The sequence below is a fragment of the Saccostrea echinata genome, unplaced genomic scaffold, assembly GCF_033153115.1.
Source record: "Saccostrea echinata isolate AGI-Se365-2 ecotype Australia unplaced genomic scaffold, CSIRO_AGI_Sech_v1 ptg000054l, whole genome shotgun sequence".
Taxonomy (NCBI): Eukaryota; Metazoa; Mollusca; class Bivalvia; order Ostreida; family Ostreidae; genus Saccostrea; species Saccostrea echinata.
This window is the reverse complement of record NW_026889803.1, coordinates 36,404,116-36,476,204: the sequence shown is the minus strand read 5'-3', so window position 1 is coordinate 36,476,204 and position 72,089 is coordinate 36,404,116. Positions and strand designations below refer to the sequence as shown.

The following is a 72,089-nucleotide window of genomic DNA, read 5'->3' as shown; positions in this document are numbered from 1 at the left end:
TTTCTACCTCAAAGAAATACTTCAGTCTCCACATAAAAATCATGATGAAATGTGGTGGTGGTAGTGGTGAAATTTTTTTTTTTTTTTCACAAAAAAGCTCAGCTTTAAAAATACCTCTGGATCTGACTATTTACAGTCGCTTTGTGAAATTTTTTTTTAAAAAAGCTCAGCTTTAAATACCTTTGGATCTGACTATTTATAGTCGCTTTGAAAAAACCCACACGTGCTTCACACGTTCTTACTCTATTTAAGTCTATTGGTTTTTCCAAAGTCAAAAAATAAATTTTTTTTTAAGTCTATTGGTTTTTCCAAAGTCAAAAAATAAATTTTTTTTAAGTCTATTGGTTTTTCCAAAGTCAAAAAATAAATTTTTTTAAGTCTATTGGTTTTTCCAAAGTCTAAAAATAAATTTAAAAAAAAAACCTCAGGTTTTTTACCTAGGGCATAAACTTGGCACCGATTCAAGTCATCAAGCTGCCTATTGTGACGTCATCACATGTATTCAGCTGAGAAAAATAAGACCTGGTTTGGTTTTATAGTTTGTTTTTTATTATTATTGTTCAAATCGACACAAGGGACAATTTCTGTAAGAAAGCCGTATAATGGACTTGTAACACTTTTCACAGCAGGGATATTTCATACACTGTTGACATTTCCATTTTCCTTGGGTGTTTTCTTCCCAGCAGGAGGGGCATCTCTCGATCTTGGTATTTCTTCTCATGCGCTTAGCCCAACGTGGCATCATAAAATCAACCCCATATTTCCACAGGTAATATTTCAGGCACCAATCACAGCGACAATACCGCAAACTAGGGGGATCGTCTACTTCCCAGTGAGGTATACGTTCTCCACATTCATTACATCCCCAATACCAACCAATAACGTCGTCGTCGTCACTGTCATACTCAGGTAATCTGCTGATCTCTCTCAACTGCCTATGGCAATGAGGACAGGCACTATTTTCTTGGTGAAGAAAATACGACATTCTCCACACAGAAGGCATGATTGAAAAAAAATGAGCACAGTGAACTCAAAGCTAAGATTTATATATACCTTGGGATATCTATTTTTAGTCGAAGCGGAAAAACCAACAACACCAGAATTTTTTTTTTTTCTTAGGTTTTTAATTCACAACAATAACAACAACAACATTAAATTAACAGACATGGAATACTTTTGCATAGTTCTTTTTGAATAGGAAAAGTTCTCCTCATGTACAAATATTCTGTTTCACAAGCACAGTCCATGATGTCGTATCCTTCTCTGAGCACTTTGTTTACATAATCTTTGATACAATCTCGGACTTCTTCCATCCATTTTCCTTGAATCCAGGTCCTTACTGGTGCCTCTGTTTTGTGAGCCAAAACGTATTTGACTTTCCATTTGAATTCCTGATACTGGGGTCGCCATGACCCTAATAATAATACTATGAGTGGTGCACATTCATGGTCCGGTAATTTGAATCTCTTATACAGGTACACATCATTGAGTCCTGTTTCTCCCGGATTCGTATCCATGAAATCTTGGATGCATTCCTCTTTGTTTTTCATCCATTCTCCTTTTTTAGTGGAACCTGTATGCTCTTGCATTTTCCAACGATACTCGGAGCTTAAAAATTCCATGTTGTGCTCTGTCCTCAGTCAGATCAGAAATGAAAAAAATCTTTGTTGTTTCCCCATTTTATATACACTCTGTGGTGTATCTATTTTTTTTAAAAGACATTAACTCTGTGCATTCGTGGTCTTCTTAGGGCTAGGTGTATGATGCATCATCGTAGGACTAGGCATGATATAACCCACTGAAGAACTCACACATACCATCCAATATTCTCGATTAGGATCGTGTAAAGCTAACATGACCACACTGGTGACGATGAGAGATACACAGATCAATAATTGTGCGAAATACACGATTTCTTCTCGAGGAACATTCTCTCCACAAAATTTCCAATGAGGAGTTATTGGATGAGATCCGTTTGGGGAATCCATGAATCGAAACTAGGGGGATATCCTTTCCACCGAACTTTGACTTCTTGAATGATTTTTTTCCCTACGCGTCGCTTTTTATACCCCAAGATTTCCTCCACTTCGTACAGGTCGTCTTTTTTAATGATCTTTTGTAATTCTTTCTCGTAAAAAGTCCCTTCTAATTCCTCTCCGTTATAATCTTGCACTCTATACACGTAAGGATACCTTCCAGGAACTCTTTTAGAAATGGTAAACAGTTCTGTGGTCCAGTTAGGTAAATATCCTTTTTCAAATGTGCGCTTGGCTTTACTGATGCGTACCCGATCTCCTTCTTTAAACTGAGGTTTAGGAAACTGTTTCCGACTGGATTTCCCATATAAAGTTTTCCAGACTTTTAACACATTAGAAGCATTCACTTGAGCTGGTGTTCTTTGGATACTGCGATGATAAGTGTGATTGTAAGCATACACTAAATCCGGTAAGATCTCTAAATACCGTCTGGTTTTATGACGGGTGAAATAGCGCCACATGCGTGCTTTGAGAGTTCTCTGAAATCGTTCCACGATACTGGCTTTGGTGTCCGTATTACGAGTGGTAAAAAAAATGAATGGATTTAAAAGCCTGTAAGAATTCTCGATTGGTAAATTCTTTTCCTTGATCGGATTGAATGCGGACGGGACGTCGACCGTCTTGTTGAAAAATCTCTCGTAATCCTCGAATCATTTCCTTTCCAGTTTTCTGTTTTAAAGGCACCACCCAGGCATATTTAGATAAGACGTCAATGGCACACAATAAAAAAGTATAACCGTCATTGTGTTTCTTTAAACTGGACACATCTGCTAAATCTAATTGCCATTGTTCGTCTATATCCGTCACTCTAGTCTGTTGTCTCCGGAATTTTCTGTGAATGGGTTTATGTAAGGTATACGCATCTTGCTCTTTTAACCATTCTCGTATCTTTTTCAAGGAAATCTTATGTCCCAGACTTCTGACCTGACGATACAAAGCTTGTATTCCTCCGTACCCTCTTTTAGGATCATAATAAATCTCTTTTAAAATGTCTTCCACTGGTTTCTTTTTCATATCTTAGGTAATGAAAGCCAATTTTCGTCGATCTGTTCTAATCTCTTTTTCGGTAAACTTGGACTGAATTTAGATTTTTTGATGGCCTTCGCTAAATTTAACAGAGGTCTAGGAGTGGATTTTTTTATTCCTCTATCTCCTACAGGTCTACTAACAGGGGTCAAAAATGAAGAAGAAGCATCTTTAAATCCACTATCGCCCTCGTCCTCACTATCACTGAGGATACTTTTAGGAGTACTGATTTTTCCAGGTCTCTGCATGGCTTTTATAAGGTTTCCATTGCTCAGGTATTCCAGAGGAGTTCGCGTCTCTTTTAAAGCTTGAGCAAATTCATCTAATCCTTTAGGAAGGGGATGGTTTTTACGAGAACGAGATCTCATACTATCAGCCATTAAATCCACAATGTTAGAATCGGGAACTTTTTGACCTCGATAACTAATTTCACCTTCCTTATTCCAACTCAACACCTTGGTTTTCTTTAAATGATTTAATAATAATCCAGCTTTTCTTTTCATGTTTTTATTCACTGTTTCAAGGATTTCATCTTCAATTTCACCTGGGGCTGCTGGTGCTGGTGCTGCTGCTGCTGCTGGGGCTGGAGCTGCTCCTGCTGCTGGAGCTGCTGCTGCTGGGGGTTTAGAAATAGGTTCCTGCCTAGCTTGTTGTAAATAATTCCTATATCGATGAAGTTCCTGGCCATATAAAGCGACTTTTTCTTCTGGGGTTAAATCTTCACGTCTTGTAATCTCGTCCAATTCCTGACCTAAACTGATGGTAGATTGAAATTCCGGAGGTTTGGGTAATTTTGCCTTGAGATCGTTCAATAAGACTTCGGGAACTAACACCATTTTACGACTCATTTCTTCTTCTTCTTCTTGATGACTTTATAGACGGACTGACCGGCACCCAACAGTAAAGGTGCTGCTGAGATTAAAAGGGGTAAAATGTTTCCTCCTTTTTGTTGAAGTAATAAAGCTCGTCGTTTATGGACAGATTGAGGTTTGACCAGTCTCCTGAAGATGTGTTTCTTAGGAGCTAGTTTTCGTTTATGAGCCGAACTGAGAGGTAACACTCCTTTTAATAGGTTGTACACGATCTCGCAGATTTTGAGAATACAATCTCCAGAACAATGTTTTAAAATACTCGTCTTTAATGGAGAGGAATAGTGAGGGTCAGATAACACTCTTAAAAGAGGCCAGTGAGGTTTTAATCGTGTAGAACAGCAAGTCCTTCTTTTCTTCTTCTTAGCCATCCTGGGGTTAAAATGAGGACATGTCCCAGGTTTCTCTCCTTTTTATACTCTCAAGGAGGAGGAGCATACATGTCGTGTTTGTCCTTCTCGTGTTTGTCTCTATTTTTCTGGGTGACGTAGATTTTGGAACAATATCGACATTTATATCTCATTTCTTTAGGAAGTGTAGGTGTAGAGGCGGTCAGAGGTTGAAAGCGTGCTATTTTAGGAGTGTGAATGGGTACTTTAATTCTAGGAGAGGGAATTCCCACATTGACTCGAGGAAACACTTCTAAATCGGTAGCTCTTTGACTGCCTATGGGCCCCATAGGACGATCCATTCTCATTTCAGCTTGTTTCTTTAATAACTCCCCAATAGTTTTTTGTCTTTGTTCCTTATAATACTGATTGATTTCGTTTTTTAGACTTTCGGGCATGGCTTTTCGTTGAGCTGGAGTCTTGGGAGTCGTTTTTTTTTCTTTTCTTTCTACCACCAGGGGCTTTTCTTTGAGTAGGTTTTCTCTTTTGAGGTTTTCTCTTAGGAGGTTTTCTCTTCTTTCTGGTCTTTTGAGCTGCTCCTCCTACTCGCACCATCCAATCGGGAAACACTCTTTGTTTCTTATTATCGACTCTGACTACCACACTTTTCAAACGACGGACACGTCGTTTCTTAGGTGCATTCCATTTAAATAAATGACGAATGATGACTCCGCCTAGAAATCCGGCTCCTCCGCGTTTTAAAATGGCATTTTTTCTGTCTTGATCACTCGCCGACTTATCGGCTATGATGCTTAAATCTTGACGATGATTATTAATAAACTTTTGAGTCTGTTTATTGATGGGTAAGACCCCACGTATCAAATTTCGAGCTCCCATAGCAAACCAATTCAATAAGGCTTTACGCCCTAATTCGATTAAATGGGCTCGCTTGGCAGGATCTCGTTCCCGCTGTAAACGTCGTAAAGTTTTCACTAATTTACTCTTGGCCGAGAGAGGTCGACCCATGACGACTGTATAATGATGAATGACAAGTGTAATGTTGGTACATTTTTATTTATACTCTTGTGGCATGTGTACAGTCAACCATTCAAACAATCGACTTCTCAATCTGTATTCGTCTGGGGTCTGTGGATTCAAGTCCACCAGGAGATACCCGTGAGGAACACTGGTGGCTTCTTGATAGGCCGACATCAAATGTGGTAAGGCTAACTGTCGACTCAAGACACTGATTTGAGATTTGTCTCTGGGATTTTTAAACAACACTAAATAATGAGCATTCAAACTAATGGTGCGATGCTGTGGTGCCCGATCAAATAAGTTCTGAGTGATGTAAATCACACTGGTATTCCGATGATGCGCTTTACGGGTAAACCAATCCACGATCGATTCGATGGCTTTTCCTCCCATCATGTCGTCAAAAATGAGTAAGTGAGGAATAGTTAAATTGGCCACTAATTTCTCATCGTCTTCTGGAATATTTCGAATGAAGGAGACCCGATCTGTTAAAGAAGTATAAGCAGGTTGCCATTCCCGATAACACCAGACAATTTTTTGTGGCATGGGGGTAATCCAATGTAAATTTTTCACCAATTTCTTGACAAATTCCGTTTTTCCCGATTTAGAAGGTCCTGCTACCACCATGGTAAATTCGTGTTTCAATTGAAAAGACGGGAGTGTCTCCTCAGGTTGCATGATGACAAATGAAGAAAAAAATAGGGTTTCAATCCTTTTTATTCAACACAGAAATATACGCTGGGTTCTCTTCACATCGGCTCGACAGATGGGGCAATACCGGAAGGTGGGAGCACATAAATAACAGCAACATACGTGTCCGCAAGGGAGTAAAGCCATTTGTAATTCTCTCTCTAAACAAATGTGACATTTTCCTGTGGCCTGGATCTCTGTAGAGGTTTGGTCTAGTAGAGGTTTGATTTCAGGTGAAGGTTTGTATCCCACCCGGAGTAAATGGTTAATGAATACGATCATCACCCACTCACGTCCTTTATAGGTATTGATGTAGGGACAATTAGGGTTCCAATAAGCATGTTCTACATAAGGATCGTCTGTAGGTTCCCAGAGGTTTAAAGTCATACCACAATGAAAACAGATGGTCTTATCACTCACTCCTCTGTAATAAAATCCGGCTTTGGCTAGGTCGGGTATTAATCCTTTTAAAGAATCGGGCCATCGATCATCAAAGGTAGCTTCTCTCTTTAAGAGCAGAGCATATTTAGGGTAAACAGGAAGGTAGTCTGGCTCCTTATCAACACCAGCCATGACTGAAGTGTTATATTATTTCCCCCCCCCTTTTTATAACCCCTCATTTTTTGGGGGTTTTCCCCATAAAATAACAACAACACTTAAAATACAGTTTTGTTTTTTTTTATTTAATAACCATAAGGTAAAGTGTTATAATCTTCCATCAATTGTCTCTTATCATAGACAATTCTATATTGTTTTTCTAAAGGTATTGTCTTGACTTCATGTTGACGAGTCCTCTGTATTTTGTAGGGATACGAGACTTGGATTTCGTCAATTTCTTTCTGGAGCATTTTTTCTAAAGTCTCTGGTGACACGATCTGAGAGGCCCGATAATTGAGAGTCAATCCTTTGACTTTACACATGGATTTTCCCTTGGCGGTGAGGTAAGCATAATTTTTGGGGCCTCCTGACATGAATTTGATAATGTGGTCCCCGTCTAATTCGTCTGTCCATTCTCCTAAACTGTTGCCAAGGGTAGGATTAAATTGTCCCTCCTCATGTTGGTATATGATACTGTCCGTGTCGAAATAAAGGACCCGATCTCCCAAAGGTTGTAAAGTCTCGTAGAGGTGTAATCGGGCATGGGCGGTAGTGAAACAGGCCAGTACCACGTTTCCGAAGGGACACTCTTCCACGAATTCTGTTTCTCTTGATAATTGACCAGCATCATGTCCGATTCGGCCTGCTCTTTATTTTCTAAGAGTTCTATCCCTTTGATGTCAATGGCCGAATCTTGTAAGAGTTGTTGTAATTCCTCTTCTTCGGTCAAGTATCGAGTTTTAGGTAATAACAGGCGTTGAGCGAATTTTCCCCACAAGCAATTTAAAAAGAGTTTGGCTATCGTTCTTAGCACCGGATTTTTTTCTATACTTAACAGGTCCATCCTGATCCCTTCTCTGTCTAAGACTTTACGAATGTAATCTAGTTTCTGTTCCTCCGTCTGACAATCAGGTGGGAATCCAGAAGCTTCCTGTTTGATCTTTAAGAAGGTATCGATGTAAGATCTGAATAAATCTCGACTGCTTTGTGAAAAATGCCAAACTTCGTAAATCCGCTCTAAGGTATATCCCATGTCCAGGGCTTTATGTAATTCTGTAGTCACCCAGGTACCCGTAAGACTGCGTTCCTGGTCTGCGTGTTGACATCGATGTTTAGAGGTAGAGTCCTGTCGTTCCGCACAGGTTCGACATAAGGGAAACAATAACTTGCCTCCCGTGCGATAAGGTAAAACGGGGTGATAGAGGCCTCGGGGTGGTAGGACCCGACAGTGAATGAGGCCGAAATAAGTTCTCACGTCCTGGAATTGGTCTGTTATGATCTGAGGATGGCCTAGGGGGAAAGGTCTGTGTTTTAATACGTAAGGGTATAAGGAACAGACGTCCACGTATCTCATGTCCCCCTCCTCACAATATAATTTAGTGGCATTCGTCCGACCTCCGTAAAGGGCGTCTCGGGGGTTCAAAGGATCTGGAATGTCCAGGTCTCGTACATAATTCTGTAGAGTTACCTCTCTTTGTACCTGTTGATCGAATTGGTGCTCCCAGATGCTACGGAGGGAGTACCCCATTTCCTCTAAAACAGAACTCCGTCTTAAAGTTTCCTCGTGTAATTGTTCATAGGTAAATTGGGTCCGGTGAGGATGACTTTCGGTCTGTAAATTCGGATAGCAGGTGGGGCATCCGTGCCAATAGCATCCGTAAAATTCGTAGACGGTGCGAGTGGCTTCCTGGTATCCGTCGACGGTATAACTTCCGATCTTGACTTCTCCCCCGTTTCTAGCATGTTGGATGTGAGATCCGGTCTGGTGACTGATCCAGCTTAACCACCGACAGGCTTTGGGGGAATATCGACGCGCAGGCTGATACCCCAGGTTGGGAATGATGGCAATGGTCTCTTTGGGCATGAATCCTCGACGGTAGGCTAAATTGGCCGCACTGGCAAAAGTGATGGATTCCTGGAAGGGGTCTACATGGACCAAGCTCTTGAGGGTGGCTCTAAACTGAGCACAGCATCGTCGTAAAATATCGACGTCCGAAATACAATAGTCTAAAAATTCCTTCTGGAAGTCAAACACTTTTCCGGCTTGTTGTTCGTACCATTGATAAAAAGCCTGTCGTCCACTAATAGACATGTCGTCCGGATTGTAGTAAGCTGCCGGTGGATAAGGCCCCACGTAATTCTGGTTGTGTTCCGTATTAAAAAAGTGTGGAAAATATCCTTTCTTCAGTTCGGTGAATCCGAAAGCAGAGGGCATCTTGGACAGGGCAAAAGGTAAAAAATTATAGGAATCGATGAATTTCAGTCCGCAGATTTGCATGGATAAGATTTTACTGCCGTTCATGATGACGGTAGGTTTCAGGCAGGCGGAATGAACCAGGTAATTTAAAATGAACTGTCCGTCGTATCCTTTGAAATTGTGGGCGATGATGATGGCCTCGTCGTGTAATAAAGCGGAATTCTTATTTCCTGTAGTGGGTTGTAATAACCAGTCCATGAACTGCCTTAAGGTCTCTGGCCCTCGGAACAGGTGTTGACGGGGTCCCATGTGTCGACAGTGAGGACAGGGATCTTCTATGGGTAAGTGACCGCAATGTTGACATACGCGGTGTGCCACACACAGGTTAGGGACGTGGATGCCGGTTTCCTGCGTGCATTCGAAATCGAAATAGATGTAGAACTGTAAGGTCTCTTTGCCCTTCTTTTTCTTTTTCTCGGGCTTGAGTTGAACGTAGCACTGATGATCCGTGTCTACGGTTTTCTTACAGATCTTACATTGTTTCTGTCCTCCGCAATGATGATGAGGGAGTAATCTTTTAGGCATCCATTTCTGACAGTGCCTACATCGTCCCATTAAACTGCATACAGTGGTGGCCGTATTGTTACTGTGAGGTTGCAGATGATTTTCGTAGCAAGTCCTACTCTGAAAAAATCCCTGGCACTGGCTACATTGAATGCGGCTCCCGTCTGGAGGGCAGGGAGTGTTAGTTAAACAAAAATTACATCGGTGAGGGCACTGGGTACGATGGTCTGTGATGTTTCTGTAGCCCACGTCGCAATGATCACAATAGTATGGGTTGCCCGTCACACCTGGCATAGATATGATGGCATCGTAATGCTGGTCGTTTAACAGGACATTCAAACAAGTTCCCTCTCCGTAGCCTTTGTAAACGGGATCTAAGGTGAGTTTAGAGGAGGTGGACTTGAACTGGAGTATTTTCAGTCGATAGCGAGGAACTAACACCTGTTGTAATTTCCCCCATTCTTCGGGTCCACAAGGCCGATGGATATCACACCCGGCTTGTTCCATGAGAGCTAGGGCTTCGTTTTTCTGGTCTAAATATTTGTAATCACCCTTCCGCATACGTATCCATTGCTTTTCCCATTCGGGGTCTGCATGTTCAGGTTTTTGACTGTATAACCGGGTGACTACGATGGCTCGAGCTAAACAAAACTTATCCCAGGGATTGTCGATCTGAACGATACTTCTTTTTCCCTTCTTAAAACTCTCCTTGTTGACCATCAGATGTTTGGTTTTGTCTCCACCACTCCCTTCCGGATACTTGACCCGAAACATGTCGAATTCCATGGCCCCGTCTCCCAGTTTAAAATCCTTCTTGGATTGTTGCACGGCTTCTATTTTGTCTAAAATGACGTCCTCGTTTAAATGTTTACATTGAGTAAACTCGTACCAAATGTCGGAATCCAGAGAAGGATGGCGTATGTTCAGGCGTACGTAATCGTTAGGATTACACTGCATTTGATATTTGACATTTTGCAGCATGTCTCTAAATAATCGCCGAACAAAGCCTCTGTTTTCCTCCTCTGGAAATTCCTTAAAATTCACACTGTAGACATCTTCTTTAGCTTTAAATTTTCTGGAATGCTTGGCTTGATTCAGTCTCACTTGATAATATTGGGAAATGGCCTTTGGCTTCTGGGGTGGTGAATGGGCTGATGAGTGTGGTTCTTCATCCGACACAGTCCTTTGTTGTTCTTGTTGGACTTGGGCTCTCTGAGTTCTCTGTAATATTCTCGCATTTCTTTTTCTGAGCGCTAATTCTCTGTGTTTATTGTTGGAAATAATTCTTTCTAACTCTTTCGCCCGTCTTCTCCATCTCATCAGTTGCTGGGCATGTAACAGTTTTTTCATAGCAGAATCCATGTCGACAGCTGATGGAACTGACAACAGAATGAGCTTGAAGTCAGACACATGCAATACTTATACAGTGTATGACGTCATAATGGCTAGGTTTTTCCAGGTGAGTGCTGAGAACGTGCAGGTTTTTCCAGATCTCACATCTCATATCTCAGGAATTTCCAGATCTCAGAACGTGCTGAGCGCGTGCGGGTTTTTCCAGATCTCTGACCTTGACCTCGGGGGTGCACTGAGTTGACCCCCATCCCCCCAGAGGCCCAAAAGTGCACTCAGTTGACCCCCCCATCCCCCCAGGGCCCAAAAGTGCACTCAGTTGACCCCCCTATCTAGACCCCTTATACTACTTTTATTCACTATAATACAAATTTTCATGTTACATTACTAATGAATCCTAGACTACGGACATATTTCTAGTTTTACCCTTCATGAAATAATATAGTATTACAATGATTTCATACTTTATTTTCAATATCAATCGTGTTATTTTATTTATTTAGAGGAAAATGAAATTTCAGCATGCTTAAGTGTGTAGTTATGCACGTTTTAAACTGGATATGCAGTGTAGTTATCTATGTTAAAAGTTGGACTAAACTGGACATTCTGCAACAATCTTTTAAAAAAAGGCACGCGCACTAGATAAAAACCTAACAATAATTACATAAACCATTAGCTTTACTAAACAGATATCAATCAAATATGACTGATAACATTCTAAAAGAATACCCTACTCCTGTTATATGATTCTTCAATGAAGATTTATTTAATGAATTAAATAGACAACCTACGATGAGTTGTGAATAAATTGAATTGATGTGCTTAATTTTACAGTATATGTAACACATTTTCGGAAATTTGCTCTATGCATTTTTTTTTTACTCTTATTTACAATTCGATGATTATGATGACAAATCTGATATCGCAAGAAAAGATCGATCTATAATGTAAACTTATATAAAATTTACAAATTTACAAATTTATTAAAAAAAAAAAAAAAAAAAAAAAAAAAAAAAAAAAAAAAAAAAAGAATTAAGTGGCGCCATGATAAATAGTTTTACACGCTAGCTGTACACACACATTTACTCTATGATTTTGGCGCCAGTCATGGATGCCAATTGTTTTGAATTTAATTTCGCTTGCAGATACATTTTTTTCCTTAAAGAATATCTTATATTTTTAGCTGCTGATACATTTATGATCATTTCCAGTTATTTTTTTTAAAATATATTTAAAATATACATACACAGAGAATTGGAACCCGGAAGTGCTTCGCCATTCAATTATCTATTAAAATGTTTAAGTCGGAACATTTGAACTCAAACCACATCAATAAATGACGTTGAGCATATTTTCTTCAATACTTGCACATTAAAAATCATTTGTTCTATGAAATCACAGAAGTGGACAACACAATACAATATAACTTCGACTACGTATATGTAGTTGTGGTTGAAGTGTAATGAAACACTGACATATTTAATTTATTTAATTTGCTGTTACCGTTCAATTTTTTTTTATAGATGTATATCATTCCATCTTGCGTTTTGAAATAAAAATTAAGGGAAAAATATGTTTTATCCTTAATATTTCTCAGGGGGATTTTCCTAAAAAAAAAATTACAGAAATTACGCTTATGTAATTTTCCAGAAATCTAAACTTCCACACGTCACATTGATATTAATTATTTACAAAAAATGTCTAGTTTTTCATACGTCATACGAGATTGATATTAATTATGAATTAATGCATATGTTTGCAAAGGAGTGCATTCATTAATGTTAAAAAAAGTAATTTATTAATCTGTTCACCTGAATTAAACATTTGTTGACGAATTGCTTAATATAAAGTTAACAAATTCGATTGTACCGCCCAGTACATTAGTAAATGCACTTCTTCGTTTTATAATTATTCAAAATTTTGAAATTCCCCGGAGCATTGCTATAAATACTCCACTGTGTGATTAGGTGTTTAATTGAGGAGTAACAAGTAATAGGTAAGGAATTTAGTGAACTATCATTGATATAAGTAAAATACATATAGAAAAATGAGTTAGAAAAGAAAATTAATATGAAATATCTTGTTATTTTATACATCTAAAATTTCACATGCATTGTAAATTTATAAAGTTTGAATTCTAATCAAGTTATTATTTTCAATAATTGTAATTTTTACATTATTGTAAAACCGTATTGACTCTATTGACAAATATCCCCATCAGTCAATATGCAACAACAGGGTCCAGCGTCGGAAGAGATGCAATATAGATTCTGAAACTTTTTTTAAATTTATTTATTGAATAATAATATTAATTCTTAGTTACTTTGCCCTCATCTAAATGATTAAAACCGCCTAACCGTCACTTTCATAAGGACATCTTTTGTGAACAAAATCTTGACGTGCCTTAACATGGTGTCTTTCAATGTTATTAAAGTGATACTCGTATGTTTTCTTATTATTTCGCTTCTGTTCAAATCATATGACTAATCATTTGTCTGTGTAGCAAAGAGACGTGAGAGGGATTCCTCTTTATTGTATGTTAATCACAGGACAGTACATGCACCGCTATAAATAATTGTTGAAAACAGTAGAAACTTATATGTGCAGAATTTCTAATCAGCAGTTTTCTATTTACGAAACGTAGAGAGAAGATGCTGAGAATTGATCCTTTCTTTATTGCAACGTTTCTTGGAGTACTAGGACTGGTTCATTCACTTCTAAAACCAATCCCCCTCCCGACCAATTTACAAGAATGTTACAAATTCCGTTCCTTCAACATGACGCCATCTGATTCGGATGCCATAAGAATTCAGAACGTTTGCTTTAGAAATTACGAATACAAGCAAATCGCTGCTGGTAAGGTTTGGTCTGGTCCAAACATTACACAAGAAGGAATCAACTATATTGATGGCTTATTCCGTCAAATATTTACCGAAGCGAGAGAAGTAGAAAGATACTACAGTGGTAGAAGACATAAAAGACAGATAAGGCGTCCATGGAGATACAGACAGGAAGTGCGCAGTGGGAATGCCTTTCGTCGGTTCGCAAATTGCATAAACCGACTTCAGAATCAGGTACATTTTAAAAATCTATTGAAACAATGGAATTTTCAAGTCTTATTTTTTTACGCTTGTGAATGAAAAACTCATACAATTCTAATTGAATTATTGAAAAGATTAGCAGTATAATAGTGTAATGATCGGTCAAGTTAAGGTTATTGATATGAAATAATAGAGGTCAAGGTTATTCTTATGTAATGATCCAGGTCAAGGTAATTTATTTGACTTTTGAAGACTTTTTATTTGAACACTTTCATGTTCAACATAACATATAAGGGTTACTAATCAAATGGTCAGTGAAATAATTCATAATGCTTAGAGAATACATGACTGTGATAATGTCATAATCAGAGAAATTATTTTTTGATGCAAACATGAAACTAATTTTGATTTTAAGTCAAAGATTATGTCTTAAATAATATTTAACAATATATGAAAAAAATCTTTTAGAGAAATTGAACTTGTGGAATGATGTTACTTCGCAGAGTTTGCACAGCAGACCTCAAAAATACCCGTTGTAAAACCTTTAGTTGACTTACTCTGTAAAATATTAAATTGTAGTAAAATCTCAAGGATGAAGATTTTCTAGTTTGTAGAACCGCGGGATGCCGGGCGCAACACTTATCAAACCCTAGCTGTTTTTCACTCGGGACCAGCGTTGGACACTGCCCATGATGGACCTGGTTTCACCCCTTGGCACAGAATTTATCTGCTGCTGTAAGTTATTTCAGCGTTGTAAACTGATAATACAATTATTAGTAATTCAATCAATCCTTCATATTTCTCAAATAACAATTATTTAACATCTGATGTAGTTACATCATTGTTGTTTTTTGTTGCATTTCAAATGCTATGCCCTACTTGAACCAGTTTCTCCGGCTATGGAATACTTGTATAAAAATCGTGCAATCAATATAATGAATATCATAACGCCCTACATATATATATATATTAAAATAGAATATCTTCAATTCTCTGGTCAAAAATAATACATTTCAAGTTATTTATTTAAAAAGGCTGCTTAAAACATGTACATCTTTAGTGATGTAATGTGATACATGTTAGACTACATTTGAATGCAGAGTCATTAAATTGGACTGTCCCTGTTTTCAGCTTAGAGTCAGCATGTGGAGTTCCCATCCCTTATTGGGATTCATCAGTGGATCATGATATGGGAGATCCAACAGAGTCAGTCCTTTGGAGCGACCAGTTCTTCGGAAACGGTGACGGAGTTGTTAATCGCGGGCCTTTTCGAAATATGCGTACAATCCTTGGTGGGCCAGTAATCAGAAACATTGGAACAGGTGAGCAGAAAAAAAATGTCGCAAGATTCAACTTGAAGAATAATATGCATGTTTTTGGTCTTTCTGTCTGTCTGTCTGTCTGTCTGTGTATTTATCTGTTTGTCCGCAAAAACTTTAACCTTTGGTCATAAACTGTACACCATTCTAACCTAGCTAAAACCAATCGCCTCTAACAATTTCAAAGTTTTGTCTAAGTGGGAAGACTTCATATTTTTTACCCTATGACCTATCCTACTTTTATCCTACTTTCGAAAAAGATGCAATACAGGGGCATCAATGTTTCACAAACATATCTTGTTTTCTCTTAAAGATATTAATTTTTTTTATTTTGTAAGAAATATCAGCTAATAGATGGTTTGCTTACAGTAAAAAGATATGCTGCCGGAATAATTAGCTATATGAAGTAAAAATATTCAATTCACATATTTAAAGGCATTTTTACTTTACCTCATGTGTTATAAAATATACAATATTTCATTTATTCTATAGGCGACAGCGCCCTGTTCACCAAGGATGGTGTCAGAGCAGTTCTTAGTCGAAGAAATTACGAGGACATAATGGAGCCTAAAGAAGGAGCGGAATATATGTTCAGTTTGGAAGGTCATCATAATGGCCCGCACGTCTGGGTCGGAGGTCACGTTGCTAGCCTTAACACTGCACCATATGATCCAGTGTTTTACATGCACCATGCATTCGTTGATGCAGTCTGGGAAAGGTTTCGAGAACAACAAAGAGCAAACGGAGTAAATCCAGAAACAGATTACCCCGCCACTTATCCAGATGGACACGGTCCTGATGTCATGATAGATTTCAGACCATACGTCAATCAAATACCCAATAGCTTTGCCATGTTAAACTTCATAGCAAATCTCGTCAGATACGAACCATTCCCTGCCTGTGATAATCAATGTAATCGAAGTCCCCATTTGCGGTGCGATCGGACTCGGCGTGCACCAACTTGTGTGTCACGAGAACGAAGAGGTGCACCCCCACAAATGTTTCAAGCAGGTGCTGCATCTAGAAGCGCTGCATTTAGTCGCACTGCGACAACACGATCACAATCTTTGGCTGTAGCTGAAGCTGCAGGACCTATACCTGCTGGTCCCAAGTTTCGTAGCTCGCCAATACGTGATACACGGAATCGAGCAAGCAGCATAGGAACTGCCCCTGTTGCACCGGAAATACAAGCTGCCAGAGCACAAGTCAGACGAGTTGTTCAAGCACGTGTTCGACGTGATATTTCTGAAGCAACTGGAAATGATACATTCAGCAGTGATAATCATCAGTCTGTTTCGTCTCTTCAACGATCTTTTACAAATACCTTTTTAATGGACGGAAAAGTAGATCTAAAGAGATGGGTTTACGTGCCAATTCGTATTGTGTATACTAGGTCTCCCAATGTAGACGGTATCGATCCAACAATACTCAGAAATGTAGACTTGTCTAAAGATTCTTGCCAAGCAGCTCAATCAGGGGCTTTAAAGGTGTTTGTAGCTTCCAATGGTTTGAATTATTATGGTTCATATAAAGAGTTCGTGATAATAGATGAGAGGCAACCGGTGTCCATTACAACAACTGCTGTAGGAATAAAGAACCCGGATTATGGCGAAGGAGAGGTTCTGTTCACCGCATATGACTCTTGTGGAAGACCATGTCGTCCTCTGTGTTTGACGGAAACCAAAGGACAACAGAAATATAAGGCTTGTTCTGGAGCTTTTAAGATCTCGTCTGCTCGCCCGGAAATGTACAGATCTACATACAAGGATGCTCTTGCTGGTGATTTGTTGTCACAAAACTTGTTTGATACATATTCGTACTACTCACAAACGCCTATTACTTTTGCATGTGACAATAATAAGAAATGGCCATGGGAGTATTAGTCTTTGTTAGACAATATGTGTTGATTTATGATTGGTTAATTTTTTTTTATTTTATAAATGTTTTTGTTGAATAAATTATTTATATGTATGTTACATTATTTATGAATTAGCTTCTTTTAATACTCACTTTAGTCAAGTGTCCAGTTTAATTTTTTTTTCTTTCCCAGAATATGATTTTTCAATGGAAGTTCCTTATCTTTACGGTCGTCGTGTTTGAATAGATAAATTCCTCTCATAAAATACAAATTAGAAGTGAAATCATATCAGAATCATTATTTTAATCCTAATATCATATACCAGTTTAAGTTTTTTAGGGGAGGGGGGGAGGAGGTTTGAATATTTTCCGAACGTCGAAGTTTGGTTTTAAACGAAATTTCGATTGTGATGAAGTTGAAGAGTCGTTTTTCCTTGTTCTTGATTGACGTGAATACACGATTCCACTGTGTATATTTTGTGACTGCTGGGTAGTTTGTCACCTTGTGCATCCAACTTCAAATAAAATTAGGTTTTAAAATTTCATATTTGGATGTTAACATGTTTATTTATAAGCACATGCAGATATAACGCAAATAACACTCGCACAAATGATATTGTCTTAGACCTATACACGTCTTCTTTAAAGATATAATAGTAAGTGCAAAAAAATTGTCTTTTAACACAAGATTGTATACGAAGGTAGCTGCAGAGACCTCTAAAGCATTTTTTTTTATTTTTGGCAAACAAGAAAACATTTAAAGATATGATGATGTTAAAACTTTCGGCTGCTCGTGCGAGTTAAAATTTTGCTCTATCAACCGAACCTTGCATTTAAACCAATCGAACGAGTTCCTTTTTTGGTCTATTTCAACGAAAATGCTTCAATATTCATGTCGTCAATCACAAATTTTCTAGACCGCTGATTTTTATTTATAGAAAGGGGAAAAAAATTATCAGGTGTTAAAATAAAGTGTTGCGTATTTTGTTCATAAAAGATTAAGATTGATAAAGAGTCAAGATAACAAAATAACATACGTGTATCCAACATCATTGTTTACATTAACATGTATTTTCTTCATTCACTTTTGATTGCACATTTTAACATGATGCCTCAACATATACTTGAAACTTTTTTCAAAATGATTAGAAATATTATTCGATTTTTAGCTCTACTGGTCAGAGACCAGAAGAGCTTATCTGATAGTAAGGTGTCCGTCGTCCGTCCGTCTGTCTGTCCGTCCGCCTGTAAACAATTTTTCAAAACGCTACTCCTCCTACAGTTTTGATTTCAATATAACTTGGTACATAAGTAGACTACACAAGATACATAATTCTGTATATCGGTTTTTGATTTCAATGAACGGTGTTGCCATGGTTACTAAAAATAGAATTTTTTGGGAAATACATTCAAAATGCTACTTCTCCCACAGTTTTGATCTGATATCAATATAATTTAGCACACAAGAAGACTATACTAAGATACATAATTCTGTGTATCGGTTTTTGATTTCAATGAACGGTGTTGCCATGGTTACAAAAAATAGAAATTTCTGTGAAAATTTTCAAAACGCTACTCCTCCTACCGTTTTGGTCCGATTTCAGTACAACTTGGCAAACAAGTAGACTACATTAAGATACATAATTCTGTATATTGATTTTTGATTTCGATGAACGGTGTTGCCATGGTTACTAAAAATAGAAATTTCCTTGAAATACCTTCAAAATGCTACTACAGTTTTGGTCTGATTTTAGTATAACTTAGCACATAAGTAGACTACACTAAGATACATAATTCTCTGTACCAGTTTTGGATTTCGATGAACAGTGTTGCCATGGTTACTAAAATTAGAAATTTTCTTGAAATACTTTCAAAAAGCTACTCCTCTTACATTTTTTGTCTGATTTTAGTATAACGTGGCATACAAGTAGACTAGACTGAGATACATAATTGATGATTGCAATAAATTTTGCCACATAAAGACACTAAACCAAGGATCATTATTCTATTTATTGCTGTTGCAAAGTTTCAAGTCCAAGTGCTACTTTTATCTTCCCTTATAAGTACAACCAGTAGAGCTACAGTCTCGTCAGAAACTTCTGGGTTTTTTTGTTAATTTACTTTTGTTTGTTTTATATTTTCCCCTCTTTTTCTGATTTCTTTGAAAAGGGGGCTTTGCAGTTAGTACATGTATTCTTATTCTTATATAAGTTATAGTGGGGTCATAGTAAACTGGGTTTCAGATGACGATTCATCTTGAAGTTAATGATGCATACTTACATGTAGTTGTTTTCCATCATAACAATTCTCCAGCACTCTGACAGATGTGTCTAAAAATTTGAGCAGACTTTAGCAATTTTTTAAATTAATTACGATCTTTTAAGGATACACCAAAGGTTTCCAAATGCCAGAATTTAATTTGCATGTAATTCTTTCATTATCAAAGATACCATAATAAAAGTATATATCATTTGAAAGCTTGTTAAATTTACTATTTAACTATCATAATTTAAACTTTAATTAATAACTTATTTAAAAACTATTTAAATATTATTGTAAATTTTAGTACATGAATAATTTATAAATCAACTTTTCTGTATTTCACCCCTCAAAGTGGTCATTTTGCCTCAAGGTAGATTAAAGATTGAACTCGTACAAACTGTATCTCAGATTTTTGTTAAATCTTCTAATTCAAAAGTTACAGCCATTTGCTCTTCAATGTTACCAATTTATTAGCCTAATTTAACATTTCCCTCAATAATTCCAAAACTAAGCTAGATATCAAAAATCTGAGATACGGTTTTTTGAAAACACATTTTCAGAGAAGCAACACATCCAATTTTTTGAGATAAGGGTGTGAATCCTTTGAAATAATACCACAAACTGTCTGATCTTACTTTACAGTAGAGGGCAAAAACCCATTACACAACAAAATCTGCCAAAGCTAGGAATGTATGACACCTCGGAGATTCAGCTTTAGATACCTGTCACTTAGCCATATTTCCTATGCATATTCACAAGAATGAGATGTTCTTTTCTGTATTTAGATGCTTTTAATTAAGTAAAATAGGTTCAATTCTGAATCAGAAAAAATTCCCGGCAAAATGGCAAGAGCTTAGCTCCACCTCCTATTTTATGGTCATCAGTGATCTATTAGATCTCCTTCTCTAAATCTAGAGTCCCTGTAGTTTAATTACTGATAACCTCTATGTGGCTAGTGAAGAATTCCCCAAGTGGTCACAGTGATTTATTGCGTCTTTCATGAGCAGGCAGTCACAGATCAAATCAGAAGCTTCAATAACGGAACATTCACATGTGGTAGTGTTTATGTTTCATTATTGTTAAATAATTAGAAAACCATTTCATGATTACCAAGAATTTTACACGCATTATAAAGCAGTGATTAACTTCTTTTTCCTAACCAAAAATCTCAAAATTGTTGAAAATCTTGAAAAAAAGCCTTTGGTGTACCCTTAATTCTATATATACATGTATATGAACATGTACCTTCGTGTTAGCTAATTTTGCCTTTGTTTACCTTTATGTATTCAATGTACACGAGCAAACAGGGATGTATTTCTGAATTTACTGAAAACATCCCTCAAAATAGTAATATCTTGCTGACCGAATAAAGTGGAATGGTTTAAATCTAAATGTGATGATCAGAATCTTTTCATAGACAAGTAAAAAGAAAAAAAAATAAGTATGAACAACGTAATGCCAACCACTGATAATTAAAATCAAATTGACAAGTGAGATTTTATGATCAACAATTAGATTTAAAATTGTTTTTGATCTCTGTTCAAAATGAAAAAAATCTTATGGCCTTCACTATTGAGATTTATATTAAGATAAGAATTGTACAACTTCATTCCTCAGTTCTGAACTTTCTCCTTTCGTTTTCAAAAATTATAACCGAAACACATTTTTTTTCACAAATGTTTTCGATTTGCAAAATATTTGCAATTCTTATAATCGAGAATTCATAGTGCTTCTAACTAATTAATTTTTCAATTGCGAGTTCAACAACAGGTATATTAATTACTGTATAACAGTGTATATATGGAGGATTATTTCCTTGTACTGTTCAAAAAAGTAAGATATTCAATTTGACTTAATAATAAAAAAAAAGGATTTTAATGAATATAAGCTAATTCTACTAAATATCAATTTCATAAGATATGTTTCCGCAATTTTAAAAAAAATTGTTGATTTCAGTGGTTATTCTTTTTTCACATAAAACTGCATGTTTGTACATTGAGCACGCCCAATTTATTTCAAGACTATTAATCACAATTCTGAAAATTAATAGGCTTGCTTTGCTAACAATGCTAGAATCTGTAGATTGCAACAAAAACGCATAATTTTTTTTCCGTCTTTTTTATTTGTTGTCTTCAGGATAAGCTACACTTTCCAAAAATAAAAGAAAAAGTCGTAGGTTAAAAAGGATTTTAGCAAGGACATACATGTAATAAGAGGTCCAGGAACTCGTTAAATCACTGCTCTTCGTGAATTATGCATCTTATAAGTGAGCCAATATTATAATCGTCTATTAGATCTTAATTACATGTAACTGTGAAATAAGTTACATACGCTTAAATTTTAAAAACCCAGGGGTTGGGGGGGGGGGGGGGCTACTTTAGAATACATTTTAAAGGAGATGGGTGAACAAGGTGTGCAGAATGCCTATAGCTTCGGATATATAAAAATCCCATTTAATCTGTGAATTTAGCATTTAAGTAAAGTTTTCATTAATGAAATTTATGAAATTATGATAAACAAAACTTTTCTTAGGAAAGTTTTCTTGGCAAAATTTATTCTGTTATTGAAAAATAATATAGTATTCATGGGGTTCAAAAGCTAGCAATAAAAAACCTGAGTATCATTTTCCTTCGAGATTAAGCACGCTAACCACTATGCCTCTCAGCTCCTGATGAGTAGTGGCATTTAAATCATGATTGTGATGTGACCCTTCACTAAATGGACTTCAAGTATTTCTCGGAAAGAAGTGAATATTGTGTCATAAAAGTTTATTTTTAAAGTATATTGGGTCTTTGCTCCATGATTTTGTTAACAAAAAATGTATATTTTAACTTAAACTTTGAGGATAATCCTTCAAAAAAAAAAAAAAAATGGAGCGAAGACCCACTCATATGTATGCAATTTCAAAGGCAAATAATTTCTATCTTTGTGAGATTTTTGCAAATTGTGGAGATTTTACATAAAGTATTCTTTAATGTTAGATGAAATATAAAAAAATTGTTATAATTGTCATTTAATTTTTCACCTTTATGTTTGTCGCACTATAGGCATTTCGCTCGTCTTGTTCTCCCGTCTTCTTTGTTCAATTTGAAGAGCTATTTTAAAGGAGAATTGGCTTATTTTTAACACTTTACGATAGAAAATTATATTGTAAGGAATAAATTTAATAGCTACCCAAGTTATACATGTATCACCTGGGTTGGAATAGTTGACGGCTTTTTCATATAAACTGCTACGCTGTTTATAAAGCGTAAACAAAATAACTAAGGTATAGCTATTAAATTCATTTTTTATGTATACTCTGCTTCAATTTTCTTGGACATAAAATCTTGTTTTTTATTAATACATTATCTCAATCTTTTTACCTGTGAAATTCTCATCGGTTATAAAAGATTTTTTTTTTTGAACTGATTGAGTCTTGGTTAACCCAAGAGGTTCATAAATCTATACACCTTGCCCTAACTTTATACATAAAATGTAAAAATAAAAGTATACAGTAGTGTTAGACTTGTACAAGTGATATCTACGTCTCGATTCTTTGCAAGAGAAGACCATATAGGATTGACATTTCCCTTTTCGTCATTAACAATTTCGTATACAGGATATACGAAGATACATAGTAGAAGTGTGTTGCGTATTTCCTGATCATTGGCCAAATTTGAAAATACTACAAGTATAAATATTTCCCCGGTGCGACAGCTTCACAATTAAACATTCAGTCTTCAAACATTTCGATCTTTATTGAAGTAAATATTTAACCTACAATTCGAGCTCAACCTTTCATCTGAAACACATCAACAGAACAAAACACAAAGAAAACAAAGAAAATTGGTATTGAAGCCGAGAAACATGTCCATGGTTTGACAAATACTAGTAAAATACTAGTAAGCGAAAAATTTCAATCAAAACAATATTTTCTTTCATATTTCAGTCAACATTACAATACAAACTAGATCGATCCCCCAACTTCAACGCGTTTCATGGTAGCGTGCATACACCAAAGAGAACATAATTGAGAATTTCTTCATACTATTACACAGTCATACAATTTCTCCTTACGAGTTGGTCTTCGCTCCACTTTTTGGAAGCACATCTTCAAAATATGCGTAAAAATGTATACATTTTTTGGTTAACTAAAGCAAAGGGCAAGGACCCACATGCACTATATACTTTAAGAAAACCCTTTTGTGACACAACATTGGTACGTGTACATGTATCTTTCAGAGAAATATTTGAAGTTCAGTTTTTCAAAGGTCATCTAACAAACAAGATTTAAATGCCACTACCAACTGATTGTGTGGTACAGTGGCTTTCGTGTCAATCTCGAAAAAAAAATTGATACGCAGGATTTTTATTGCTTGGCAGGAACCTGAAGAAAACCGCGTCTTTTTATGATAGAATTATTTGCTGCGATAATTTTTACGCCGAAAAGTTTTGTTTGTCTTAGTTTCATGCCTTGCATGGATTTCAGATCGTTATGTTTTTTGTTCTTCAATTCATACATGCACATTTTTTATATTAAATTGAAATATTATTTGTATATTCACATATTTTTTTTCCAAATTTTACATTACTGTTAACGAATTTAAGAGATTTTGAGCTATGAAATCTCAAAAAAAGTTCCAGAGTAAAGTTTCACAGTAAATAAAAGTTTTCACTATACTTTACTATAGTAAACTATAGTTAACTATAGTAAATTTTTGTTAGGGTTCTTCTCATTCAATGCCATTTTCTTATAATTCGAATTTTCATCACTGTTTAAAAATGGTAATTGAGATGCATTTGGATTTGTAGTCAATGAAGCATGCAAAATAGTACAAGTAGATGTTTAAGTTCATTAGAATATTTTTTGAATGCCCTATTGTGTGTTTTCTGGAACTACTGAATCATACATAATTCCAAGAAGTCCTTCAGTTTGAGTAATATTCCTGTATGCAGCAGTTGTTTGTCATCATAAAAAATTCTTTGACAGTTTTCTCTCTACGAGATCCTTCAAAATAAGAACAGACTTGACAAGTTTCTATCACAAATATAGCCATCGATCATACGCACACCTATATATCACGTTCTGGTGTCTTTGGGAGAGGTTAACTGTGATCCAGTGTTAAATGTATAAACTCTTTGGAGTCTGAAAACATCCAGCTTTAATATACACTGTATATATCAATGACATACTATATCAATGTATATTGTCATTATTCACTTACGTTTGGCCATGCTTAAAATTATTTAAATGCAGAATCTTAAGGAATAAAAATTTATTTGAAAGTCTCTTTGTTTTTATATTAGCTAAAAAGCGAAAGTGAATACTTGCTGCATTTATTTCAACTTCAGTTTCGAAATCGGTGTTTTCTCCTTTCAGATGGGAAGAAATTTTTTTTTATATAATGGATTATTTCTGCGCTTGTTGAATGTTTACAAAATGTTGCGATTCTATCAAAGTCAAAATTAAGAATCATGAAATATTTGAAATGTGAATACTTTCTATTCTTAATATCAGTTTTTCAGAATTTTTGAAGCACAGAAATTATCTGCATCACAGAATAAGATTCACTTCTTACTTAATTTTGATTCGTTGATTTGATCCGTAAGTCAAACCTATGTTTGAAAGGGTTCCTTTGTAGTGTTTGAAAAATGAATCATTTACTGTTTTATCATTTATTTTAATTCATTTATATTATTCAGAGCAAATCAGGACAAACGTGCAGCATATTTCTCGGCGCTAGATTTAAAATATCAAAGCAATTTCGCAACTGCGCATACCTCTGTAAGCTAAGTCAATTAATTTTATTTGTGACACATTAAGGTTTTTAAGATGCACAGCGGTTAACCGATAAAAGCCATAAAGGCTGGAAGGAAGAATAGGCAGAATGGAAATATGTCTTCATGTTTGCTTTTGATTGTTGTTTGAAATTAAAGTACATCTAATTATGTAAGACTTAGTGAAAAATACACATCGATCAATTTCTTTAAAATTTGGACAAGAAGGATGTGGCGCATTTAACACACACAAAAAATCATTGGAGAGTGGTATCATTTAGAGGTATCAAAACGTTCCATAAAGACAAAAAACCACAAGATGATTTATCACTTAATTTATATGTACCAAAATGTAGGTACGGAAATACGACCAATGATTCCCAATCTGCTGAGTCACCTAGTCAATGGTAGAGAGAAGATATTCTCCAAAATCTCATTAGCCAAAAGTTCAAATGAGATACCCCAACTGAAGTTAATTATCAGTCCATCTATCTTTATGTACATATTACTGTTCGTCTATCTGCATTTTTCACCTCTCGCCAATATCCACAGGACAAATCATTTTTTTAAATAACTTAAGTATGAAACAAGTTTGGGGTTACAGTGTAACATTATTTCTTTTAAAGCGATTTTCATTTCAATATTGTCATTTTGTCTTTCCATTCAAGTCTTGCGACAATTGCCTCAAAAACGAACAAGAGGTCCAGGGGCTTTGACAGTCACCTGAGTATAATACAACCCTGTAAAGATCTATGATATGGTAAATAAATTTACACTCTATCAGTAACACCAAGCATAACAAAACTATAGTGCTGAAGCTAGCTGCAGAACTGTAGCTCTTTGCTTGAGTAAATTCGGACAGATAAACCAGAGACTCTGATTTATCTGTCCGAATTTTCCAAGCAGAGAGCTACAGTTCTGCAGCTATGCTCTAGCATAAAACGCAATATTCACATTTAAGCACGATCCCCACTACATACTGGTTTCTTTTTGGTACATGAAAATATTAATACATGGCCGTAGGAACCGGGGGGGGGGGGGGCAGGGGGGCGTGTCCTCCCCCTCAATAATTTTGGCAATATATAGATTACTCTAGTAAACATAGATACTATATGCTTGTGCCCCCTCAATAAAAAACGTCCGATGACCTTTTTTTTATTTTGCTTGTCATGAATATTTTGGTAGTGGCCCCTCAACATGTATGGCTGTGCCCCCCCCCCCCAACTGAAATTGCTTCCTAATGGCCTGTAATATATATTATTATATATAAGGTATTTTGTCTCACTTTATTTATCTATTATTTACAAAATTCCCAACTTTTAGATCATAGCATTTATTTTTGTACTTGTGATGAGGTGAACAGAATATAGGTCAGAGCAAATTAAATCAGTTAGGCATTTGTCCACTTCGTGATGGGGTATGCAATATTCACTTCAAGTTTACGATAATTTCTTTACATCGTACAAAAAAACTTTGAGTAGAAAAAATGTTCAGTTTTTTCTCTTTTTTCAGAAAATTTAATTTTGTTTTGTTGTATTCAGTATCCCAATTTATATTTACAAAACGCCAACAGTTTATGATCTGAAATGCTGAAAAGGCGTCACAGGGCGTTAAAGTACATTCACTAAAAATAAAACACTTTTTTATAGCGTTTAATTAGCTTGACACATGAACTGAAGAACGGATTGTTAAACACGAGTTCATGTAAATTAGTGTATGAATTAAAAACGGAATTTTAAAGACGCGTTTATTAGTATATGAATACAAGAATCTATTAGCGAAAGAATTTTTGAAAACATTAATATGTTTATCCGGTAAATATATATTTTTTCACCCTCATGTGCATATCTCAGTGAAAATAGCAATGTCTACAAGCTTTATCATTTTAGGTATTGAATTAACATATTAAGTTGTCTATACTAAAAAGAAATCCTTTTTGAATGTTTTATTTTTTTCGAGGGAAAGTTAGTTTAATTTTTTTTTTCTAGGAATTTAAAGCAACTAAATAGCATTAGCAAATATGAAAAAAAAACACACCCCCCCCAAAAAAAAAAAAAAAACAAACAAACAAAAAAAAGAAATAAACACATTGTACCTAGGTACACAAAATACTTCTATACATAGACGACATATTTCTATAAATAATTCGACATGATTGATATATTTTCAAAGATCAGAATTGATCATGCATTTTCATTAGTGTAGTGAGAACTAATGAATAATCTTTTTATCGGTAATTAATAGATATAAATAGTATAATGATTGCAAATCAATTGGCTATGGATCCCCCAATCCGTGCTTTCCCTGGATGTTAGGCATTCCCTAAATGACAATAAATCAACACAAGAACTGCGGTGTTTTTCTCTTCTGCAAAATAGCGATAAGGTGTAATGTATTGACAATTATAATTAACTCTTTTTCATAAAATGATTTGGTGTTGTTGGTTTTTTTTTTTTGTTTTTTTTGTTTGTTTTTTTTTTTTTTGCCGAATAAAAAGATAAGTATAATCAAAGAACTCATAGTTTAATATCAGAGAAAATTTAAAGTACATTTATTAATCATTTAATCACAGGGTGATGCCATACATTCAATTGAGTGATAAGTTTTAAAAATGCAAACGTTAAAGGCATGCCACTAGTGAAATGAGTAATATCATAGGATTTTTTGAGAAGCATATTTTAGATAACTACTCATATAGCCTGACTCAAATTTTAAAAGAAAATTGAGGGTCAGTATGCATATTACTGAGTAACAGTACAATTAACTTAACCTTTTTGCACTTAATTTGTAACTTTTAGGTTAAAGCTTTAACCTTTATCATGTTTTACCAAATATAATCATGCAATTTATATATTCTTATTTAATATAAAATAGTTTGAACAATATTTAGGATTTCAAAAATCCTGCAAATGAATGTGCGTAAATTATCGTTCGACCTTTTTGCAATTATAAATTATCATATTTGGGGTATAAAAATCTAAAGACAATAAGATTAATATTTTCTTGTATCAAGCTTTTTATGACTTTAGGGCTGATCGCTTAAAATTTAATATGGAGATAATGAACAATATTCAAGCTCAAAAATCCATTCAAACTATACAAATCAGGAGCAGATCTAGAGCAAACACGGACCTCTAAAACATCAGAGGTGGGATCAGGTGCCACGGTATAGTAAGCATCCCCTCCCACCCGGTCACAGCCGCTGTGTACTCCTTGATCAGGGAAAATGGAAAAAAAAGTCCGTAGACAATTCAGCGTGTAAATAATGGCTTAACAATTAGTATGAAAAACGTCTGTCAGCATTTGACTTAATGAAAGATTGTATTTGCTGACATTGGTCATTGTATCGACCATTATGATAGAACTTGCAAAGTGACTTCAAACGAGACTGTATTCTTGTTTCATCAACTTGGTTTGTCAATAGTTTGCCTCGTTTTAGAAATTTTTCGAACGTAGATCACGCGCTTCGAATCAACTGAGGGACATAAACCCAATATGCAGGCCTGAGGGCCATAAATTGAGAACAAACTTAAGTCAAAATTTCAATCCAATATAACTTTAAATACTGGATATTGACAATGAAGCAAAATTTTCATCATATACTATACAAAATTGCAAATTTTTAAGCAAATACGTTAATAAAACTTAAGATATTAAAAATCAAAGTTTTGACTTAAGTCTGTTCTCAGTTTTATGGTCTTGGGGCCTGGTGATATTGCAACATAAGTAAGGAAAGTTGACAATTGAAAGTTGAATTTATCACGTTTATCATAAAGCTTTGTTGTTAGGTTTCCATTAACTCTTTTTCTAGTAAAATATCCAAATATGAAACAGAAATGTCAGAATCTGTGGTATCTTTTATTTCAAGCTCCCTGGGATATATCGAGTCGACACATGAATGGGAGTTTTGAAATTATTATGTCACAGGCAGACATATTATTATTGTTACATCTATAAATCTGTTTGCAGGAATACTTGTAGATGGATTGGAAAATCTTAAAGACACTTTACAATTCAAATAATCATCAAGTCCTATTGTGTGTGCAATGTTTATAATTTTCGAAATAGACGCCGTTGTCATGCAAACAGAGGAAATGTGAAAATTGAAAATCTCAATTTTCCCAGTAATCACTTTGCTGATTCTTTTGATATTGTTATTCCGTGCATCAAGTCAAACTACTAGTTTCTGCCAGTGATATGGGAATAGGTTTAAAATACTTTTTCCTATTTCTCATGAATCCAAATGACGGGGGGGGGGGGGATTTTTCCTTTTTATTTGACTGTTCTTCCCCTAAAAGTATTTCAAACTGCTTAATTTTTTTTCTTCGAAAATCAGTCTAGTATATTCTTTTCTGAATCAAATATTCTTAATGAAGTATTTTTAAAACTGTTTGATTATATATGTGCGATTAAATAAAACACACAATATAAATGAAAGAGCAGTTGACTGTCTGTACAAAAAAAAGATATACATGTACATAAATATATGCAAATTGCGCAATGCACTTAAAACAGAAACGTCCACTAAAGTGTGAGGATTGACAATGACAAGAGAGATAACTGTTTGATTGCATAAAAAAATGCTCATCTCTTGTGGATTGTCTTTAATAACACACATTTATTATGTCAATGAGTATTTGTTATATTAGATCCCTGTGTCCTTTCTGACATATTTCATTTTTCCAAATAAAATTTGCAACATGACTATTAAATTTTATTTGGTAAAATGAAATATGTTAGAAAGGACAATACCTTAAAATATACTTTTATTACACAACATTCGTATCTTTCGAGAAATATTTGAAATCCATTTGGGTCAACATCTTAAACATGATTTATTTTAAATGCCGATATTTGTTCTGAGCAGTATCACTCCTTCTAATGTGTTCGGAACCTTTTATTCTTCGGCATTCTGCAAATTATTATACCGAGCAGTTCGCAGTACATGTAGCTTTGGTGAGATCTAGCGAGACTCTTCATGGATAGTGTAATTAAATTTATTCACGGAAGTGAGGCTAGGAAGTAACTAGCTGGAGATATGGTAACAGAAAAGTTATGTTACGTTTAAGTTTTCAACACTGTATAATATCAGTGAAAATGTACATTAATCGGTCTAGAATTCATTCAAATTTCTTCAATAAGTATTCTTTATGGCATTATTTTCTACAATTTTGTATTAAAATTTCTTTTTGGACAAACATGTTTGCATAGAAACTACATTTTCTAGCGTCAGACTAAATTTACATGCTAAAAGGGAAACCAGTCTTGACTTAAAATGAATGATTAATGGGAATTTTTTTTTCTGCTATAGGAGAAAAAATCCCACAGGACAATTTTTCTCCCACAGGATAATGGTGAGATATTGGTTAGGAGAGAAAATCCCACCATTATCCCATGGGATTTCCTGATTGCAGGTGTAATATCTTTTAAACTAGAAGATATTCAGGTGTAAAGGATGGTCCATGTCATATGATTTTAAAAATCCCACCAAATGACATATATGGTGTCCATGTATCTTTGGAAAAGTGGTTGGCGAAAGTCCGGACAAATGTCGTGTCCGGAGTTAAATGTCGCACTGTTTTGGGTTACTACAAACACTACAGAAATTTTACGTTTGGAAAAGATAAAGTCTACTCGCAGTTGGAAAAACACATTGATAATTTTTTAAATGCATCTTACAAATGAAAAAGAATATAATCCTTGTTATCTATTATTTCCATGCTCACAATTACAAACAATTCATTTAAGAAATAAACGTAGAACTCTAGGTTTCTCGAAACCATATTTAGCTCATTTAAATATGTCTAAGAGATGCTGTTCCTTCTTCTTATCCTTACAGCGCTGGTGTTCTTTGCAAAAAACATTCAGAACGTGGCACAGAGTATCTTTTATAATGTACATTATTATACTTTCATGTTAAACTCTAAAATCTGATTGGTTTAGACGCATTTAATGTTACCCTCAGCCTTAGCAACACACTTGACAACGGTTAACACAACGATGTAAATTATGCGCGTACGGTTCGCCGTAGAATTTTTAAAAAGGTCAATTGTGCCTCTGAACTTGATGTCAATCAAAGCTTGCGTCCGATGTAGCTATTAAAATTGAAAACAACAAACCACCGACGAAAAACGCTTGCGAGTGCAGAAATAATGAAAGTTTAGATGATTATAAGGACTCTCTGAGTATCAAATAAACAATAAAGAGGTCGGTAATTCTTTTTCGAAGCTTTCTTATTGAGAAAAACAGAAGCGGGGAGTTTGAAAGCTTTCTAAACGTGATCTTGATGACGATCCACGAATTTTGTTGATGACATCCTATATCAATAGACATTCAGTATAATAAAATAAATAGCGCACACTTTTGAGGGTACATGTAACAGTATACAGTTAAAGTATATCATTGAGGGAGTTAGCAAGATTCCAGTTCCCCAAGACCAGGACTACTTCCCGAGGCGAAGCCGAGGGAAATAGTCCTGGTCGAGGGGGAACTGGAATCTTGCTAACTCCCGCAATGATATACTTCTAAATGTTTTATTATACCGATACAAACGTAAAATTTAGAGGATTCAGATAGCGTGATTTCAAAGCAGGGATTAGCTCACTGAACTAACACACGGGGATTAGTCCATTCACGTATCATACCAATATAAAAGAAAAATCTAGAGGATTACGGATAACCGGGAATTAGCTTTCGAAGCAGGGATTAGCTCACCTGACTAACGCACGGGGATTAGTCCATTCATAACGATAACGATTTCTAGGGAATAACGATTTCATAACGATTTCTAGGGAATAAGTCACATCTAACGATCTAATGTTATATAGGGAAAAATCAGTAGAGGTATAATAATTGATATTGACACCCCTTGGAAAACCATTGTCAACCTTCGCTGACGCGTTGGTTGACAATGGTTTTTCTTTGGGGTGTCAATTTCAACTGTTACCCTCAAAACATGCACTATTTATATACTGTAAAACTTTAAATTTATAGTGAACAATACATGTAAGTAACAACAAATAACAAACGCACCAACATCAATTTATATTATGAGATGACATGTACCGTACTGTAGATAATTTATCGTAGAAGACAATAGTTATATAAACAGATGACCAGTGCATTTTCTCTGAAAGTGTAAATGTCTATGATTCTGAGAAGGGGGTAATCCATGTTATTTGGAGATAGACAACTTGTGTTATTATTATTATAATATGGGTTAAACAAACCATTACAGAAACAAATGTGTGTGCTAGAGACAATTTTTTCATACTACACGTATTTAATAGAAACAGATTATAGCAATTTCTTGTTTACTGCCATTTTTATTTATGAAACCACTTCTTCCCCATAACCCTTGAAAGGGTTAACCAAGATCACATGCCTTGAATTAAATCACAATAACATTTATAGTGTAGTGGTTAGCGTGTTAGCCTCGAAGGGAAAATTGACACGCAGGATGGTTCGAACCCCAAGAATACCACATTTTATTTAAAAAATCATAAAATGATCTTTGCCAAAATAATTTTCCGCAGAAAGCTTTTGTTTGCCAAGATATTTCATATCTTTTAATGATAAGAACTTAACTATAAATGCTAAATTCACAAATTGAATACCGGTATAGCTTTTATACATTCGAAACTATGGAAATTTTGCACGCCTTGTTCGTCCATCTTCTTAAAACCACAAAACACAATAATTCATAATGTTTTGGAAACATCAGGTTGTAATGAAATTCTGCAATATTTATAGTCAAATACTTCCTGGTTAAAAAAATTAAATTGTTTAAACTTTGCTTTACAATTCCCTGTTAATTCCCTATTAAGAAACATGTAGTAAGACTAGCTTAAAATATATTAAGAAGATAAAAGTATAAAGATAAAAGTACAAATAAAAAGTATTTAAAGAACGTTTTGCTTCATGAGAAAAACACTGTTAGCAAATGAGGGTAAACAGAAACATTGTACTCATAATTTTTTATTTATTCATATTTGATAATTCTAATATATTTGTTGCACTCCTTACCAAGAGCATGTGAGACTTAAAAATAAAACTGAGAAGCATAAATAATATCAGAATATGTTCTTTTGTTTCAGTAAAGTCGTGATGGAATTATCTGAATTTTTTATCATATTTTATTTCCAATTTTTTTTTTTTGGTTATTTTTTTTTTTGTTTTTTTTTTTGTTTTTTTTTTTTCCAATTAAATAAAAATTAAACGAAAAGATTTCTATTATGCCTAAACTATTTTTCATAGGCGACAGACAGTCCATCGTAAATTGGATCTTTTAATTTATTGTCGAAAAATCTTAGCTGTCGTGAATATATTGATGGTTTATAAGCAATGCTAATGAAAACTTGGGTTCTTGAAAAAAAGAAACTGAAGTTTAAAATTGGTAGGAATAACCTTTTACAACTGCAAACTACCTTTATAGACCTTCACTTAAATATGCTTCAATTATTTGGAATGGCTGCTTTAATTAGGATGCTGAAAAATTATCTGCAGCTAGAATTGTCACAGGTCTTCCTGTTTTGTGTCTAAAGAAACAGTTTATTCTTTAACTCATCGTTAAAATATATTCGCTACATCGCAAAAATGACTACCACATTCAAAATTCACTTTGTGGGTGACTATTTGAGTGATATCGTCCCAACGTGAAACTTGTCAAAATATAATACACTTATCTCGAAAGAATAAGCAATTCAGAATGGCAGTATCTGTCATGGCTTTATTCTTGTTTAACATTATAAGGTAATTACATAATCAAACAATGGTATCAAAACAATGGACAATAATCAAGTATTATAGCAAGTGTCAATGAGTAAGCGCCGATCCTCAATCTGGCATTTGGCGCATACAGTTTGCAGAAATGGGGAGCCATATGGTGCTGACAACCCTGGAGGGTAAACAGAAGTTGCCAGCGATGGCTTGTTGCAAAATTCTGCAGTGCGCAGGCATGGATTGCAGGCTGGAAGGGTCACTAAAGCCATGACGATGGTCGATGTGGCACTGGAATCATAAAATGATAACAGCAGAAACACAGAAAAAGAAATACTACTATATGTATGTACATGTATAAAACTTATCTGACTAATGTGATGTATATGTATCTAAATGTGTTAAATGATAGGTGGGGATCTATGTAATGTTGATGTAGCCTAATATAACAACTAAGATGGTGGGGGTGGGTGGGTGTTCAAAATTGATGAAGCGGAAAGGATGTGCGCGCAAGCGCATTTAATGACCTGGGGATATTTGGGAAATTTGGTTGAAGCCGGGAGAGTTATTGCTCTTAGGCTATTCTTCTTCGATAACTGGCACTTACTGCACATAGCAGTAAATGCAATTATCTCGAAAGAATAAGCAATTCAGAATGGCAGTATCTGTCATGGCTTTATTCTTGTTTAACATTATAAGGTAATTACATAATCAAACAATGGTATCAAAACAATGGACAATAATCAAGTATTATAGCAAGTGTCAATGAGTAAGCGCCGATCCTCAATCTGGCATTTGGCGCATACAGTTTGCAGAAATGGGGAGCCATATGGTGCTGACAACCCTGGAGGGTAAACAGAAGTTGCCAGCGATGGCTTGTTGCAAAATTCTGCCAAGTGGATTGCTGTACGCGAATTTCGAGACAGCAATCCATCCGCCAACAAGTGGCGGAAAATTTGGCAAACAAGACATCATGTCTAATGCAACACAATAATTAGCAAAACAATTCAATGCAATATACAGGGTAACAACAATGTGTAATTTGGCAAAACAATTCAATACAACATACCAATATATCATCAAGCATGAACTGAGGGGGAAAATGGGGAGGGGGGGTTGTTGGGGAAAATGAGGAATGCAATGCACATGTGTCTACTATCAGAAATTGGGGGGGGGGATGGCATAATGGGGCCATTTGCAAGCCATGAACAGATACTGCGTTAAGGGAGGATAGGGAAAACTTTTTGACTTGAAGTGAGAAACTTGGACAATGCCGTTTGAATTGTAGTTGTGAAAATAGAATTCCCAAGATCTGATAGATGTACGCAATCGAGGAATAATTTGGGCTGATCTATTTTAATATCAGGATGACGTATGAGGGCCCCATTTAACTTCTGAACAACAAAGCAGCCAATAGAATTATTTATTCTTTTTCTAGATTTCTCTGCAGCTTCGCTGGAAATCATGTAACGCCAGTATTTGCGAGGGAGTATATTTGACCATACTAGAAGTGTGTTTGGTAATTTTTTATGAAGGGAGGCTAATAATGCCTTCATGGCTAGTTGTAGTTTTTTAAGGGGCTGAAGGCCAATACTGTTACCGCCACAGTGAACTATTAGCATTTGAGGCATGATATCATTATGACGATTTATCAATCTGGCAATGTGTTGATCAAGTTGCTCCCATTTTAGTCCCCCAGATCCAGACCAGGTAACATCTATCTTTAAGTGCTCCAGAGACAAGTTTTGGCCAATTGTTGAACGTATGCAGTAATCTTCGGCTCGTCTGATAATGGAAGATCCAACGATCCATACCTTGCAGCAAGTCCCTGCAAACTTAGCTTACAGTTAGTAAGACTGACTATTTACAGGACTACAGCATTCGGGCGAACATAGGACTTGAAAGCATTGGATTTCCATCTACCCATTGTTTTAATTTCTTGCTCTGGAGTACCTTGCATATACAATGAAGTTGCCGCCCCTATGCGAAATGAATGGGATTTGAATGTTGATGTGTCAAGCTTGAGGAATGATAGAACTTTCTTTAGTACTTGATTGAATTGATAGTATGTCATGGGCGAGCCATCCATGTGACATAAAAACTGAGATGTTTGAGTTTGTGATGGTCTATGGGTCATGTAAGCTTGTATGTTGTGAAATAGGACCTGATTTTGCTTTGTGCTGTTAATTTGCATTGTTGTGCCCTTGCCATGCTGATCTGTTTTGGTTTTCCCTAATGTGATCAGTATGGATGATTGTGATATGGATACGTTTTGTATTGACAATGGGGAACTGGGGGGGTTTGCCTTAGTGGAAGTTATCTCCCCGACTCTAAGTAAAGCAAAGAATGCAAGGCCATAAGCAGAGGAGAAGAGTAATTTCTCGTAATAATTTCGGCATACGTGTTGCAAGGAATCTATTATCTTAACTAATAGGGGAAATGTTATCGGGCTTCTTGAATCTTTTCTATGTTTGAGTTGTTTAAAGCCATGGAGCATTTTCTTGACTATGAAAAATTGACATGGGTCTGGGAAGTTACCTAGTTTTATGGTGAAGCTTAAGCCTGCTAGGTACGTTTTGGCTGTAGTGTATGTTGTCCCCTTTGATGATAGGTAAGCGATATAGTTTATTAATTGGTCTATGGGAGGGGGCCACAATTCCTTCAAGTTAAAAAGTTTTCTAAATTGTGAAAAAGAGTCGAGACCTTTCTGGTATATTTCTTGAGTGTTATGGGAGACTGATGCTCTGAGTAGCTGTTCTACTTCCTGCTCAAATGGTTCCAGAATTCCGGAGGAACTTGGCAGGGATAGTAGTCTGTGTGGGGGGCCAGCTTCCTGAACTTTAGCCACTGAAAACGAGATATGGCATCAGCAATAGAATTGGAATGACCTGGTATGTGTTCGCAGCGCACTTGGATATTGTATTTTAATATTTTGTAAAGAAAGGGTCTGAGAAGTGACATAACTCTTGGTGACTTTGATGTTTTTTGGTTGATTATCTCTACAACTGCCATGTTATCGATATGCAAAATTATTTTTCTGCCTTGGAGTTTGTGGCCCCATATGTAAATTGCAAGAGCGACTGGGACTAACTCCAGATAGGTTAGATCTCTACAATCCTGATGTGACCATTCTGAGGGCCATTGTAGGTAGGACCATTGTGAACCAAATATGACCCCACATCCAAGTGAGCCGGAGCTGTCAGAGGATATGTGGATAGTGTCCTTATCTGACCAACGCATATCTGGGAATACAGTAGTGCCATTGAAGTCGGACAAAAACTCGAGCCATATAGCTACATCTTCACGAAGTGCCCTTGATATAGTGATATAATGATATTTTTTGTGTCCCTGTGATAGGCTATCATAGAATCGTCTACAAAAGGCTCTCCCGGCAGGTATTGCCTTGGAAATAAATGCCAGGGATCCGACTAATGATTGCATTTCTTTTAGTGTAATTTTGCGACGCGAGGCAACATTCTGAAGTTGGGCTTTAAGGGCGTCAAGTTTATCTTTAGGGACAAAGATGGTTTGGTTGCTGGTATTGATCCCTAACCCTAGAAACGTTAAACATGTTGTAGGACCTTCGGTTTTTTCCTCTGACAAAGGAACGCCGAGTGTTTCGCAAATTATGTCAAACGTTTGCATGAGGTTTTTGCACACAAGGGTGTTTGCAGGGCCTGCAAAAAGGAAATCATCAAGGTAGTGGACTAATGTGTCAATTTTGGCTCGATCTTGTACGATCCAATGGAGGGCTGTTGCAAATTTTTCAAATGTGGCACAAGCTATAGAACATCCAAATGGGAGGCATTTATCGAAATAATAATTTTTAAAATGAAAGCCAAGCAGGGAAAAGTCTTCTGGGCGAATAGGAAGGAGTCTGAATGCACTAGAAATGTCTTTTTTGCCTAGTAGGGCACCCTGGCCCAGTTCTTTTATCATTCTTACTGTCGAGTCAAATGATGTATAATGAACAGTGCATAGATCTGGGTCAATAAAATCATTAACGCTATTTCCCCCAGGTGCAGATAAGTTACAAATCATACGCCAACCCCCCTGCTTTTTGGGAACAATACCTATTGGGCTGCACTTGATATTTGACATGGGAATATTTTTGAAGGGCCCAGCTATTCTGCCTAATTTTACCTCTTGATCGATTTTTTTTTGAAGCTGATGTGGATTTGTCTGCGCAGATTTCATGTTTTTAGATTTTTGAAATTCCCGAATACCCGAATAGTGAATGTTGAAACCAGCTTGAAAACCATTGATCAATTCATGAGCTATGTGTTGTAATGGGTAACTTTTAAGCATTGATTTTAAGATGTTAACGTTGACTGGTGTTGGAGCCAAGTCCCAGAGGCCTTGGGTGGTTTGGAGGGAGCCCTCTACCCTGAAATCTGCTTGGGGGCTGGCGGGTTTGTTCTGCTTGGGACAGTCGAGAGCTCTCTGTGCGAAATGGCTGATTGTTGTGCCAGCGGCAGTTTATGAGTGGGTGACTATTGGAGCATTTTATGCATGCATGTTGATAAGTGCAGTATGGTCGGCCGCATGTACCTTTGTAATTGAAGTCAAAGCATTTGGGTGATTTAGATGTATGATTAGGTGCTTGCTGGGATAGGGTGGTTTGGCCATGGGTCACATACAAAAGCCACAATTCTGCATCGACAGACCCCCAGTCCAGTGTGTGGTTTCTAGATCGCTTTAACCTGAACTGTACGTCGTAATTGAGCCAGTTTAAGTTTGTTGATCGCTGCGCAGCAGTGCGTATGATGTTAATGTATTTAAGTATTGACTGAATGTGTTCTGGGAACTTAGTTAGGTATATGCTTGTAAATATTAGGAATGCGTTTGTCCATGTTTCTATTGATGTTATTTTGATTTCCTTATGTTTGGGTTTCAAGACTAGTTCACCATTAACAAATGCCAGCTGTTGCTGGGGCTCGTCATTTGGTTTGAGGGGGAGCAATTTGTGCAGGTGAATGAATGCATTATCAAAGATATTTTGCCTCAAGCTATCCGAGACATGCACGCCCAAAGCGTCTGAAACGCTGTTTAAAGCATTTGGTGTATTTGTATAAAAATTGATATTAGTACATGATGCTGATGTACCTGCAGAGAATACTGAGGGGTCAGATGCTGCCATTATTGATGTAGCTGGTGCTGTCATCTCCGGAGTTTGGGTTGATAGAGCTGGTGCTGTCAAAGCTGACGTTTGGGCCGATGGAGCTGGTGCTGTCAACACTGGAGTTTGGGTTGATGGAGCTGGTGCTGTCGACGCTGGAGTGTGGTTTTCCTGGATGTCATGCTGAGTTGACACAACTGGTACTGTGGGTGCGGGTGTGACCTGGATCCGTCTCGTCGTAGTATTAGATATTTTCGCCTTTTTGGCGGCAGCTTGGGCGCGTCCGGGTCTAGCGTATGGTGATTTGGAGACTCTTTTTGTACGGAGCATTTTTCTGCAAAACAAACGACTGTGTAATTTCGTGTTTACCATTGTACGTTTTTTTTTTTTTTTTTTTTTTTATTATTATTATTATTATTATTTTAAATTAGTTGCTTGAGTCTGTGACTGATTATATGCCAATATTATCGTAAACTGAGCAGGAAAAAACAAAATAAGTTTAAACCGATTTCTTTGTTATAGTTGAAATGGCGCCATTAATAGATGGTGATCTTGAATTGAGCCAGCTAAATCCGCTGGCATCTGAAGATGCTGAGGCGAAGGAAACGCCCAATTCGCTTCCAATGCCTCACCGGGTGTTTAATACATACCGATGTCCTGAGGAGCGATACTTATACAATACAATAATCCTCTTGATTGAGATAGGGCTGGAAGCTGATTTCTTGGCGATGTTCTCTGTTCAAAATTGATGAAGCGGAAAGGATGTGCGCGCAAGCGCATTTAATGACCTGGGGATATTTGGGAAATTTGGTTGAAGCCGGGAGAGTTATTGCTCTTAGGCTATTCTTCTTCGATAACTGGCACTTACTGCACATAGCAGTAAATGCAATTAATAAAGAACAATTCACTGTCCGAAGATGCAGAGTAGAATTTCAGATTCTGTGAAACAATCTAGGGTATAAGACCTTGATTACAAGAATAAACAAGATGTGTTTGTGAAACACTGATGTCCCCGCATAGCAGCTTATGGCGAAGATTAAGGTTTTTCAAATGCAAGTCAAACTCCAGGTCAAGAAATCAAAAATGTTGGTACCCAAAGAAAGGTCTTGTCTCGAGAAATATACATGTGAAATACAAAAGCCCTAATACAAACCGTTGAAAAGTTATGGCGAAGGTTAAAGTTTTTTCAAAGTAAGTAAAACGGCAAGGTCAAGGTCAAATGGTGCCCAAGGGAAGGTCTTGTCACAAGTGATACACATGATTGTGAAATGTAAAACCCTAGAACCAAACGTTCAAATGTTATGGCCAATGTTCAATTTTTTTAAATTAGGTCAAACTCCAAGATAAAGGTCAATGCCAAAATTGTTGGTATCCAAAGGAAGGTCTTGTCACAAGGAATATACATGTGAAGTATGAAAGCCCTAACATCATTTGTTCAAAAGTAATGGCCAAGGTTAAAGTTTTTCAAAAGTAGGTCAAACTCAAAGGTCAAGGTCAAAGTTGTTGGTATCGAAAGAAAGGTCTTCTCACAAGGAATGCATGTGTGAAGAATGAAAACCCCAGCAGTAACTGTTCAAAAGTTATGGCCAAGGTTAAAATTTCTCAGAATTAAAGTACAATGTAGGTCAAACGCCACGGTCAAAAGGTCAAAGTTGTTGGTATCCAAAGAAAGGTTTTTTTTTTTTTTTTTTTTTTTTGTTATTCCAGAAACATTTATAATCTGAACATATCCAAGATAAGTTGTACAATTCATATTTCAATGAAACAAACAAACGATTCATAATGCAAGATATTTTGACGATATTAAAAGAGAGACATAAAAAATATTGACATCATTTATAGATGTGAATAAACCTATCAGTAATGACGAAATGCAATTATTTCTGTCATTTTGAACATTACATTGTATAAAAAAAAGCGATTTAATTACTCGGTGAGATTTAAGAACATACACACAGTATTCGGCCTATAAATAAACTACTGTGTACAAAAGGTGTAAGGATAAATACGAGAACACACACGCAAAAAAATATGCATGGATGTTTTGACTGATTTGATTAGAAATGACATAAATAATAGATCCTTTTTTTTTTTTTTTTTTTTTTTTTGGAAAAAAGGAGATTTTATGCACATGTAATTGATTGTTTAAAATTTTTTTTTTATAACAATAGTAATATCACATACACATATTCAAACATGACCCTTGTTACAGTGGGAATTTCTAATTAAAAAAAAAGAAAATGAGTCCATCATTCCCGCTGTAACTAGTATCGAGGGCCAGGTCACCCTCCAATACGGGTCTTTTTTTATGTTATAATGCTCAACAAAAACAATACTTTAGAAAAAAAGAGGAAGAAAAACAAAAAGCAAAACAAATTTTCTGAATATATGTATAATTTTTTCACATTACATTTTACTGGGAAAAACAATGAACTTAACATTCATACTAAAATTATTTTAATCATAAAGTTTCCAATTACTATTGTGTGTGAAAAAAAATGACACAAGCAAATTAAAGTAACCTAAACAGTAACTAGTGTAGTAAGTGTGTCTGCAGATATTGACTTTTACTAGTATTAAAAATACATAGGATTTTGAAAAATATGATTCATTTTCTCCTGAAAATTCGTAAAATGATGTGATTGTAATAGGAAATTTGATTTCATTTCATTTTTAAAAGCAGTTTTAATACTTGAGTCATTTACTTTTAGATTCTCATATTTAACTTTATTTCTTGTTTTCCATATGACCCATTTATAAATATATATTAAGGTATTAACAAAAGTTCTTGGAATTTGCGGTTCCTTCAAGTACCCTAATATTATTGTTTGCTCATCAACTGATAAAAAATTCTTCAGTTGTAACACATTTTTAATTATGTCTTCTACTAACTTAAGTGTTGGTTTAACTTTTGTGCAATGAAAAAAGAGGTGTTGTTGATTTTCCCTATGGTTTTTACACAAGTTGCATAAACCATTAGAAAGTCCGATTTTACTTAATTTATCCTCAGTATACAATATATTATGCACACTTTTCCACTGGAATTCTTGAATTTTATTTTTTACTTTTACTCTTGAAATACTCTCCCAAACTAAATTCCACTGTATGTTATTTTGATATATTTTTTTTCCATTTTTCTTGACTTTTTGGAATTTTTTTCTTGTTTAATATTTTTTCTATGTTTTTTAACTTGAGATCGTCATTATTTACCACTTTATTAGCACCTCTTTGAATGAGTAAATTATTATTCAATTTATAAGGGAGTTTTGTTTCGTTGTTGGATATTAAGTTGTTTCTTTTCATTATTTGATAAAAAGATTTAGGAATAGCTGCTTTTATTTTACTATATTCAAAAATCCAGCATCTTTTGTCTAATAATTCATTAAAAATAGTGTCATTGTATTTAAAACAGTTTTTCTCATCATTCCAAATGTCTTTAATTTTTAAAAAACCACTTTTAATAAATGACTCAACGTATAGGGCTTTCCCATTAAATTGTATAAGTTTATTACCGAACAGAGAGAGATTGAGTATTTCTTCCCGACTCTCTGGCTCAAATTTTGACTGAAATTCGCTATATGCGATAAGTGCTTTTTTATAAAAACTAGACATTTTATTTAAGGAAATTTGAGATAAATCCGAACAAGTGCATAAGTAATATTCTTGATTTGGATGCATATCTTTACTCTGTAACCAGTATTTACCAATTGCATTCCATGTTTCTAACTTTGAATGCATAATTTTATAAATTGTTTTTATTTGTTTACTTTTTATAAAATTAAATATATTTGTCATATTCATTCCTCCTTCATGCTTGCTTAAGCAGCACACGTTTCTGTCTATTTTATTCAATTTATTATCCCAAATAAAAGACCAAATAATGTCGTTTATTTGTTTGGCATAAATATCTGGTATTCCTCTCATTTCTATTTCATAACCAATAATTGGAATTATCAAATTCTTTATTATCAAAGTTTTCCCTTTAAATGTAAGGTTTCTAGTTTTCCAGACATGCAAACTGTTCATAATTTTTTCTATTTTTTCCAACCATATTGCACAAGTATCGATATTATATCCATGATGTACCCCTAAAGTTTTTATGTTAGTTTTTATCCATTGAATTTTTTTAAATTTTGGTATTTTACCCTTTGATTTTCCAATAAACAACCCTTTAGTTTTTAAAAAGTTGATTTTTGCCCCTGAAGCTCTTTCATATACTTCTAAAATATTAAAGGAATTTATTATAGATTCTTCATCTTTATTAAATAGCTGTGTGTCATCGGCGAACATATTTATTTTACACTCTATATGTTGATCTTTTCCAGGAATTAAGATGCCCTTTATCTGAGGATTTTGTCTGATTGCACAAGCCATAGGCTCTATTTGAAGCACGTAAAGTAGAGGAGCTATAGGGCAACCTTGCCTTGCTGATCTTGATATTGAAAAGTATTTTGATACAAATCCATTTGTTTTAATGCAAGTTTTTGATTTTATTAGAAGCATTTTTATCCATTTACAGTATTTTTCACCAAAGTTAAATCTCTGTAATGTGGCTTCTATCCACCCCCATTCTATCCTATCAAAGGCTTTCTGTTGATCCAGAAATATTATTGCCCCCTCTAAATCTTCTTTTTCTGCATAATCGATTATGTCTTGAATTAATCTATTTGCATCACTTATATTTCTACCCTTAACAAACCCTTTTTGATCTGGGTGAATTAATTTTGGCAATACAACCTTTAACCTCTCAGAGAGTATCTTAGCAATAATTTTATAATCGTTGTTAAGCATAGTTAAAGGTCTCCAATTTTTTACATCTTCTCTTTCATTCCCTTTATGTATTAATGAAATTACTCCTTTAGTTTGCGAGTCACAGAGTATAGCCTTTTGAAAAATATATTTTATTACTTTTGAAAATTCAATTTTAATTGTATCCCAATATAATTGATAAAAAGTTGACAGTATTCCATCTTCCCCTGGTGATTTATTTGGTTTTAATGACATAACTGCTTTGTAGATCTCGTGATCAGTTATATCGCTGTCAAGCATGTTTACGTCACCCTCATCTAATTTACATTGTACTGTCTCTAATAATAAATTTCCGCTTTCTCTATCCCAACCCTCAGTATTTAGTAATTTGTAATAAAAATTTATTTGCTCTTCAATTATTGAGTCAATGTCAGTTTTATAAGTGCCATTTTCTGCTTTAATTCTAGTCCACAATTTTTTTTCTCCGTTATTTTTTTCTAATTGAAAGAAATATTTAGAAGGTGCTTCTCCTTCTCTAAACCACTTACATTTAGATCTTATAATTGCAGCTTCTGTCTTATCCGTATAAATGTCTTTGATTTTTTGTTCAAGATCGATTTGAGACTTTTTGTCATTTGAAGGACTGTTTTTAATCTTTTCTAATTCTTTTTCTAATTTTGCAAGTTTCTGTTTATTAACATTTAATTTTTTTGACATCTCAATACATAATATTTTTATTTTATATTTTGTTAAGTCCCACCAATGTAAAATATCCTGACAATTGTCTAAGCTTTTCTTGTATTTTTCCCAAAAATCAACAAAAGTTTTTCGGAAATCTTCATTTCTTATAGTTTTTTCATTCATTGCCCATAGTCCTGGGCCTCTTTGGATATTATCCATTTGCAATTTTAATGTTATCAAGTCGTGATCACTAAATGGAAAGTGTATAATTGCACAGTTGTTTACCTTATGTAATATATTTTCACTTGTAAGGAAAAAGTCTATTCTTGATTTTGAATTACCCCTGTGAAATGTATAGCATTTTTTTTCCGGATTTCTTTCACGCCAAATATCTTGTAATTCATATTTTCTTATTAATTCAGTTAATTCACAGACTGCAACATCTTTACGTAAGGGCACCGGTTGCCTATCAAGCTGATTGTTTTTCGCGCAGTTGAAATCACCACATATGATTTTATGATTTGCTGTTTCATCAAATTTCACAGAGTTAAAAAAAAGTTTTCTATCCACCCCATTATTCGGTGTGTAAATACACTTAATTTCCATTGTGAAATCATTTAATTTTATGCTTACGTTTATTTCCCTTCCTTCGTTATCAAATGTTATTTTATCTACTATTAATTCCGGTTTTTTTGTAAAGAATAATATTCCAACACCACGTGATTCGCTGGACCAATTATTCCAAATAGAGTTATACCCTTTAAACGTTTTCCATTCATTTTCCCACTTTTGCGTTTCTTTATCTGTTCCGTGTGTTTCTTGTAAACAAATGATATCGTATTTGCGTTTACTCAACCATGAAAAAGTACACATTCTTTTTTTCTTATCTCTTAACCCGTTAGTATTAATCGAGGCAATGTGTAAAGACATCGTAATGACAATAATGAAAAAATTCTAAAAGCATAAAAGGAGGAAAGAAAAAAGAAAGAAAAAAAGACATATATATACAAGTAATATGTACAAGTATGCTTATTAATGCCCTGTGATTTTAACAGTATGAATCAAGGTCAGCGCAGGATGCTACATGTATTTACATTTTTTGGATTTTACCCTGCTTTTCGGTCGAAGCTGGAGTGTTTGAACTTAACTTCCTTTTGGAGATACTTGGTGTTCGAAGGGGATCATCTGCAGAGTTGTATTTACAGAAAATGTCGGCTATTTTCTCGGCTCCTTCGCTGCTAATATGTACACCGCTGGGGTCATTGCTGTCGTAAAATACTTTAGTAGCAAGCCCTTGTTCGTTAATGAAAGAACTGCATATATCAATAACCGATAAACGTTCGTTTTTTTCACAAAGTTTTTCTATGAATTTATTGACATGCCAAGTATTGTCATTCATTTTTTTAATTGCGGCGCTTTTTCCTTTCCTTGGGATGACAGTGCATACGGCGATTTGCGCTTCGGGGAAGGCTTCTTGAATTTTGTTGAGTCCCGTCATTACATTGGCTGTTAGATCTCCAATTTCATCCCGGCATCTTGTTACGTCATTTGTCCCCAAGTGAACAATAACGTTTTCAGGTGAAGATTCTCCTAATTTTTTTCTTGCAAATTCTAATAATTCTGAAACGTTTTCGTAGGACGATCCGGAGACCGAAGTATTTAAAATACTTGGCGGTAAGTTTTGAATTCGTTTGCAGTTTGACGCCCCTAAGATTACAGTATCAATCTGTTCGTCATGCTTTTCGTCCTGTTTTTCAGCTTCCGCATTGTTGTCAGATCCGGATTGGTTGAAATCGTAGTGTGAGGCCTCTCTGCCTTCGCTAATTTCTGCAGCATATTTACCATATTTTGTTAGCATTTTTTCTGAAAGTATCTCACAGTTCTCTTTACTATGACCCTGTTCCTTACAATATCTACACACGGGATCGTTTTCACAGTCTTTTGCTATATGACCCTGTTTGCTGCAGTTGTAACAGATTGGTTTGTTTACAGGTTTTTTAATACATTTGTACGAGGGGTGATCAGAATTTCCACAATATGGACATTGAGTGCGATTGTTGTCTGCGAAAATTCTGACTTCATGATCTCCAAATTTAGTTCTGTTAGGTAGAGTTGGAATACAGTTTAATATTTGCAGGTATCGCGTGCCGTTTTCAATAGCTGTGTTTTTAATTGTGCCATGTTTGATGCTGCCCGCAACTACCTGCCCATACTGCATCATGTTTGTAGCTATGAAGGAGTCTGGAAGCTCAACGGGAGCATCTTTGATTGTTACATTTGTTATTTGTTTGTCAATCTCATACAATGATACTGTTCGATTTTTTACCGTTACACCGGACATTAAAAGTTTTTCTTTTGTTTGCTCTTTTTTTAGTGTAATAACACAGTCTTTTTCAGTAATCTGAATTGCTTTAATATCTTCAATATCTATATCAGTGTTTTCTTTTAATCCATCTAATACTTCCTCGTGAGTTACACCCTTATATAACCGTGTAGAAAAGTGTATTGACAGATTTCTCTGTACCTTCTGCATGCTGAGTAGTGTTCAGCCGGTTTACTTTCGCTACAGTCTGTTGTTTTCAACGTTCAAAATCGATTACAGTGATACTCACAGTTTGTTGTTGCACTTGTTGCAGCATATAAACCACATTAATGACTCACAGTAATTCAGCAGCATACAGCACCCTCGAATAGGAAATATAAACAAAGAAGATCAAAATACTCGGAGTGACCAGAAATGTCTGCCGACCATGCCAAGGGCCATAACTCATCTCAAAGAAAGGTTTTGTTACAAGGAGTACACATGCGAAGTATGAAAGCACAAGCTCCAACTGTTCAAAAGTTATGGCCAAGGTTAAAGTTTTTTTTAAAGTAGGTCAAACTCCAAGGTCAAGGTCAAAGGGTCAAAGTTGTTTATATCCAAAGGAAGGTCTTGTCACAAGAAATGCACATGTGAAGATTGAAAGCCAAAACTTTAACTGTTCCAAAGTTATGGCCAAGGTTGAAGTCTCATAAAATTTTGCAAAAGTGGGTCAAACTCCAAGGTCAAGGTCAAAAGGTCAAATATGATGGTACCATAAGAAAGGTCTTGTCATAAGGAATAAACATGTGAAATATGAAAGTCATAGCTCTAACCAATCAAAAGTTATGGGCAAGGCTAAAGTTTTTGCGGACAAACAGACAGACAGACAGAGGACGGACAGGGCAAAAACTATATGCCCCCGAATCTTCGATTACGGGGACATAAAACCGAAAACTAAATAACATATTTAATAAAAAAAAATGAAATTACAAAATAAAAACAAGATGTGTTTGTGAAACACTGATGCCCCCGCATGGCAGCTTATGGCGAAGGTACAGATTCTTAAATGCAAGTCAAACTCCAGGTCAAGAAATCAAAAATATTGGTACCCAAAGAGAATGGTCTTGTCTTGAGGAATACACCTGTGAAATATGAAAGCCCTAGTACAAACCGTTGAAAAGTAATGACGAAGGTTAAAGTTTTTTTTAAAGTAATTAAAACAGCAAGGTCAAGGTCAAATGGTGCCCAAGGGAAGGTCTTGTCCCAAGTGATACACATGATCGTGAAATGTGAAAGCCCTAGAACTAAACGTTCAAATGTTATGGCCAATGTTAAAATTTTTTAAAAGTAGGTCAAAATTCCAAGGTCAAGGTCAATGCCAAAATTGTTGGTATCCAAAGGAAGGTCTTGTCACAAGAAATATACATGTGAAGTATAAAAGCCCGAAGATTCGGGGGTATATAGTTTTTGCCCTGTCCGTCCGTCTGTCTGTCTGTCTGTTTGTCTGCAAAAACTTTAACATTGCTCATAACTTTTGAATGGTTGAAGCTATGGCTTTCATATTTCATATGTGTATTCCTTGTGACAAGACCTTTCTTTGGGTAATATCATATTTGACCTTGACCTTGGAGTTTGACCCAGTTTTACAAAAATTTTCCAAACTTAACCTTGACTATAACTTTTTAACTGGTAGTGCTAGGGCTTTAATACTTCACATATGTAATCCTTGTGACAAGACCTTCCTTTGGATACCAACAACTTTGAACCTTCGACCTTGACCTTGCAGTGTGACCTACTTTTGAAAACTTTAACATTGGTCATACCTTTTGAACGGTTGACGCTAGGGCATTCATATTTTACATGTGTAATCCTTGTGACAAGACCTTCCTCTGGATACCAACAACTATAGCCCTTGACCTTGGAGTTTGGCCTACTTTGAAAAAACCTTTTACCTTGGCCATATCTTTTAAATGGCTGGTGCTAGGGCTTTCACATTTCACATGTGTATTTCTTGTGAGAAGGCCTTTCCTTGGGCACCATTAATTACTTTTGAATTTTTTTTTTGGTTGCTGCTAGGGCTTTCATATTTTACAAGTATATTCCTCGGTACAAGACCTTACTTTGGGCACCAACATATTTTGATTTGCATTTGAGAAAGTTTAACCTTCGCTATAAGTTGCCATACGGGGGCATCAGTGTTTCACAAACACATCTTGTTTAATTGAAAAAATTATCCTAATGCCTGAATTACTAGTAATCTTTTTAAACGCTTGTTTTTCAATTGATGGATTCATCAATATTGATACAGATCTCTTATATACTTGTTGATTGTTACACGTATTTATCGTTACAGATTAATAACACTATATTTTTTGCTGTTCATACTTTTATTGAATATTTGAAATTGCTAAGCTATCTAACGAAATTCCATTTGTATTTCTTGTAAAATTCAGATTCCTATGAATTATTTTGCATGGCATATTGTTATATTTAAGAAGACGAACCAGAAAGTTGTTAGAACGTGTTTCCAACTTTTTGATTTATGCAACAAAATACGTTCAAAACCCGAGTTTATCAATCTGGAAACGAAAAACAGTAAAAACGTGTCCCAATGTGCAAACTGTCCTTATTTCCAGTAAAGTAGATCACACATGCCCAGTAATTATTTTGATTGATCATTAAATTGTTAAAAGATGAATATTTCCTTGTGGTAAATAAATTCAACAAATAATTTTCTTTAGCAAAATCGTCAAATTCGTGTAACAATGTTCACAAAAATTTAAAATGAGTTTTTTCATAAGGAGGTTTTTTTTATTATAGTTTATTAACGTATGTCAATTCAATGCATTAATTACTCAATGATATTAATTTTTGTCTTTGCTAATACCGGGCCATGCTAGTGCACAATGAAAATCTAAAAACATTATGAAATTTAAAAAAAAAAGAAAAGAAAAGAAGATTGGTGCCCGCACTTTACGAGTGTATCTATGAAAGATTTTCATTTATCTTAACTGTTACTATTTTCAAAATCTGATTTTCCATCTACATTAAAAATTTCGCCAGGTGTGTTTGATACATGCAGATTTTCTTCTATATATTTTCTCCTTTTTTGTAATAATAATGGACAAGTGTACTTAGACAGTTATGAAAATACAGTTTTTGAGGATCCTGATGTATTAATTCAATGAATTATAATAGTTTTAGGAGGTTTTATTTGCTTGATCAATATATATATATATATATATATATATATATATATATATATATATATATATATATATATATATATATATATATATATATAATTGTGCTATAATAGTTCAAGAGAAAATTGTAAACATTGAAAGATAGAAAGACAGGCACACAGACATGGATAACAAGTTTTCAACAGAAGGAGTTAATTGGCTAAAAGCTTTGCCAAGAACCAAATCAAGAATTGATGAGTCTCACATCAGAATACAAGCCGACTCAGGGTTTGCTTACCTACGTTTATCTTTCTTGTTTCCTCCATCTTCACTTTAAAAAAGAATTTAACGCATTTAATTATTTATCTTGTTCTTTAATGAGACAAGTTCTAAACGATCAGTAATAATAAAAATTTGAGAAGATGCAGATGTATGAGTCACACTTTTTGATTGGCGCTTCGTTGAAAATTCTAAGAAAGAAATGTAATTGAGACTTTCTAAAGTTTATGACCAGTATAAAAGACCACACTAGCTCTCGGCTTACTCAGAGGCGTCCTTGACGAAGTAGGGAGAGGTTAGTAGGTCATATGTTATGTTAAAAGGATTAAAATCAGAGTTTGTTGAGGTTTTTAAATGGTTAAAAGTTTTGTCTTCATAAATTTGATGTTTCCTTTCAGGAAATTTAATAAAAAAAATTTCTTCGTATAACTTTTCCAAACCGAAACAGAATTTAATCACTAAATATATTATGATTAAGATTTTCACCATATTTAAAAATAAAATTAATACAACTTTTTACATTTAGGAAGATGGCAAACATTTGGAGGGAATCTATTTTGTTCCTTTTCATATCCCTTATCTTTTTTAAAATATCGTCTGCTCTTTTGGAACCAACTCCATTCCCAAACACCTTACGACAATGTTATGAATTAAGGTCGTACAACATGACGCCATCAGATGAAACCGCCATTAGAATTCAAAATGACTGTTACAAGCAGTATCATTACCAACAGATTGCAGAAGGTAAAATTTGGTCGGGACCAAACGTTACCCAGGAGGGTAAAAATTATATCAACAGTTTATTTCGACAGTTATATGTCGAAGTAAATAAGATTTCCACTTCCGACAAGTCCCAAAGACACAAACGACAAGTCGGTATGGGGAGACGTAGACGAGAAGTAAGAAGCCCAGGAGCTTTTCAACCATTTGCTCAGTGTATACAGAGACTGTACAATACGGTAAAACTATAAACTTTTTTATCATTCTCCATCAGTTTTACCTCGAAACTTTACTGGTAAGGGATATATCTTTAATAGTATGTATTCTTATGTTTCTTAATTAATATCAAAAACTAGTTAATTGAACTGAAAACAATTTATTTTTTTTATTCATCTGTTTTCAAAATTCATTAATTTTATTGAGTAATTATAATTACCATAAGAAAATTATCTCAGAAAAAAAATACGCATTTGTAAGCTAAATACTTGTGGAAAATGTCTCTACTTTTGGACTCAATACTCACTAAGCAGCTAAAATTATATTTTCCGTCAAATTTTGTTCGAAATAAGAAAGCAGTTCAAATACTTGTTTTGGATATACCAGCATAGTTTAATTTTTTCCAAAGTCCTGTGGTATTAAGAACAAAATTTCAGACAAGTGAAGGGCTATATATATTTTAGAGAGTACAGATGCAGCCCCCACTCAATGCCTATCAAGCCATAGCATCCATTCATACTGGACCTGTACTGGGAACGGCCCATGGAGGACCCGCCTTTCTGCCTTGGCATAGGATTTACTTATTAATGTAAGAAAGGAATTATTGAAAGATTTTTTGTTAATTTAATTGACAGATTTAGTTTCACTCGAAAATCTGCTCTGTGGGTTATCAATTTATTTCTTCATGATAAATAAATTTAAAAAAAGAAAAACTTAACACAACGTTGTCGTAAGTGACATTTGCTAGTATATAGAGTTTATGTCTAGATTAAATTAATTCTTAGGTAGATAGAAAAAAAATATGTGCAGTACTTTTTAGTTTAGAGATCGCATGTAATGGTATCCCAGTACCGTATTGGGACTCGACCGTAGACCATGATATGCAGGACCCAACTATGTCTGTAGTCTGGAGCGAACAATTCTTTGGAAATGGTGATGGTGCTGTAATGACAGGTCCCTTCCAAAATTTTGAAACAGTTATTCCTGGAGATTTCCTTACTAGAGAAATAGGAACAGGTTAACTTAATTAAATACAATTAACTGATCATAAAAAATCCTAATTTTATCTGACACAAGGTAATCTTTGAAAAAATCGTTTTCATATTGTCTTGAACCCCACTCCGTTCAAACTAAAAAAGGGTACATGTATCTACAATGTACTTCAAATGAATCTAAATTTTTCAGCAGGGGTAAATCACGATAATTTTGCTTCTTTACATTTTCCCTCCTTTTATCCAGGTCAGCAGAATTCTCTTTTTACAAAAGAAGGCCTCGCAAGTGTATTGAGTCGAACTAGGTTTCAAGAAATAGTCGAACCAAAAGTTGGTCCTGAATACATTTTCAGCTTAGAGGGGCATCACAACGGCCCACACAATTGGGTGGGAGGTCATCTACCGACCCCAGAGCTAGCTGCGTTTGATCCTGTATTTTTCATGCACCATGCATTTATAGACGCAGTTTGGGAACAATTCAGAAGACGACAAGTTCTGTCCAACATTAATCCAGAGCAAGACTATGCTACGATTACTCCACCTGGACATGGACCAATGGATTTAATGGATTTCCGACCCTATAATTTCCAGCTAAGAAATATAAATGGGTTGTCTCAGACCATAGCGAATCTTGTAAGGTACGAACCCTTCCCAACCTGTGAAAACAACTGTAATTCTAGTCCATTTATGTCATGTGATCCTACCAGAGGAGTATGTGTATCTCAAGCACGCCCTACAGCAATGTTACCACTTGGAATCGGAGGCGCAGCTAGCTTTGCTAGCCAGCCAGGCCAACTTGCAGCCAGTTTGAATGCTCCCTCAGTCTCTCGATTACGAGCACAAGCCCGTGGTCCAATTCGTGGAGGAGGAAGATTTCGCTCGTCTCCATTTACAGACACACGAAATCGTCCAAATACTATAGGTAACGCTCCTGTAGCCCCTGAATTACAGGCATTTAGTGCCCAGCTCAGATCAGGAGGGAGACGAAAGCGAAGGGATATATCCAAAGAACAGGGCACCAATACATCCCTTAATGAACACGTGCAACCCCTGTCTTCATTGGAACGTGCGTATACAAACACCTTTATTATTGACGGAGTAGTGGATGTTACAAGATGGGTTTATGTGCCAGTTCGCGTTATCTATAGCAGATCCTCCAACTCTGATGGCATTGACCCCACACTTGGTGCGAAGAGTCCTCGAAAAAATCCGAAGGAGAACTGCATAGGAGTCAGTTCAGGGGCCTCAAAGGTTTATGTAGCTTCCGGTGGTTTAAACTATTTCGGAAACTATAAGGACTTTACTATCATAGATGAAAGGCAGCCTATCTCCATCACAACAACAGCTGTGGGTATCAAAAACCCAGATTATGGCAAAGGAGAGGTTTTATTTACGGCGTACGACTCCTGTGGGCGGCCATGTCGGCCCCTTTGTTTGACACCTGGGCAAACTAAACAAAAGTACAAGCCTTGTTCCGGAGTCTTCAAGATCTCAACTGCAACTCCAAAAATGTACAAATTTACTTACAAAGATATCTTTACTGTTAACGGTTTAGAACACAATATAGTGGATGTCGGTTCTCTCGAATCCTCTCCCACACTCGTTTTCGTATGTGGAAATGATAAAATATGGCCATGGGAATATTAAGTATTTTGATTGTAATGCAAAAAAAAAAATTGTTCAGATCTTGAGTATCACCTCACCTAAATATTGTATAATAAAAATAAATTCTACATACAAATACTCATTTATCACAACTCGTCTTTAAACAAAACAATGGTCTTGTGTTAATAAGTTTTAACAAGTGAAACTGAAGGTCATGATATGAAGTCAGACTTTGGGAAGTCAGACTATTATTTCATAATATTCAATATTATTTTTATTAGAAAAAATAGTTTTCCCCAAATAAACAATAAATGTCATTTTCTTTTTTAATCTGTTACTTACTTACTTACTGCCCGTGACGCCTTTGGCATATAGGGCAGTAACGAGGGTTCTCCATCCTTGTCTATCACTGGCTAGCTTTTGGAGTGTGCCCCAGCTTCTCTTTTGTTCTTTAAGTTCGGCTTCCACTGTCCGCCGCCAAGTGACTTTGGGCCTACCTCTCTTCCGTTTTCCCTCTGGTGTCCAGAAGAGAGCTGTCTTTATGATGCTGTCCGAGTCCCTTCTAAGTACATGGCCAAGCCAGTTCCAGCGTCTTCTGATGATGATTGTGGCCATGTCCTCTTGCTGGCACCTGTTAAGAAGGTCTTGATTTGAGATGGTATTGGGCCAAAATATTCTTAAGATCCTTCTCAGGGACTTTGTTTGAAATGTTGACAGCTTGTTCAGGTCGCTCTCTGTCATTCTCCAACACTCTGATCAATACAAAAGGATAGGTAGAATGCAGCTTTTGTATAGTTTCAGCTTTGTTCTTGTTGTGTACTGACTTGATCTCCAAACAGTATGTAGGTTGTTAAAAGCTGCTCTTGCCTTGGATAGTCTCTCTTTGATGTCGGTCTCTGCTCCACCATCTGTTGTTACTTTACTACCCAAGTATGTAAAGGTGTTGGTACATGGAAGGATGTGATTTTCCACTTTGACTGCTTGTGGGTTGTTTACATTTAGGGTCATGACCTCTGTTTTTTTGGTGTTTATCTTCAGTCCAATGCTTCCTGCATATTTGTGTAGCCTGCTGGTTTTGTCTTGAATGTGCTGGTGGGAGTGGGAGAATAAGGCTATATCATCAGCAAAGTCCAGGTCTTCTAGTGTTGTAAATGTACCCCATCTGATGCCTCTCTGAATGTCAGATGTTGTATTCTTCATGACCCAGTATTCTTCATGACCCAGTCAATGGCTATGATGAATAGTGTTGATGACATTACACAGCCTTGACAGACTCCTGTTTTAACGTCAAACTCGATGCTGGTGTTTCCAACTCTGCATCTGAAGTTGACATAAAAACTCTTGATGACATCTATTAGATGTTGTGGGATGCCATATGACCGCACAATTTTCCAGAGACTGTCTCTATGAATGCTGTCGAAGACTTTTTCGAAATCAATAAAATTAATATATAACTGTCGTTGCCATTCTGTACACTGTTCAATGATGTTTCTTAGTGTAAATATTTGATCAATACATCCTCGCCCTGGATTAAATCCTGCTTGTTCTTTACGCAGTTTGACATCTACAGCTATGGATATCCTTCTGATGATGATTTTAGCCATGATCTTACTTGGGATGGAAAGCAGTGTTATTCCTCGCCAATTGTTGCAGTCGTTTAAGTTGCCTTTCTTTGGTATTTTAATGATGACTCCATGGTTCCATTCATCTGGTATGGTGTTTCTTTCCCAGATGTCATGGAAAATTGGCTGTAAGATTGTGGCTGTAAGAAGTGGATCTGTTTGGAACAATTCAGCATTTAAGTTGTCATATCCAGGGGCTTTTCCATTTTTTAGACTTTGTATTGCAGAGACAATTTCTGGAATTTGTGGAGGTTCAATGCTTATATTTAGGTCATTTGCTGGATAACTGATGTCAGGTTTATGAGTTGGAGGTGGTCTGTTTAAGATTTCCTTAAAATGCTCTGTCCATCGTTCCTCCATCTCTTGTTCTGATGACAGCAACTTTCCTGTTTTGTCCTTGACAGGTAGATTGGGAGATGGTCTATTCCTGCCACTCAGTGCCTTGGTTATTTTGTAAAGGTTTCCTTGTTCTCCTCTGTTGGCTGCCTCTTCTGCTTTTGTTGCTAGGTCATCTATGTGTGCTCTCTTGTCTGCACGTAGAGCCTTTTTCACTTCCTTCTCTATTTCACTGTATTCCCTTTGATGTCTCTCTTTAAGTCTCAGAGATTTGGCCTCATTTACTTTCTTTTTGGCATCTCTTCTTGAGTCAATCATTTTCCACGTTCTAGGCATTATCCAGTCTTTACTCCTATGCTTCTGCCTATAACCAATACATTTCTCACCAGTTTCAGTGTAGATGTTGCTAATTTTTTCCCACTTTTTGCCGATTGATGTTACATGTATGTTGTCCTCTGGTTCCAAATTTTGTAATATATCGAACTTATTCTTGAGCATGATGTTGAATTCATGTCGTACCTTGATGTCTTTAAGTTTATCCACATCAAATTTCTTTCTTGCCATGTTCTTTCTCTCTGTGCTACGCAGTTTTAGTTTGATAGTTGTTGTTACCAGGTGGTGATCGCTATCAACATCGGCACCTCTCTTCACCCTCACATCCAATAATGATCGTCTCCATTTTCCATTTATCATGATGTGGTCAATTTGATTTCTATCTCTCATGTTTGGAGAGTGCCAGGTTAACTTATGAATGTTTTGGTGGGGGAATAGTGTTCCTCCAATTACATAGTTGTTGGTGGTACAAAACTCTACAAGTCTCTCTCCATTTTCATTCATGCTTCCACAACCATGTCGTCCCATTGCCCTATTGTATAGTTCATTATCTGCTCCGACTTTAGCATTCATATCACCCATGATGATCTTAATATCGTGGTCTGGTGTGTTGTCTAGTTCTTGCTGTAGTTGTTCATAAAAAGCATTTTTATGTTCTTCATCTGCATCGTTAGTGGGTGCATAACACTGGAATAATGTCATGTTGACTTGCTTTCCTCTAAGCCGTACCGTTAGCAATCTACTGTTGATTGGCTTCCATTCCATTAAAGACTTCTCAATTCCCTTTTTGAGAATAACTGCAACCCCTTCATGATGTTGTCCATCTTCTCGACCAGAATACAGTAATGTTTCACCTGTTGTTGTACGTATTTTCAAGCACAGATTAAAAAAGAAAAAAGAAGTCATTTTCTTTTTTAATCTGTGCTTGAATAATATACATGTAATAAAGAAAATCACATAAATAGACAAAGAATGTATTTCAATGAATAACATTGACAAATTGAATGAAGAATGTAATAACGAAATGAAAATTCCAATTAAAAAAAATATTTGGTTTAAAAAGTCCACTTGCAAGAGTTATCTATTTACATGTATCTATAGAGTTTCCTATTTCCCCCAGACTCAAAACACTAAGGAACATGTACATTCAGAATAAGGATAACATTTCTAGAGTATAGATTAATAAAGAATAAAGACAAGTATATAAATCAACGAGAGTACTGTAAATAGCGCAAGTCAATTATTATTTATTTCAACAAGGTTTTAGATTTCAACTCGAATTTCCTCCATACATGTACATACATGTTGTCATTGTTAGAGCTCGCCACTTTCTCTGTGACATTGAACATTACTTGTTTAGCGAAGATTTCACTGTTGTTCTCTTTGTTATATACTTAAGCAAATTCTTAGGAACATTATATCAAATTTTGAGGCTATGTTTTCTCGTAAGATTTTTTTTACGCAGTAAACCCGCGAACTACCTTAAAAACAATCCTCCTTCGTTTATGATTCATATTGAATCCGTTGCTTTTTTTCACTGTTTACAACACCGCATGTTTAGTCTATTTTTAAAGCGTTTTAAAGATATAGATCATATTTATAAGGGAGCCTGTACAATTCGTCTCAAGAGGAAAACGCACCAAACAATGGAGGTTTATTTTTTGTGTAGTACGTCATCAAAAAGTGGTGTAATGAGCCTCCTTAATATTTTTGTAAAACTCGCGGTCTTTAAAGGTCGCAGATAGTGCGCGCGGCCCATGGTTAAATTGTCATAAACTTTGAAATAAATTGTTCGGATTAAAATGATTTTCCTATAAAAAAAAAAAAAACTAAAACTTAATAAAAACTTCAATATATCTCAAATAAAGCAGTAATCGTCATTTCCTGATTTCTATAGATTCGTTCATTGGACAGTGAAAATATTAAGAAAAAACTCGCGAAATGTGTCAAGATTTGACAGAAAAAGCGAAGTCGGCCATCCGAATGGAACAGCGTCCAATAATAATGTTTTATAATGGTTGAAACAATATCAGAAACAAACTAATCAATCAAAGAACTGAAATTATTAATATATTTTCATTGATTTGAAATTGGTATATAACAATTTGAGAGACACTACACGAAGTAGAAAATTATTGTTATTAGGTAAAAGTAGATATCCCTATTCGTGACGTTGTTATAAATCTAGTGCAACGTTGGAATGACTTTGCAGCCTGTGTATACAAAGTATTTAAATACTAGTCACGCTCATAATTACTGTATATTTATTTTAACATTTTAAAATTTACTCAGTTATGATCTGTAAATATTATCGCACACACTCAGGAGTGTGACATTATAAAGAAAATATATATCATAATAAAAATTCAAAATCCATATTTTTGACGTTATCATATAAATTAACATAGCGTCAGAATGGGCTGTGCATATACAGTCTATTTAACCTAATGGTAACTTTTGTAAAATAGTGTGCTTTGTTTAAATTTTTATATATTTACTAATTCATGGCCTATATCAAAATAATATCGTATATATTTGGCAGTGTGGTCATTATTATGAAAATTATAGCATCTGTCCAAGAACTATACGGACAACACTCGCAGATGTATTTGATATATCCGAAATAGGATGTTGATAATGATTATATGTGTGTTTTCCACTAATTACCTTTTTAAAAAACACAGATAGTATTTGAAATTAAATATTTCTCAAAATAAATTGTATTCACATTTTTCATGTTGGAATAAATGCGGTGTCTCGTCATGTCGGTATCTCGCTATTTTTAGATAAATACGCAAGAGTACATAAAGTCGATGTTTATTATTGCTTGTAAAACATAAATCGGGGAAAGTTATTTCGCAAGCGTTAGACATTTTATCTTATTTTATCTTCATGTGTCACACCTATTATTCACCATACATTTATCATTATTAGCATGTCATCACAACATTATTTTCTTATGTTTCTTCCTTTTTTGTAACTCTGTTAAAGCAGTTTATTGTGCAGATATGACGCTGACATTTATTTAAACAAAGATGTATATACTATCTTTTTTAAATACCGGTATGTCAGATTTACACAACAGAATTTTCTTATATTTTGAATTTAATGTACCTGAGCCCGATCTGAAATGACCTCTGAATATCCCGGGGTATTTAAGTATATCTTATTGCTATTAGAAGGAAAAGTTCAATTTAAAAACCAAATTTCAAACTGAAATACAGTTTTTTTTTCTTTTTTAAATTATCTTATCAATGTTTTATTTGGGAATATCATATTAAAATATTTTGTACTGGTACAACTTGATTTTAACATTGTCGAAGACAACATGATTTTAGATAACAAAATCAATTCCTTTGCTAGAAAGAGGTTTTATAAAATTTTCATTTTAAAAGCGAAAAGAATGAAAGAGAAGGCAATTGGTGTCATTGCAGTGTCTTTCAGTTTTATAAAGACCCAATCGTCAATATAAATGCGTAACAAAATGATACACAATTTCAAAAGAACGCGTACAATATTTCCTGCGGTGACGTCATGTTTTAATGTGTACATTTTTAGTAGTTTACCTATTAGTATCTCTTCCCTAAGTATATATTTTATTATTATAGCTAGGTCAATAATCACTATGGACATTGTTGATTAATTGGTGTTATTCAAATGTGTAATGAAGCTAATCTGTTGAATTTTACTAGCACTGTCCGTAATTGTTTTCTATTCGGAATTTCCCCAAAAAATGTCTTTGTGTTCGTATATAAATGTCTGTGAACTTTTCACCGTGTTTAGAGGACACTTGCAGACTAATACACTCAGGTTAGTATTTAGATATAATCATTCCCTTCAGAGTTCATTTAATATATATATTTAATATATTTTAATAAAAAAATTAATGTATAATTTTAAAACTTTGAATAGAGAAATCGATGTAACCTTAGCAAGCATTTCGCATTTTATATATATATTACTTCGTTGTTTTAAAAACTAATTGCAATGATAACAATTTTGACATCTCATTGTCTTAATATGCATTTAAAAAATATTGGAAACTGCTGTATAATTCTATTTTATATCGATGCCTCAAAGGTGCTTAGACACAGATTTGAAGTTAATATTTTCTCAAATTTTCTGTATAATATCACGACTCACACATGTATATATTGCAATAGCATTTCACACGAAAATGTAATTAAAAACTTTTTTTTATCTGGAAATTATTGGAACTACGAATTCCTGGACGCGTTTGATTAACACATCCTTGCACTTTCACAAATTTTATCTTTATCCTTAATATTTAAGAAAAGAAGCGATTTTGTTGTGTATTAATAAAAAACAATACATCTATAATCCAGAAAATTCAGAGTAGAAATGTGCGAAAGCAAACCCCCTTACTAATATCGTCAGCCCGTGCTCAGTGTTTTGTACAGAGTTTAACAAATTGAATACACCCGTGAAACGTAAACTGTTTTTGTAAACAAGGCACGAGCTCTGTTGTTGTTAATATTTACGATTCACCGGGTGTGTTCAAATGTTAAAGTCTGCACACACCACTGAGCACGGACTGACAATACTGTGAGTGGGTTTTGCTTTCGAACATTTCTACTCTGAATTTTCTGGATCATAGTTTTAATATTTTTCATTAACACAAAACAATATTGCCACTTTTCTTAAGTATTAAGAATAAAATTAAAATTTATGAAAGTGCACGGATGTGTCAATCAAACGCGTCCAGAAATTTGAAGTTTCAATAACTTCGAAATGAAATAAGATTTTTATTAAATTTTAGAATGAAATGCTATAGCAACATATAAGTCATGAAATTATACAGAAAATTGGAGAATATATTAACTTCAAATCTATGTCCAAGCACCTTTAAATTAAACATTATCCTTTTCTATTCACCAATAAGTATATTAATAACGAGTTTCAGAATTATAACGAAAAATTTTTACATAACTGTATTGCAAATTTCATGTATACCATAATTTTTTTTTCAATAGTACCAGCAGTTAGTGGCAAAAAAAATTCTTATACAATTTGATTTAAGGAAACGATGAAGGTTTGGTTGAAGACAAGGATCATTTTTATATGTCTGGAACTTGTGCAATTGTCCTCAGCTCTCTTGGACCCAGCTCCGTTTCCAGACGCTCTAAAGCAATGTTATGAGTTCCGTTCATTCAATATGACGCCATCTGATGAGGTTGCGGTAAACATTCAAAATTATTGTTACCGACAGTACCAATATAAACAAATTGCTGATGGTAAGATTTGGTCTCCCCTAAACATTACCAAGGAAGGCGTTAACTACATTCATGGATTATTCCGGCAAATCTTCAATGAGGCCCGAGATGTTGCGAGACATAGTATGAAATCAAGGCGCCATAAACGACAGGCACGATTTCCAGGACGATACAGACAGGAAGTACGGAGTCCTGGGGGTGCCTTCAGGCGTTACGCTCGATGCATTCTTAGACTTCAAAGAGAGGTGAGAATAAATTAAAAGACTGATATTTAAATTCTGGATCTTCAAGGTATTGGTCACTATACATAATATATAAAATTATTAGGGATGGCAATTTGTAACCGGTTAACCGATTACTCGGTCGGAACGATGGCAATCGGTTAGAAAATCTGTAATCGGTTAGTCGAAAAAAAAATAATAACTTGTGTATTTTAACGCAAATTTCTTATAATTCATTTTCGGAAAAAGAGAAATCTCTGCATTAACTTTGATAATTCAACGTTCTCACATATCCAAGCTGACTTGCATGTAATTATGGTTCTTCGGATTGAGATTGTGGGGTAATTGGTCATTTTTGTGTTTGAGGTGTTATATGTAATTACTGTTAAAACACCATGTCGTTACCCCGACTGTCATCTTATTCTTTAATGACATTAAATCCCCGTTAATATGTTTGTCTTTTGCAGTTGTCTATCGAATAAATTACTAAACAAACATTGTATATTCATTCATGTAGTTCAGACTTAGTTTTAATTATGGTGACAATGCAGAATGAACTTATGTGACATCTGCTCTGGATATATCTGATTTCTCAGACATGATTCGTGTTTTTCTTTTATTTTTACTTGTCTATTGAAACTGAAATAAAATATATATGCATGTAGTTTTCTTATCAAGACTCGAGACAAATAGAATGATTTAACTTCTAGTGACTTTGTTAGTCTTCTTCTTGTGTATACTATGAATAGAGATACTTGGGGGGGGGGTATATCAAGAAAATGCATATTTTGATACTGTTAACCGGTTAATCGGTCGGGACGTCATGCGGTTAACCGATTTGCAATTCTGTATTCGATTGCCATCCCTAAAATTTTTAACAGCTTTTAGGGGAAAAAAGGAACATTTAAAATCTACTTTGTGTTCCTTTTCCAATTTAATTTTTTTACCTTCACAATTATAAATTACTATGACATTTTAATTTTCTTTCAAAATGTGCATTTAACAATATTCAAATATTCCTCTTCTTCTCATATATATCTATATCTATATCTATATCTATTCCACGTAGTTCTGTTTTCCTTTAAAGCAAAATTCTAACAAAATGCCAATTGGGGGAAATAAATATTCTTGTAGAAAAGTCGCACATTATTCAAATTTTATGGCCTTGTCAGTTGGAACCTTTGATGGATAATAATTACGAACAGTTATTGCTCCCTTTTTGGTGTTTTGTTTTCTTGTTTTCATGTAGATCTCCTAATTAATTATTCATTATTTGTCGGTCGACTCGATTTACTTTCCTTGTCAATCACCGTGTACACCTTGTAACACTTCTTGTTGACTAGAATTTCTTTTTGAGTTCGTTTTTTTTTTTTGTCTTGTTTTTTTACAGAAAGAATATTCTTTTGCTAAATTGCAGTTTGCTTGATGTATGGCAAAACGAATGTATTAAATAGTTCAAAGGTTTAAATATTCACCAACTGAAAAATGACTCCCACATCTATGTCCTAAAACAATGTACCGTAGTCCATTCTCTGCCATAAAAGATTTTTTAAATTAAAGATATATACATGTGCAGTGTATATAATTATATAAATAAAATTTACAATTTAACGGAAAATTAGTTTGTGTGCGTACAATGAAAAAGGTCCCGAAAAAATTTGTGTTAACACGAAAGAAAAACAAAACTTTTTTTCAGTATAATAACATGCAACTTCTTTTGAATTGACTTCATTTTACTTATTAAGATACACGAATAACCATGCAAACACAAAAAGAAAAACATAGCAAATGTATTTTTCATTTTATTTTTCATATTTTGTCATCATAAAATATGGTCAGTGGAGCGCTTCCCTGCTATCAATAATAATAGCAATAAAAGAGACACGAACAAGAAATATAATAAATTTAATTAACTTTCAGGCCGTGGAACCTCCACAATCAGGACGTAATACATATCAGACATTGGCCGTTCTTCACTCTGGACAAGTATTGGCCACTGCCCATGGAGGCCCCGCCTTCATTCCTTGGCACAGAATTTACCTGCTTCTGTACGCCCATCTATATATCTTTCTTTATATACGACGTATTTTTGATATAGCTTTATGAATCGCGAATGAAATCGTGTTTGTACGATTCGTAACTTTATTATTTACAAATTAGTAATACATGCTCTCTCTCTCTCTCTCATTATGAGACTTGACAGTCATATTCATAATCATATTCATTGGTTATTTTTAGCTTGGAAACGGCTTGTGGTACCCCCATCCCCTATTGGGATTCCACAGTAGATCACGATATGATGGACCCCACCAGATCAATGATATGGAGTGATATGTTCTTTGGAAACGGCGATGGTGAAGTCATGACTGGGCCGTTCCAAAGCTTAAGAACAATTCTTGGGGATTCAATTATACGAAATATAGGGACAGGTAAATATATGTGTCTATAGATTTGTAATACCCAAAAATCTTTGGGATAAAATTTCAAAACAGATACGTCTCCCAAGAAACAGTATAGACGTACAAATTACAAAAAAAAAAATAGAATCACTGAATGATTCACAATTCATGACAACACGTACATAGGTAACTGGAGGTGCTAGGTAATACGTTGGAGGTGCTAGGTAATAAATTGAAGGTGCTACCTGTAGGTACGTGAGAATGCCTTTACAACGAAAGGAAATGGAAGTATTTTTTTCTGTTTGGTCTAGAAATCATTTTTTTTTTAAAGATAGTTTTCATGACCTTCATGACCATCACTGTTCTTGTTGAAAAGCAACAGTTCAATAACTTAATTTTAGTTTTCCTTTATTAACAGAAAAGTAAAAAATATCTTTAAACTTTTGCATTAAAATCATTTCCTTTTTACTTGTTTTAAATTGATTTTGATAGTTTTACACTGTACTTATGAAGTGGAAATAGCTCATAACAAATTCAATATATGATAAATGACCAGGGGCCCTTTTCATCTTTTGCTTGCAAATACTTTAATTATGAAAACTAACACATAAAAAAATATTCAAAATTCTACTCTCTTAACATTTATTAACTGGATTTTACATTTATATTTATCTACATCAAAATTCGTGGCACAGTGGAGGCATTAAGTTGTACGAGTCCAAAGATGAAGATAATAACTTTTAAATTCCCTTTTCCGCATGAAAAAATATCTTTAAGTTCCTTACTGTATTTAATTCATCGATTTGACACTTGATTAGTAAATAATTAATAGACGCATCTTTAGGCGTAATAAAAAACTATGTTTGTTTACGGTTACCCTACCGACCCTATATTTAATCGCCGACCCCAATGTTTTTTCATCGTAAAAATCCAGAAGTCACTCACCGGTCAGTTTAACTTTTACATGCGTCTTAATCGGTCAACGGTTTAAAATTGAAAGTACTAGAAATAGACTATTTCTAGTACTTTCGATTAAATTATTATTACAAATGTGTTTTTCCCAGGCCGTTTTTGCTTGGAGGTACTGCCATGCATTCAAGATCTCCCGCCATGCATCAAACATTGCCGCTATGCTTCCCGCTATGCATGAATTATTAATGGTATACATTTTTTAAAGAAGATTATTTACTTTGAATGTTAATCAGTTGTCAATCTATAAATAAAACAATTCAAATCACTAGAATCCTACAAACCTGTGGTGAACTCGATACGGGGTAATTGATGCAATACATGTAGCTGTCAATTTATGTTTATTGCAATTTACTGGTTATGTTACTAATCATTAAGTTTTTATTTGATTAATCATGAAAAAATAATTAATTGCTGTAAGATAATACACACCATGAAAGTAATACACTTGTGAATGCACGTGGGTTTTTTTCCAACATCTCCAGGTCATTCTAAAAATAGCATTTATGTTCCGACATCAAAAAGGATAAACATATAATTTTTAAGCCATGTTTAGCATAAATATAGTTATGCCTAATATAAACATGTCCTATAAACATTATCATTGTTTATTTACTCTATGAACTATGGGCTAGTACTTCGGTCAAGCGCACGTGCTTTAAAGTTATATTTGGCGTATCTGAGCTAAAAAATATAAATACGAGATTGAGTGTAGATAAACATGGTATATGTTATTTACGTTCAAATCAAGATTTTTCACCAATTTTGAACTTGAATAATCTCATGTTTCTATAGTTATACTGACTTTAAACTCTCTGTTATTTAAATGCAGTAAATAAATCTGTCATTTTTTAAATTTTAATATCTTTGAAACGTGATTGACTTAAATTGTGTAATTTACAGGAAAGTTCTATCTTTATATAAAGTAATAAAACAAATAGAAAGATCTTTTTAATTTCAGTTAATCTAAACATATAAAAAATACACAATGACTTACATTCAACAGCTTACGTTGAAAAAAAAAATTCAGACACCAATGTAAACATGTTGTCGCAATATTTACATGTAAGCATTGGTGCTACATAGTGTGCATCCTTTTTTGTTTAAAAATGACTGTAAAAGTAGGGACAGCCAGAAAATGAAGTAAATTTAAAAAAAAAAGGGGGGGTCACTAGGGGCCTATTCAGTTTGTAAAAAGCAAGAATAACACAACACATAAAAAGACAGTGGCTTTAGAGGAGAATAAAATACCCCCCCCCCCCAAAAAAAATGACAATTAGATCTATTTTTATAAAAAAGAATTCAATTGTTTATTTTTTCTTAAGTTAAATTGACAAATTATTCAAAATGTATTTATCATTTAAATTTTTAAAAATTTATAAATGAATTCTAGTAATGCATTTGTATTTTTCACTGAAATCTAGATTCAGATACATGTACAAGTAACTCAACCGAGACACGCCGCACGCCGTCAATTCAGCAAAATTCCCCCCATGCATTAAAGTTTTTCTGGGGAAAACACTACGTTAGTCAATGCAACATAGAATTAAAGAAGAAATACAAAACAGTTTAACCATTGACTTGTATGGTAGCTGTAAGGCAGTTGGCAAGAAAGATATTGTCTATCGCCCATATGGCAAGCCCAAACAAAAGTAAAGCATCACACAATGGTGAAACTGTTTTTTACTTCAACGAATTCATTTGAATTTGTAAATAAAAAAATTCAATAAAATAAAAAAAAATTCCTACCTACCAACCCTATTTTATTTCAGCATGTAACAGTAAACAAGCATATTTTTTTGTTTGGCCTTATCTTATTTATCTTTATTTTTATACTTATGTATTGCATTTTCTGCACAAGCCCTCACTGAAAGGATTTCGAAGAGAATCTGATACATTCTGTCAAATTTGGAATAATTTTTATTTGAGGGGAAGAAGGACCTTGGGCTGAAAAAAATTCTTGTCATTTAATATTTTTCATATTTTGTTTATTTCTAATTTAGCATGTCCCACATATCTTAAAGCAGTTTTATCATTAGGTTTCTTACCTTGTTTTGAAGATATTGATAGACAAATACATGCAATGCCCTACAGTGTCTAAGTGGAGTTTTGATTTATCATGATTCCGGGCCCATTACTTTGTCCATGATGGGATTTTTTAAGCATAGACAAAAAATATGTCAGTGGTCATGTATCTTTTAAAATATTTCAGAGTATCGATAGGGTTTAAATTCGAAAAAAAAAAACAAGTTTCTTCTGTAAAACTGCATCTGGGTATGGAAAATTACATACTTTTTAAGACAACTTCTTCAACAAAAAACTTCATTTGCAAAAAATTATATCATTCAATATTTAAAAATTTACGTTGAAATGCAAGTCCTTCATTTTATTGATTAACTGTAAAAATATCGAATGGTGAAGCTGACCTCAATATTGCACAGGACATCCTTAAACAAGACAAAAGCATGACAAAAACGTGTCATGTTTACATTTCTTGAGTACGGGAAAAACCAACTATGACGTCACACGTAAGCTGAATAAGCAAAATAAGATACATCTACATAAGATTTCTGTCATCAGCCTGGCAAAAATTATTTTTGAGTTCCCCTTTCTCAAAATAAATCATCATATACTGATTATGACCTGTTTTTACATAATAATACTGCCAGTGTATTCATCGAATATGATCTTGCTGTACTAAGAGATCGTGTATGACGTCACCGACTTGTTGGACGCACAGTGTAGGGAAACAGAAGGTTGGATCAATATATTCCGTAATTGATTAATATTTACAAAAAAATTAATTTTATTTAGATATTTTTATATAAGACGTTGAAGTAAAACAAATTGTTTGAAAATTATACATGTACTGATGGTTTAAATCAGGTTTTGAACTTAAAGTATCGGAGACTATGACGTAGTTAAACTGAGTCATGTGACCATGTGTCCTTCGTCCCCTTAATTAAAAATAAGTTTATGTTTAATAAACTCTACATATAGCATGTAAGATAAAGGTGTAGTAAAGACTATTTTTAAAGACAATTTTCGTGTTCAATTTCAAAATCAATGTTCTTTTTAGGTGACAGTTCTCTCTTTACTAAAGAAGGTCTCGCTGCTGTGTTGAGTCGTCGAAGATACGAGGAAATAGTGGAACCAAAACAAGGTGCGGAGTACGTTTTCAGCTTGGAAGGCCATCATAATGGTCCTCATGTGTGGGTAGGAGGGCATTTATCACTCACCAACACTGCTGCGTATGATCCAATATTTTTCAATCATCATGCATTTATTGACCACGTTTATGAAATATTCAGACAACAACAACTTCGTTCTGGAATTAATCCGATTATGGATTATCCAACCATGACCCCTCCTGGACATGCTGCCAATGACTTAATAGATTTCAGGCCCTACGCTCAACCACTGAGAAATATTGAAGGTTTATCTAGATTTATAGCAAATTTGGTAAGATACGAGCCCTTACCAACTTGTCAAAATCGATGCAATCGTAGTCCCCATTTGTTCTGTGACCAAGTAAGATTTGTTTGCGTGTCCCGTGCTCGTCCGACGTCGATGATGCCTGCAGGAGGCGGCTTTGGTATGGCCAGTCAGCCAGGCCAAGCTCCTGCAAGTCAAGATGTTCCAACAGAATCGCGTGTCCGTGCTCAGGCCCGTGGACCTATACCTGGAGGTGCAAGATTTCGATCTTCACCGTTTACAGATAGCCGTAATCGTCCCGATACAATCGGAAGTGTTCCAGCTTCACCTCAACTTCTCGCTGCAAGTGTTCAAGCAAGAGCTGGAACGACAAGAAGACGGCGTGATGTATCTCAGAAACATCAGAACAATACATCCCTTGATGACAGTTTACGAACAGTCTCTGCCCTCCAACGATCGTTTACAAATACTTTTATGATCGATGGAGTAGTAGATCTTAAACGCTGGGTCTATGTACCAGTCCGTGTTTTCTACAATAGATCTTTAAACATCGATGGTAACGACCCTACTCTCCATCCTAACATTGCACTTAAAGCCTTACAGAGTTCTTGCCATGGTGTGAATTCAGGAGCGTTTAAAGTGTTTGTTACCTCTAATGGTTTAAACTACGTTGGAACATATAAAGAATTCGTCATCCTAGACGAAAGACAACCTTTTTCTGTAATGGATACCGCCATTGGGATAAAGAACCCTGATTATGGCGGAGGAGAGGTTTTATTTACTGCGTACGACTCCTGTGGACGGCCTTGTCGAGCTCTCTGTACGAAATCACTGGAAGGAAAAACAGTTTACAAGTCCTGTTCAGCAGTTTTTAAGGTATCAGCTGCCTTGCCTAAAATGTTCCGGCTTTCTTACCGAGATGCGCTGTCTAGTAACTGGAAAATCAGTAATTTGATAAATTCTCAAGACGTAGATTTAATTCCTCCTATTACGTTTGTTTGTGACAACACACAGCTCTGGCCATGGGATTATTAACATTTACAATTCACTGTCAATATCAGCATTACATATATTAAACATTATTCCCCATTACTCTATCGGGTCTTATTTCTCTCTTGTCCCAAGATCGGAGGACATATTGTTTTTGTCCTGTCTAAAAATCTATCATTCTGTATATTTCTGTCATAAACTAATTTTTGAACCACAGAAGTGAAAGATAGATAAATATGAGGAAATTTATTATTATCTTTCTTGAAAGATGGTTACAGAGGTAAAGTATTTTTTACATTCTTTGGATTTTGCACTTCCTCTATTTTGTGATGAGTAGAAAATGCATGATGTGAAAAATTTCATTGGTTGAAATGCTGTTCAGCGCAAAGGAGATAATTTCCTATTGATCTGATTAAAGTATGATTTAACAATTTTATGAGATTTTTAATCTTGGAAAATAAAACAAACAAAAAAATACAATAAATTAAGATGACACATTTTTAACCGCTTTTACAAAAATAGTGTACAATTAAAATGTTAAAGGTGTTTCTATATTTTTATAATCAGCAGGAATATTCCTTTTTGCGGTTAACTTGTGTTGTTTTTATATTGCACTTCTAATATGTCTGAAAACGCTGTTAAACAAATGAAAGCTAGTAAGAATTACGTACAAAGCTAGGGATTACCAAAGAATAATACGACCTGATACGTTAATGATAGTTTACTGTTCTTAAATCTTTTTTTTTTTAAGAAATAAATTTGTAAATTTTCATCATTAATAAAACTGGATAGGGATCGGTATTCTTGAAATTTTGGAAGGACATTCAATTCTATAGTAAACACATCGGTTCGATTCAATAGTAAACACATCGGTTCGTGTAGTTCATACTAAATATTAACACAAATGGTAGAGCATTCACGTAAGAAAATTCGATCTCGTAAATATTTTGATTTTCTATGAATAAAGTATAAAACATCTTCTAAAACATATAGGGAAGAAGGGCATGAGGGGACAGTCTAAAACCATCAAAATTAGTGCTATTTAAAAAGATATCCTCTTTAATCCTGGTCTTCAAGCATTAAGCCCTCTACCAAAATTGTGAAATTCACGGTCCCAGAGGTTCTGAAGTAAGAGCAGGACTGTAATGATCATACAGTGAAAAAGTCCCCTCTCCCTGTATATTTAAGGTAGGTCGCGGGTTTACTGCATAAAAATTCTTACGAGAAAACATGTTCTGAAAATTTGATATAATGTTCCTTAGAAATTGCGGCATATTATCTGAAAGTTTTATTAAATTTGCCTACATGGTTTTAATGCTATATATTACTTTAAACGCGGTATAGTTTTCGGTACTATTTTTACGCTTTACTATAGAAATATATAGGAAAATGACGTTTTTAAAACAATTTTACCGAAAGAGTTTCTTAGAAAAGGTCGAATAATTTTTTAAAGACGTAGACGAATTACTCAGAAATTTCAAAATATCAAGATGAGGTAAAATTAAAACTATTGAGGTAAAAAAATCAATATGTCTTCTCGCTAGTTTTTTTGCTAAATAATTTTAAAGTTTGCTTTTATATTGCCAAAATATTGCGTTTATGGCGTTATTTATGACTAAAACGTCATATATTAAACGTAATGTGACATTTTTTTTTTGGCTGTGATGAGCAAACATGGTGCATTACGCACCTTCCCTTCTTTGCAAATTTACGTGCATACATACAACCTTTCAATTTTTCGGCTTAGCAATTTACGGTTACTTTCATTTTGCATGCCATATCTTTAAATTAACACTGAATCATTTTGATTGACCTTTAGTAGTTTATTATATTTTCAATATAAATTATTCCATGCATTTTGCATCGCATTTATTATGTTTTATAAGTTTGTTCTTATACATTACACATGTATATAATCAGAGCAGAATTCAAACTTATAATACTCTGGGTTCATACATTTACGACAATACAATAACGGACAATAACACGTATTTTCTCCACTTCGTACGGACTAGATTCTATTGCTAAAGTAATTTTCAGAGAAATAAACGGGAAGCAATGCAACGTCGCCTTTGTGAGGTAATTGACGTCATAATCAAATGTGCATTAAAGAACCGCTCGAATCGTCAAAATTGTGTACCGAAATTGATGACAAAAGCAAACCCGCGACCTACCTTAAACGATAAATAAATGCTTGGTAATAATAAGCGAAGGTGCCTTTTCCTAAATTAAAAAAAATTCGGTCCCAGGTCAGGGGTTCTGAAATAAGAGTGGGACTCTAATGATCATATATTGAAATACACATGTAGCTGGAATAATGTAGGCCTCTCCGATATTTTTAATCTGATATTTTCAGGAGAGGGCTACAATACGATATCCGCAATGGTGCAAATATAATAATATAATTTCCCTCCCCAATCTCTCTCACTCCCCCTTTCCCTCCCACTCTCTCTCACTCCCCACTACATCCCCTCTCACTTCCCACTCCTTCTCTCCCCACCTCACTACCCATTCCCTCTGTCACTCCCCCTCTCTCTCCCTCTACCTTCACTCTCTCTCTGTCACTCCCCACTCCCTACCCTCTCTCTCTCCCTATTTCCCCACGCCTCACTCTCTCCCTCCCACTACCCATTCCCTCTTTCTCCCTCCACTCCCTCTCTCCCCACCCTCTCACTACCCATTCCCTCTTTCTCCCTCCACTGCCTCTCTCTCTCCCCACTCCCTACCCTCTCCCTCCACTCCCTCTCTCCTCACTCTTTCTCTCTCTCTGTCACTCCCCACTCTCTCTCCCTCTCTCCCTATTATTTCCCTCACCACTGTCTCCCATTTTCCCCACTCTCTAATTCTCTCTTTATTTATTTGTTTATCGTCTCATTAACTTTATTCCTTTAAAATAAACTACATATATTCATAATACATAGATGTTTCATAATTGTTTACAATAAAAAATACTGGAAAAAATACTTATTCTACAGTTAGGAGAAAATCCTTGTCGTTATTTAAAAAAATATATAAAATGTTTATTCTTGATCTTGTTACCTAAAATTTGATT

The 72,089-nt window shown here is 34.9% G+C and overlaps 4 protein-coding genes across 6 annotated transcripts; 3 read left to right on the top strand and 1 right to left on the bottom strand.

The window, feature by feature from the left end:
• Positions 1–13,323: 13,323 nt before the first annotated feature.
• On the top strand, positions 13,324–17,034 carry LOC133205952 (tyrosinase-like protein 1). The gene is made up of 4 exons (XM_061341851.1): positions 13,324–13,767; positions 14,342–14,469; positions 14,866–15,056; positions 15,546–17,034. Exons 1-4 carry the CDS (start codon positions 13,345–13,347, stop codon positions 16,934–16,936), a joined length of 2,133 nt encoding a protein of 710 aa, XP_061197835.1. The 5' UTR covers positions 13,324–13,344; the 3' UTR covers positions 16,937–17,034.
• Positions 17,035–33,616: 16,582 nt separating this feature from the next.
• Positions 33,617–39,510, bottom strand: LOC133205188 (cytoskeleton protein RodZ-like). Of its 3 annotated transcripts, XM_061340946.1 has the most exons (3): positions 39,420–39,510; positions 38,757–39,103; positions 34,245–36,497 (listed from the first exon to the last, which is right to left on the bottom strand). In XM_061340946.1, exons 2-3 carry the CDS (start codon positions 39,097–39,099, stop codon positions 35,515–35,517), a joined length of 1,326 nt encoding a protein of 441 aa, XP_061196930.1. In that variant the 5' UTR covers positions 39,100–39,103; positions 39,420–39,510; the 3' UTR covers positions 34,245–35,514. The 3 variants fall into 3 exon arrangements, with proteins under 3 accessions (XP_061196932.1, XP_061196930.1, XP_061196929.1); XM_061340948.1 differs by lacking the exons at positions 34,245–36,497; positions 39,420–39,510 and adding an exon at positions 33,617–33,941 and having other exon boundaries at positions 38,757–39,209; XM_061340945.1 differs by lacking the exon at positions 39,420–39,510 and having other exon boundaries at positions 38,757–39,198.
• A 10,985-nt stretch (positions 39,511–50,495) lies between these two features.
• LOC133171982 (tyrosinase-like protein 1) lies at positions 50,496–53,540 on the top strand. Its single transcript, XM_061306775.1, has 4 exons — positions 50,496–50,924; positions 51,366–51,490; positions 51,722–51,918; positions 52,141–53,540. The coding sequence occupies exons 1-4, from the start codon at positions 50,496–50,498 to the stop codon at positions 53,538–53,540; spliced, it is 2,151 nt and encodes a 716-aa protein (XP_061162759.1).
• Positions 53,541–60,836: 7,296 nt separating this feature from the next.
• LOC133171981 (tyrosinase-like protein 1) lies at positions 60,837–69,082 on the top strand. The gene is made up of 4 exons (XM_061306774.1): positions 60,837–61,268; positions 63,165–63,292; positions 63,483–63,673; positions 67,692–69,082. Exons 1-4 carry the CDS (start codon positions 60,837–60,839, stop codon positions 69,080–69,082), a joined length of 2,142 nt encoding a protein of 713 aa, XP_061162758.1.
• Positions 69,083–72,089: the final 3,007 nt, after the last annotated feature.

Coding starts and splice junctions, on each gene's coding strand:
- LOC133205952 (XM_061341851.1), top strand. CDS start 13,345: ATGCTGAGAATTGATCCTTTCTTTATTGCAACGTTTCTTGGAGTACTA. Junction 13,768..14,341: donor TAAACCGACTTCAGAATCAG/GTACATTTTAAA, acceptor AAGATTTTCTAG/TTTGTAGAACCGCGGGATGC. Junction 14,470..14,865: donor CACAGAATTTATCTGCTGCT/GTAAGTTATTTC, acceptor CCCTGTTTTCAG/CTTAGAGTCAGCATGTGGAG.
- LOC133205188 (XM_061340945.1), bottom strand. CDS start 39,141: ATGGTAAACACGAAATTACACAGTCGTTTGTTTTGCAGAAAAATGCTC. Junction 36,498..38,756: donor CCCCTCAGTATTCTCTGCAG/GTACATCAGCAT, acceptor TCTCGTTTTCAG/TGGCTAAAGTTCAGGAAGCT.
- LOC133171982 (XM_061306775.1), top strand. CDS start 50,496: ATGGCAAACATTTGGAGGGAATCTATTTTGTTCCTTTTCATATCCCTT. Junction 50,925..51,365: donor TACAGAGACTGTACAATACG/GTAAAACTATAA, acceptor TATATATTTTAG/AGAGTACAGATGCAGCCCCC. Junction 51,491..51,721: donor CATAGGATTTACTTATTAAT/GTAAGAAAGGAA, acceptor AGTACTTTTTAG/TTTAGAGATCGCATGTAATG.
- LOC133171981 (XM_061306774.1), top strand. CDS start 60,837: ATGAAGGTTTGGTTGAAGACAAGGATCATTTTTATATGTCTGGAACTT. Junction 61,269..63,164: donor TTCTTAGACTTCAAAGAGAG/GTGAGAATAAAT, acceptor ATTAACTTTCAG/GCCGTGGAACCTCCACAATC. Junction 63,674..67,691: donor TATACGAAATATAGGGACAG/GTAAATATATGT, acceptor TGTTCTTTTTAG/GTGACAGTTCTCTCTTTACT.